We start from the raw sequence: 72,089 nt of genomic DNA on the forward strand, positions 1-72,089 counted from the left end.
GATGAATTTTAAGTTATTTTATTTTATTTATTTATGATTTAAAAGTTATGTTTAATTAAATGATTTTACTTGATCCATACATTTTAAAAGTTAGGTTAAAATATTTCATGTTATTTATTTTGCGTGAGATTTTATGTTTCAAAGTTGAGATTTTAGGTGTTAAAATATATGTTTAATTATTGTGTTAAATGATTAATGTTATGTAATTTATCTGATGTTTAATGGTTGCAAGTTAGTTTTAATGTGTTTCAGGTATGAGTTTAGTTTCGGTGACGACGGAATCAAAACTAGTCTATGAACGATGTTTAAGGATTTTAAAAGGTAAATGATCATTATGCAGTTTCTGATTAAAAAGAAATGATATTTAAGTTTAAATTTAAAAGTATTTTGGTGCAAATTATTTAAAATTGGGCTTGGTAGCCAAGTTTTTAAAACATTTTAAGGAGAAAATTTAAAAGTTAGAAATTTTGTTTAATGAGTCGGTTTAGCCCATTAGTTTTATAAAGCTAAAGTTAGCGTACAAGGTGAGAATTGTAACGTCCCAAAACTCAAGGCGCTACTAAACATTCAATCAGTAAAATATTTGGGAAATTTTGAGGAAATAAAATTTTATTTAAAATATTTAACTGTGCATTAACAATTTAAAGAAATCATTCTTGACATCAAAACAAGCCAAAACCAACGTTAAAATAAGTGAGACTTGTTTTCTTCCGAAATATTCATAAAACATGCACAGTTAAAACATTTCTCTCAACATCGCGCTCATGCATCGCTCGTCGGCCTGACCAGTTGCTCCTCTTCATATCTGACTCCATACTTATCTATGAAATCATCGATAACATCATTACCTGCATCATTCAAGTATAGTGAGTCTAAAAACTCAACAAGAATATGCAAAACTTAAACATAACAAAACATATCATGCGATAAAAACATATGCTATAAAATTCTTCATTTGAGGTGATGCATTATGTGTACATGTGGCACCATTAGAGCTCTTGGGTCCCGTGATCACGGTTGTTGTAAAACAAGCATATAATTTGGTACAGCTCATACCAGCTTTTTGTCAATATGCGCACCGTCCCATACTGACTGTCGCCGATATGCACATTAACTTTCGTTTTTTTGGAAAGGCTCTCCCCGAAGCTCATCCCAGGGCGCCAATCCCATACTGTCATCACAAATCCACACAAGACATCAAAGATTTTCATGCATACAAAACATCTTAAACATCATCCTTTGACATTCAATTCCATAAACATCTTAAACTTCATAGACTTCCTCATACTCAGGAAAATTTCGTGATAAACGTCATGCATGCTTAAAACTAATGTAAGACTCATTCATGCATATAATGCACATAAGATTCATGAATTTTATAATAAACATGGCTTTCATGAAGTAATATAACATAAGGATGCATTTCATAGCTAAATCAATCTACGTGAGTCGTTTCGTTCGTCCCGAACATTCGAATTTGAAATTTTTTTCGATAGAACATCTTAAAAACATTGAAAAGAGCTTAAAAGATCATAAAATTGAATTTTGGACTTCAAATGCGAAAGACTAAAAATTTAGACATAACTTTTCTCGCCTGGGCGGAAAATATTTCTGCCTAGGTCCCCCAACTCGTGCCTAGGCGGTAATAAATTTCGGCCTAGGCGCAAAGCGTGCTGCCTGGGTTTCCTAGGCAGTCCGACGCTGCGCAATCTAGATGAAAAATGGGTCATTCCGACCTATTTTGATCCCGTTCGAACCCTTTTGAGAAAATATTCATCCACACTTTGAAATGAACGGTTATCCAACATAAAAACTTCAAAATCATGAAAGAAATCCATCAAACAACTCAACTTTTCAAAAATTTGAAACAAAACTTCCACACACACCATACACCCACCAAAATCATAAATCTTCAGATCAAAATCGTACACATATTTAAACTTTTGTATCCAAAACGTTAGGAACGAATCACATTTCACGATCTTAGATAATGCTCTTAAAAATTTCATAAATCATGCATCAAACATATCTACATAGGGTTCATAGAAAAATATCTATACTCTTGAATAGTGGTTTCAAAACATTGAAAAACTTGTCTGATCGTGGTAGTTTGGATTTAACTGATACTTTGGGAGCGATCTAGCCTCGAATCTCTGAAGAACTTGACTCAACCCTTGGATCCAATTTTTTAAGTGAGAAAGGGAGAGGGAGATAATTTGGCGTCTAGGAGGGGAAGAGAAAAGAACTGAAATTTTTTTTTGACGCCTGATTAGCTTGTGACTAATAGGCTTAAAAGTAAGTCTGTTAGTCTCAAACACCCACTTTTAAAGTTTTCTTGCACCCAAATAATAAAATACACTGCATCAACTTAAAACTTTAAATTAAACATAAAACATTCTCTTAACTTGCTCGAAGGCTAGTCTCGTTCCTTCAGTCCAGAATTAAATTTCAAACCTGAAAACATTAAAATAACTTGTAACTCATTAAATATCAGGCATAACATAGCATCATATAGATTACACATAAAAATTAAATATCATGAATAAGCATAAAAGCATATAAATCATTTAAAATTTTTGTGATCGAACTAGTGGACTTTTGGACTTTACAAGAATCCTCTCCTCCCCTAGCAGCCAACTCCATCCCTTTTTCATTCCCCAATCTGAAAGTTGCACCTATGGAGAAAGATTGTTAAACGATCCGTTCGTGACAAGGCTAGATCGAGTTTCTGAGGTAACGATTACTCCCTACCAAGAAGAAAGGAACGTTTTAAATGCTTTTGAAGCCACAAATCGAGAATATATGTATTTTGATATGAAAAACATGTATGTTGATGTGTATGTTACGTATATTGCATGATTTTAAGATATTTTTAAGAGCATCAAATAGAACTGTAAAACGTGAATCGTTCTTGATGTTTTGGTTAAGGATTTTTTAGAAAGATGTTAAAGATTTTTTAGAAAAGGATGTTTGGATATGAGTATTTTTTTATGTACGTCTTTTTAGTTTAAAGCTTTTGAAGTTGTGGTGTTTTTGATCGAATCCTTTCATTTTTTAAAGATTTTTCATGTGGGAAATCAAGATTCCAAAGAGTGAATGTTTCGTCTAAAGATTTTTTAGATTTTATGAGAAACTTGTGTGAAATTGGGAATTTTTGTGTGTGTATTTTGAATGTAGAGGTTGATTTAAATCTTTTGAAGATGGATGTTTTTGGATAAATCATTCTCGAGTTTTTGAAGTTTTTCATGTGTTTGATCAAAACTTTTCAAGGGGTGAGTGAGTAGGTTTGAAAAAGGATCGAAAAAGACTGGAAAAGAGTCAAAAAGAAGTTTTTTATGCACCTTGTGCCGTCGCAGTGGCCCTAGTTTTGGGCTTCCCAGAACCCTGGTGCATCTCGGAGATATTTTTTGACGTAATTGAAGCCCTAAATTCATGTTTATGATATTTTAAGGCGTTTTAAGTATTTTTAAGAGTTCCTATGCAAAAAGTTTTGAGTTTTGATGTCAAGAACGGAAAAATGACTCACGTGGATCGTAAGTTATGAAATGCATTATATGCTATTATGTTCTCACGAAAGCTATGTTCTTTATGAAAAACATGAAATTTTGTGAAATTTTTAAAGGAAGTTTCACACTAAGTTTATTTATCGAAACTCACGTTTCGTCTGCTTTCTTAAAACTAAAAATGTCGGATCAGGTTTTCTATGTAAGTAGTAGTTTTTGGCGGGTTCGTATAAAAACCGGTCGTTGACTGTAGGGTTGTATTTTATGCATGTTAGAGTCATGAGAATTTTTAATTGTTATTTATAGATTTTAATTTCAATCACGAGTTGTTGAACTTGCTAGTGCGATGCATGCCATGCACTGTGTATTTGAAAATTTTCCCCACATTTTTCGCATCTCTATTCCTGAAAATGTCTATAATTACGGGACGTCACAAGGTGTCCTATAAATGTAGGTAGCCTTCAGTTGGTAGACACACGAAATTGAACGAATTCTCAACACATAATACACAACTAAATATTCTCTCTTATAATTCTTGAAGCATCGCTAGAATTTCCAAGGGTTTAAAGTATAACGCTTTGAATTTTTTTTAGGTTAAACCGTATGTATAATTAGGGGAATTTAATTATTTTAAAATAAATTAAGGGGTTAAATGACTTTTATGTGTCATGATTATGTGTTTTAAATTTTTTTTTTTACATTTAACCCGAGTATTTTGAGTGTTACAAATTTTTGAGGAAAGCTCGATTTGCGAGTGCGTATACGGAACCGTGGACGACCGGAGTAAAAGTTTTTATAAAACTTTATGTCTAAGATTTTTAAGAGCCCAAAATAAATAATTTGAGATTTATATTATGGGAAAATAGGGTTTTTTTTATAAATATATATATAATTAAAAGCTCAATTTTCAACTAGTTACGCCATTTTAAGGGCTTTTGGGGAATTTTTAAATTTGGGCCTAATAATATTTCAAAAATTTTAATCTTCAATGTCCATTATTTGGATGTTTGGCTAAGGATTTTTATTTTTAATCCCCTTAGCAAGTATAAAATGCAAGCCCATGACCCATTACTTAAAAACCCACTTGAAGCCCTAAACTCATTTCCATCTTCTTCAACCTCCAACACATGTTTCTTGGAAAAAGGATTTCCCAGCTGCTGTCGTGAACACCTTGCACACACTTCACAAGTTCTTGAAGAAAATTTTTTGGATTTCAAGATTCCCGGTCATCCTGTCGCAAGATTCGCATTCATTTTCTTTCATTTCGATCAAGACCTGTTCATACTTCCATTTCTCACCCATTTTGATCACATAATCTCTGTTTTTATTGTCAAAAATCGTGTTTGATTCATGTGTATGTGGTTTGGTAGCTCAAAAGTAAGATATCTTGCATCATTTCTTGGTTATGATTTGTTGTCTTGATTTCTCTATTCTTGCTGGTTCTGGGTGGTTCGAGCTGCTATGAACCCTGGCTCAGTGGTCTAGCAGGGTCCTTGGGTTTAGGCTTGATGAGGAAGGGGGCTGGAAGTGGTGGAGTTAGGTTGTCCGATAGGTTTTGTTGAAGGTTGTGCTGGTGCGTGGTGTGCAGATTCTTGAGCTAGAGTTATGGCTCTTGACCGAGCCATGTAAAATATGGCTCGAGCCAAGGCTGGGTCAATGTGGTTTGGCAGGACATTGAGGTGGTCCTGCCAGCGGGGCTCCGACCATGGGTGGTCGGAGCATAGAGGCCGATTGGTTTTGGTGCAGCTGCTCAATGTTAGGGACGAGTTGAGCTTAGGGCTGTGTTAGTGGCTCATGGCCGAGCGATGCAAGCCATGGATCGAGCCATAGTCGTCCCAGGATGGTCCGACGGGACCATGGGGTGGTCCTGTCGAGCGGGGCTCCGGTCAGGGGTGGCCGGAGCTGGGCGACCGAAAGGTTATGAGTGGGATGCTTTGGTTGGGTGCGTGAGTTGAGAGTTTAGTGTAAGGGCTTGGGCTGTGGTTCGGGCAGCTCGGGAGGGTGAGTGGTCCAGGTCGGGTCAAGTGATTTAGGGTCATAAGTTATGGTTTTGGGTCCTGATTATTTTATTTCGGGTCGGGTAATTTTAATTTAGGAGTCCAAGTTTATTTGGGCTTAAAATTCTTATTGGGCTTAATTTTATTATTTGGGCTTATATTTAATATTTGGGCTTGAATTAATTTTTAATTGGGCTTGGGAATTTAATTAAGTTATTGAGCTCAATTTATTTATTTGAGCCAAATTTATTTAATTTGGGCTTTAGTTAGTAGTGGGCCAAGTTATAGGGACAAGCTTATTGGGCCAAGATAATTGTGCTTGAGTGAATTCAATTGTAAGTGGGTCAATCTAAGTCTAATTGAGTCAATTTAAGTGTGATTGAGATATTCTAAGTGTTATTGGGTCAGTCTAAGTTTTTGGGTTTAAGTTAAGGGGACAACAAATCGAACTAACCAGTGAAAAACAAAATAGTCCGTAAATATATATTTAATAGATGTATATTTGTATGTTGATGTAAGTATGATTTATAAGGAAAATGAATTAAATATATATTTACGGACAAAATTTTATGAAAAAAGATATTTTTAAGTTCATAAATCATGCATGTATTTTACGATAAGATAATGGGCATGTAAAAAAAATATTTTTGAGAAGTTGATCTGATTTATTACACTTATGCTAAGGGCCAATGTATCTTCAAAGGTTGGGAGAAGAGACACTTATGTTTATGGGCATATGGATCCCCAAAGATTGGGTGAAGTGGCATAAGAGGCGTAGGGAAGCCTAAAAGGTTGGGTGGATCTCGCCCCCACGTACGTTGGTTTTTATATTGATCAATCGCATTCGGTTGCATTTCACTGATATGACCCAAAAAAAATGATTTTATGTAAATGACATGTCAATACTTATGTTATGAATTTACGTACGTATTATGTTTATGATTCAGTTTATGATGATGTTTACGTTACGATTCAGTATTATGCAACATTTTTACGATCATGCATGCATTTGATACCTCAGAATATTTTTTTACGATACATGCTTAGATGCGACCTTATTACTGTAGTATTTTTAAGTAAAAAGTAGAGCATGCTGAGCCTCTAAGCTCATTAGATCTAAATGTTGTACAGGTGAGTTTGATGTTAGTCGGGAGGATGTGGTCTTGACAGGCGGCAAGGACCTCTGAGCAACCGGAGCCGGCTAGCGCACCCGTGACCTTCGCATACTCCGATTTAGTGTTTTTATGAGATTTCTTTTGGATCTGTATTAAACTTTTTTTCCGCACACGTTTACTATTTTCACTGTTCTTGCTTGGTTTTGGAAACTGTAGTCGTTTGCATGTGGTTTAGCACCGAACTTTGATTTTCCGCATTTTACGTTATTGAACTTCCGTGCATGGATTTTCTTCAAGTGTTCGAGTATTTTTAAATTATTATAATACAATCAATTTATTATGTATTATATTACTTAAAAAATATATTTTTAATATAGATGCATATATGTATGAGAATATATGTAATTTATAAAAAAATTAATATAAATTTTTTTTAGTTTAGGTCGTTTCATCTGGTATCAGAGTAAGGTCCTTTGGGGGGTTAGCTAGTCTTCTACGTGGAGCTCTGAAGTCGCACTTCAAGTCTGTGAGTTTTAAATGCTTTTAAGTATATGTTTTATGAATGAGACTCATTATTTAGATTTTCACTGAAATTTATGTTATATGCCCTTTTAAATTAAAATACTTAGCTATGCATTGCGGCTACGTAAGGGGTTTTTGGGAATTGTAGTATGCCTCCGAGACGTGTTTTGCAACAGGCTGACCACGAGGAAGTCGATCAGGGGGGCGTTGGGCAGGGTGGAGCTCATCAGGATCTACCTCCACCGCCGTCTCTAGCTCCACCACTCACAGCTTTTGAGAGGACCAGCATGGACATGTAGCTGGTATCACTAGGCTACTTGAGCATCAGGATGGGCAACCTAGGAGGACGCACCAGTATCAAAATCAACCCCAGAGGTACGAAGGAGGAAGCAGTGGGGAAAACAGAAAGTATCATTACAAAGCAAGAGGGAAACAGTTCAAGAAGCAGGGAAACAGTTCTTCTAGTTCCAGTGGTTCTAAGAAATTCGGTTCAGGACAGAGTTCTGGATCTTCTTCCTTATTCTGCAACAAGTGTGGGGGTAGACACTCACCGGATCAGTGTGTAGGAGTTTTTGGGAACTACAATACCTGTCAGCAACCGGGACACTTTTCTAAGGTGTGCCCTCAGCGTAGTAGAGATCGAGCTCAAAGTGGGAGTTCATCTAGACCTACAGCTCAGCCTGAGAGACAGTCTTTTGCAGTTCACTCCTTCCAGCCTCAGCAGCAGAACAGACAGGGAGGTAACCCTAGTGCAAACCAGCCTCCGAGACAGAAGGCTCGAGTCTTTGCTTTGACAAAAGATCAGGCTCAGGCAGCACTGGAAGATGTTATAGTAGGTAACTGTTTGATTTTTGGTTATTCTGCTCATGTATTGATAGATACAGGTGCTTCTCATTCCTTTATCTCTGAAAAATTTGTGTTGATGCATGTTTTGCAAACTGAGTTGTTGCCTACTATAGTAGTTGTTACTTTGCCTTTGGGTGGAGGAATTATTTCTGTCAGATTAGTCAGGAACTGTGAACTCTGTTTTGAGGGAAATTTGTTAAAATTCGACTGTATTGCACTTGGGCTGTCAGATTTTGACTGTATTGTTGGTATAGATGCATTAACCAAGTACAGGGCAACCGTCGATTGTTTTCTGAAGGTTGTCAGATTCAGATCTGAAATGGAAGACGAGTGGAAATTCTTTGGTAAGGGTTCTCAATCTAGAATTCCTTTGATTTCAGTGTTATCTATGACTCGTTTGTTACAGAAAGGTGCAGATGGATTTTTGGTTTATGAAGTTGATGTACTGAAATCTAGCCCTGAATTGGTTGATATACCAGTGGTTAGGGATTTTGCTGATGTGTTTTCGGAAGATGTTCCTGGATTGCTGCCTATTGAAAGATCGAATTCAGCATTGATTTAGTTTCAGGTACTCAACCTATTTCCAAAGCTCTGTATAGTATGACACCGAATATTGAATTGAGAGAATTGAAGGAGCAGCTTGAGAATTTGATTGCCAAGGGATACATCAGACCTAGTGTATCGCCTTGGGGTGCTCCTATTCTGTTTGTTTGGAAAAAGGATGGTTCTATGCGGCTTTGTCTTGACTACCGTCAACTGAATCAGGCTACAGTCAAGAACAGTTATCCTTTACCCCGAATAGATGACCTTTTTGATTAGCTGCAAGGTTCTTCTGTCTATTCGAAGATTGATCTGAGGTCAGATTATCATCAGCTGAGAGTGCGAGAGGAAGATGTTCCTAAGACCGCATTCAGGACAAGATATGGTGATTTTGAGTTTATTGTCATGTCGTTCGGTTTGAATAACTCTCCAGCGGTTTTTATGGGTTTGATGAACCGTATCTTTCAGCGCTATTTAGATGAGTTTGTTATTATCTTCATCGATGATATTCTTATCTACTCAAAGAACCGTACTGACCATGTAGAGCATTTGAGAATAATCTTGCAGATTTTGCGGGTTGAGAAATTGTTTGCCAAGATGTCTAAATGTGAATTCTGGTTGGATCGAGTTGTATTTCTCGGTCACATTATTTCTGAAGATGGGATTTTTGTCGATCCCAGCAAGATTGAAGCGGTTATGAATTGGCCTAGACCGATATCAGTACCTGATATCCGAAGCTTTATGGGTTTAGCTGGTTATTATCGCCGATTCATCAAGGGATTCTCGTTTATCGCCAAGCTTATTACCCAGATGACTCAGAAGAATGCGCCTTTTGTCTGGACTGCAGATTGTGAGGCTAGCTTTGTTGATCTGAAGAGGAGACTGACCAGTGCTCCGATTCTTTCTATTCCAAAAGGTACTGGAGGTTTCACAGTCTATTGTGATTCTTCTAACCGAGGCTTGGGATGTGTTCTTATGCAGCATAAGCATGTGATAGCGTATGAATCGAGGCAGCTGAAGACACACGAGACTCATTATCCGGTTCATTATCTTGAACTCGCTGCGATTGTTTTTTCTCTGAAGATCTGGCGTCACTATCTGTATGGTGAATCTTTCGAGATCTTTTCTGATCATAAGAGCCTTAAGTACTTGTTTTCACAGGCAGAGCTGAATATGAGACAGAGAAGATGGTTAGATCTGTTGAAGGATTTTGATTGTGAGATCAAGTATTATCCGGGAAAGTCGAATGCAGTTGCAGATGCCTTGAAAGAGTGGGTGCCCGGATAGACAACTTGTGGCTAAGGGCTTTTATGACTCTTTGTGTAAACAATCTTTGTTTAATATAATTTACATTTTATTAATGACAATGACTTTATCTTTCTTCATATTGTTATATTGTGATATACTATTGTTGTTTTGATAAAGACCTTGAATATACTATAGTGTATGTAAGATGTGGTAGTACATGGGGATGACTATCATGAAACACATCTTATAGTCACTGTATATTCTAAACAGTTCCTAGTCGATTGAGCCGTCCGATAATAAGGATAAGGATCGCTCGAGTTTGAGACTAGCATTTGCGATGCAGAGTACCACGTTTCATTGGTAAGGAACATAGAGATGTTCGAAGCATGCAAATGGATATTCATATGATGAATGATCAAACTACCCTATTCGAACTTTCCAAGTGGTTATCACTTATCGAGTAGATAAAGTCTGCGGTTTTGGTTGTACACCATTAGTCCTTATTACTTGAAACATCATTGAGACTCTATATGCTAGTACTGTGCTTTGACTCGTTTACCGACTCTATGGGGGTCATCAGGTGTCGGGATTGGGTACAGTTACGACGCATATAGGAGTCGATGCTTTGTTGTCAAGGATTCACCACATACTTGCGAGTGTGGATATCCTATGCGATCTGAGGAGATATTAGTGTGACGAATCTCTGGCCAGAGTACATGATGTGTTTTAGGTTAATGGTTATCCTAGTAACACATGCGATGTCACTAATAGATCTCCAAGATGTTGTGCATAGTTATCGAATCTCGAACGACTCTCGATGCACCAATGGTTGTTGATTCGATCGGGATATTTGGTTGAAGGGACCGTACTGTACGCTAACCAAAATCTACTGGTTCTTGCAGGCACTATCAGTAATACCTAGGGAATCATGGGGCGATGTTGCTAGACGCTCTTACCATGATTCGTTGGGTAAGTCGGAAATTGTTGTTCCGAGTCACAAGGAGTTGTGAGCCCACGGCTAGCTGTATTCCTGAACCATTGAGGGTTACACAAGTAATGGATTACTAAAACCCCGTAGAGATAGTTAAATTTAAAGAGTTAAATTTAATGAAAGAGAAATTGGATTTCTCAACTAAAGGGAGTGGAATTTCCTAAAATGACATAGTGATGGGCATTTTTGGAAATCACTGAATTCGGATTCAGAAAAATTATCTTGACTCTAAAAGATGCAGAAATGGTTTCTGTGCACATTGGTGAAATCATTTTATCAATCGGAGTCACGATGAATTTTATATTAATTTCTATAACAACCGGCTTGGCTTGTTGGGCTTAAGTTATGGATTGTGGGCTTTAAGGAGTTAGAGTCCTGATACAATTATAACTAGAAATTATCTATAAATAGAGGTATTGGGTTCGAAAATCAAACACTTTGTGTCTTATAATTTTTGAAATTACACTCTAAATATTCTAAGGGTTTTTTTCGAAATCCTTGTCCCTCCCGGAGAAAATTCAGACTTGTGATTTTTGTGAAAAATTACAATTCTGAATTAACAGATCATATCTGTTTATTCTCTACGCAAAACTTCTGATTGATTTCTAGTGCAGTCAATCAGAGGGTTTCTGTTTTCTGTTCATGGACCTTATTCCGGTGATTGATCGTGACGCCATCGGTTCCCGGGATATACAAGAAGAGCAGATTAAATTCTGTTGGTGTCCATAATCTCGCTTCGAGATTGGAGGTAAAATATTTAATTAATTATTATTTATTTTACTTGTGTGATTTAATCGTTAAAAGTTTTGATACCCATGATATGAAATTGTTTCATATCAAATAAAAATAAAAATTTTAAACTTTCGCTGCACCGGGTATCGATTCAATTGATCTGAACACGGTTTTCCAACATGTCTTGAGCCGAAAGCTTTGTTTTTTATCTCTTTCCACTATCGGTGTTTCTCAGTTGATCGACGATTGTTGCACTTCTGGTTTGGAGTTTGAAATAGATAGGAAGACTATCAGAGTATTTGCTATTCAAGCCGAGCCGAAGTTGTTTATTTCGATCAAAAAAGCACAGAAGTTTGATCCGAGCATTTAGATTTCAGTAGATAAAGTCAGATCTGGGCATAAGTCTGAATTCCAGGTTAGAGATGATGTTTTGTTTGTGAATAACCGTATTGTTGTGCCTGATATTTCGGAGTTGAGGCAGCGTATTCTCCGAGAGGCTCATTGAAGTTGGTTCAGTGTTCATCCTGGAGGCCGTAAGATGTATAATGATCTGAAGAATCAGCTTTGGTGGAAGAGAATGAAGAGCGACGTTGCGAGGTTTGTATCTCGATGTTTGAACTGTCAGCAGGTAAAAGCAGAAAGAAAGCGACCGGGTGGTCTGTTGCACAGTCTATCGGTTCCTGAATGGAAATGGGATCACATTTCTATGGATTTCATCACGAAGCTACCGCGATCCGTTCGAGGATGCGATGCTATTTGGGTAGTGATCGACCGATTGATGAAGTTTGCTTGTTTGATTCCGTACAGGATGACGTATCGTCACGATCAGATGGCTGAGTTATATGTTAGCAATATTGTGAGATTGCATGGTGTGCCGAAGTCGATCATTTCAGACCGAGACCCTAGATTCACTTCGCACTTTTGGTACAGTCTTCAGGAGGCACTTGGTACTCGATTGCATCTGAGTACATCTTATCATCCTCATACCAATGGACAGTCAGAGCGGACTATCCAGACATTGGAGGATATTCTTCGAGCAGTAGTGTAACACCCAGTATTTTTAGTACGTAAATTCGCATGCATAATTAGGGATTTCGTTTATTTAGAATTTTAGATTATGGGTTAAATAATTATGTCAAATTATTTGTGCATGTTTTAAGTTATTTTTAAGCATTTAACCCATAATTAGTGATTTTTCATGATTTATGGAAATTTAATTATTTTATCGCGTAGACGGGACCGTAGACGGACGAGATGACAACTTTCTATCCAATTTATTTCATGAGCCTTTTAAGAGCCCAAAAATATTATTATGAGTTTTATCTCCTCAAAATTATCAGTATTTAATTTTATATAATTTTAGGAGTCCATTTTTATCCAAATTTAGCCAAAATATTGACTTTTAATTACCTTTAAAATTCCCTAAAATTAATATTTCGGGATTTAATTAAGTTATCAGATTTTTTTAACTTTTAGTTGGAGTTTTAAAGTTGTATATTTTATATATATAACATCTTCTATTTAATTTAATTATCCTACACCTTATTTTAAATCAATATTACCCTAACAACCTACCCCAATCTCACGTAATCTTCAACCTAGCCGCCTCCCTCCCCCATTATTCATCTCCTTCATCGACCAAGTAGCCTCCAAGAAGGACTCCATAGCCTCGATATTTTTGAAGCATCAAGAAAGGTTGTTCGTCGTCCCGTCGTCCCGGAAACGTTCTACGCACTTTGCACTATTAATTCTACAATGCAAGGCATGTTTTCTTCCTCTTTTTCGCACTATATCAGTAATTATTATGTGTGTGTTGAGTGTGCATCGAAATCTTTCAAGAATTTTTAGAAAAGGAATCGGTTTTGACGCTTGTATCTTATTCTTGTATGTTGCTTGATCATGCTCACGTTTTCTTCATCCATGGTGCGTCCAGCTGCTGGTCAGGGGTCCCTAGGTCTTGTGAGGGTGATCTAGACTCGAATGGCTCGAGTGGTTCAAGCCAAACGAGCCCAAGAAACCAGCTGATGTAGATCGGCCTTCATGGGGCGCAGGTTTAGGGTTTGAGGGAAGGTGGGTTCGGCCTCTGTGCGTGGGCTGCATGGGGTCGGGACCTTGGTCAGGTTCAGACCGCCCAGATGTGGGCTACGTCTGGGCGGTGGAGCTCCGGCCAGGGACGGCCGGAGCAGGGCGGCAGCAGCCCTAGAAGGGATGCTGCTCGCGGCCGGGAAGCATAGGAGAAGGGGTATCGGGTTTTAGGGTTAGGGTGGATCCGTGTCGGGTTGTGGGGTCCGGGTTGGGTCTGGAAAGTCATGGGTTATGTTAGTTAGGTCCGGGTCCGGGTTAAGTGAGTCGGGCTTGGGTATTTTATTTTTTTAAGTTTTAAGTTTAATTAAGTGTTAAATGGGCCTAATTAAATCCAAAAATTTAATTGAGTTCCATTTAATTATTTGGGTTGAAATTTAATTATTATTGGGCTTAAATAAATTTAATTAAGTTAGTCCAATAATTTTTATGGGCTTGGGGGCCCATGGAAGTTATTGGGCCAGTCTTTGGGCTTTTGGCCCATTGGGCCATAATAGGTTGTTATTGGGCCAGGAATGCATTAATGGGCTTGAATAAATTAATTGGGCTTAGAAATGTATTTTTGGGCTTAAGTTTGTTAATGGGTCAGTCTCAGTGTTAATGAGCCAGAATTTAAGAAAATGAGCTTGAGTGTTAGGGCCAGCAATTCAGCACAAACCATGAGAAATTGCATGTGTCCTAATTATATATTTAATTATTTTATGCATGAATGTTATTTTAGTATTTATATGTTAGTATAAAAATTAAATTAAATATATAGGAAGAACACACATTTTATTTAAGTACATGCATTCATGAAATAATTTTATGGCATGATTTAATGTTTAAGGTTGAGCTAGATAATAAATTTTTATGTTGGAAGTTGAAGTAGTGTGACAATTTAAGGGGGACAAGTCCCCACATGTTAAGGGTAGTTTACTACCAGTAAGAGGTGATTCGTCACCGCCGCGTACGTTGGTTTTAAGAGACTGATCAGTCAAACCATTTAAGTTTAAGGTTACACTACGGATATGACCATGCGATGTTAGAAAAATGATATGCTCAACAATGTTATGTATGTATTATATGATTATATTTAAGTTCAAGTTTAAGCAAGATTTTAAGTTATGATTCATGATTTTAAGCATGTCCATTCATGTATATGTTATGTATTAGTATTTCAGTGATTTAAATTATTTTAAACCCTTGTTATGTTAGCATGTTGGGCCTCTAGGCTCACTACACTTATATGGTGCAGGTGAGTGCGTAGAGGAAGATGTAGTTCCTACCGGTGGTGAGGACGTATGAGCGGACATGCAGTGATCCCCCGTGACCGTCGGCTGAGTCTTTATGAACATTTTAAGAATTTTAAACTCTGTTTCTTATTTATTTCTTTTATGTCTTTTCAGTGGTGAATTTTCGTACTATTTTTATTAAATAATTTTATTGCATGCAAACTTTTAAGTGGATTGTTTGACAGTATTTTATTTAAGTTTGACTCAGTTATTCAAGTAAGAAATGTTGCATATTTATGTTATTTTTTTTTAAATTCGTTTATTTTTTTTTGTGCATATATGTATGGGCATGTATGTACATCTATTTTACTTAGTATTATTTAAAAAAAAAAAAATTTTCCGCATATGTTATTTTAGAATGTTTGGGTCGTTTCAATTGGTATCAGAGCCGCGTTCTTGGAGGGGTCATCACTGCTATGCGAGTTCAGAAATCCACGCTACCGGTCTGTAAGTTTTAATTGCTTTTAGTATGATTTAGTCGTATCATGTTTAAGACTTAAGCATTTATGTTAGCAGAAAATTTCTAAGTACTTAGTTATGCATGTCGATTTACGTAAAGAAATATGTGGTGGTGCAGAATGCCTTCGAGACCAGTGAACAGGCGTGGAGGATCCCCACCTCCGCAAAACCCTCTATCAGCATTGGAGCAGGCCAATGCAAACATGACGGCCGGGATTACTACTCTGTTGGAGCAGTAGGAAGCACGTCCGAGACTGTCCCATGATGAGGACGTAGCGGAGAGGTTCCATAAGAAGGGACCGAAAGAGTTCGCAGGGGCCACAGATCCACTCATTGCTGAAGGGTGGATCCGTTCTTTGGAGAGCATCTTTGCTTACATGGGGTTGACTGATGCGGACAAGGTGAGGTGCGCAGTGTACATGCTGAAGGGTGATGCAGACTTATGGTGGGAGAGTGCATCACGGGGAGTGAATCTGACTACTATGCGATGGGCAGACTTCCGGAGGATGTTTATCTCCAAGTATTTCACTGAAGACGTGCGCAGCAGCATGATTCAAGATTTCATGAGTCTCCGGCAAGGAGACAAGACAGTGGTGGAGTACATTCGACAGTTCGAGAGGGGCTGTCACCTTGTGCCGCTGATTGCTGACAGTGCACCTGAGAAGATGAGACAGTTTGTTGAGGGGCTCAGGGCAGAGATCAAGCATGACGTTCGCATGGCAGACGTCCCTACTTATGAGACTGCAGTCAGTAGAGCCTTGCGTTCTGAGGAGGGTAGGAGAGAGATCCAGAGGGAGCAGCAGGGTAAGAGGCAGTTTCAGTTTGGGTATCAGTGACCATCTTCGCAGCCTCCTACGAAGAAGCAGTTTACTGAGCCGTCTAAGGGCCTGAACCAGCAGAAGCCACAGCAGCAGAGACAGCAGCCTAGGGGCGGGGCCCCTAATGCGGGAGGACATCCTACTTGCCCGAAGTGCCAGAAGATGCATCCAGGACCATGTCTTCTAGGAGCGGGCGTCTGTTTTCATCGTAAAGAGCCAGGGCACCAGATGGCCAATTGCCCGAGGAAGAAGAACACTACAGGGAGAGTGTTCATGATGCAGGCTGAGGAGGCAGACCCAGATACCTCCTTGATCACCGGTATATCTTAACCCTAGTATTTTATAATTTTTTCCTTTGGTTAAGAATTTTGGTTTTTCTTTGTGGAATAATTTGTTATTTGGGATTTCCTATCTGCATGTTAGAATAGGAAGCATGTTTTACTTGTGATTAGAATTAAGGGTTATTAGTGACTCATAATTGGGGGAAAAGTTTAGTAGTGGTATGAAGTTGTGGGATTCTTCTGCGTGCAGGGAGAATTCTAGTTGGAGGAAACTCCACGTTTGCATTGCTAGATTCAGGGGCTACGCATTCGTTTATCTCCCTAGAGTTTATCAGATGGGTAGGCATCACACCTGAGATTGCCGACAGTGGTTATGATGTCACTATGCCGTCAGGAGAGATTATTACTAGCTCTAGGGTCATCCGCGAGCTAGAGTTGGAGCTGCAGGGGCACTCCATTCGCGCAGATGTAGTGGTTTTGCCGTTGAGCGGGTTTGATTTGATATTGGGTATGGACTGGTTGACAGTCAATGGAGCTTCGATTGATTTTTGTCGGAGGACAGTGTCAGTGAAACCGCCGAGAGGCGACCCATTTACTTTTCATGCGTCTCAGGGCAGTGATATTCCTCAGGTGATATCTCTTATTCAAGCAAGGAAGCTGTTGAAACGGGGTTGCCGAGGTTTCCTAGCAAGTGTTGTCACGGCCTCAGAACCCGCTAGTAGATCATTATCAGAGATAGAGGTAGTTCGTGATTTTCCGGACGTCTTTCCGGAGGATGTTGCAGGGATTCCACCAGTGAGAGAGGTGGAGTTCAGTATCGACTTATTGCCAGACACTGTGCCTATCTCAAAGGCACCATACAGACTTGCTCCTACCAAGATGAAAGAGTTGAAGGAGCAGATTCAGGAGTTATTAGAGAAAGACTTTGTTCGTCCTAGCTTTTCTCCTTGGGGAGATCCAGTGTTATTTGTGAAGAAGAAGGATGACAGTTTGAGACTGTGCATCGATTATCGAGAGCTCAACAGAGTCACCATGAAGAATAAGTACCCACTGCCTAGGATAGAGGACTTATTTGATCAGTTGCAGGGAGCTTTAGTGTTCTCCAAGATCGATCTGCGATCTGGTTATCATCAGCTGCGAGTTAGAGAGGCAGATGTGTCCAAGACTGATTTTCGGACACGTTATGGGCATTACGAGTTCTTAGTGATTCCATTTGGGATGACCAATGCTCCAGCGGTTTTCATGGATCTCATGAACCGGGTATTTCAGCCGTATCTTGATCAGTTCATCATAGTCTTAATTGATGATATCTTGATCTACTCTAGGAGCGTTGAGGAGCATAGGCAGCATCTACAGACAGCCTTGCAGACTTTGAGGGAGCATTGTTTGTATGCCAAGTTCAGCAAGTGCGAGTTTTGGCTTGAGCAGGTGGCATTTCTTGGTCACATTATTTCTAGAGATGGGATTGCAGTGGATCAGTCGAAGGTTGAGGCAGTTCAGAAATGGAGTATTCCGAGGAATGCTTCGGAGATTCGCAGTTTCTTGGGTTTAGCAGGATACTATAGGAAGTTCATCAAGGGTTTTTCCTCTATTGCAGTACCCTTGACTTCCTTAACCAAGAAGAATGCGAAATTTATTTGGAGTCCAGACTGTCAGAGGAGCTTCGATCAGCTGAAGGAAGCACTCACTACCGCACCGGTTTTGGCGATGACAGTACCACACGAGGAGTTAGTGGTGTACACCGACACGTCTAAGCTAGGTTTAGGCACAGTACTTATGCAGTGTGGTAAGGTTATTGCTTATGCGTCGAGGAAGTTGAAGATTAACGAGCAGAACTACCCGACACATGATTTGGAGTTAGCAGCAGTGGTCTTCGCTTTGAAAATCTGGAGGCACTATCTGTATGGCGAGAAGTACAAGATTTTCACGGATCATAAGAGCCTCAAGTACTTCTTCACTCAGAAGGAGTTAAACATGAGGCAACGGAGATGGTTAGAGTTAGTGAAGGATTACGACTGCGACATTAGCTACCATCCAGGTAAAGCTAATGTAGTGGCCGATGCTTTGAGTCGGAAGTCGACAGTGGTATCGTGTTTGACAGTGCAGTTACCACTGTAGAGCGAGATTCAGAGGTTTGATTTGGAGTTTTACTCGAGTGGTCATGCACCGAGCTTGTCAGTGTTGACGGTGCAGCCAGTTCTACGAGATCGAATCAGGGATGGACAACCTACAGATGAGGAGTTACAGCGGTTGGTGCAGAAGGATGAGGCTAAGGGCAATCTTCTTTTTACTATCAGTGATGGCATTATTCAGTACAGTGGTCGATTATGTGTCCCAAACATTGATCAGCTGAGGACTGAGATCCTGATAGAGGCTCACACATCTCCGTATTCCATTCATCCAGGAAGTACGAAGATGTATAAGGATTTGCAGACTTTGTATTGATGGCCCGACATGAAGAGTGATATCGCACGATTCGTATCAGAGTACTTGACTTGTCAGCAGGTCAAGGCAGAGCATCAGCGTCCAGCAGGGCTGCTTAATCCTCTACCCATTTCGGTGTGAAAGTGGGAGAACATCACGATGGATTTTGTAGTTGGCCTTCCGAGGAGTAACAGAGGGTGCACAGCTATTTGGGTGATCGTGGATAGACTCACCAAGTCAGCTCATTTCTTGCCGGTGAGGACTACTTACTCGCTGACACAGTATGCAGAGCTTTACATCAAGGAGATTGTTAGACTGCATGGCATACCAGTGTCGATAGTATCAACAGAGATCCGAGATTTACGTTTGCATTTTGGAAGAGTTTGCACACAGCATTGGGGACTAGACTTTTGTTCAGTACAACGTTCCATCCCCAGACAGATGGTTAGTCTGAGAGAGTGATCCAGGTTCTCGAGGATCTACTGAGAGCTTGTGTCATCGACTTTCAGGGCTCATGGGAGACTAGACTTCCATTAGTGGAGTTTACCTATAACAACAGTTTTCAGTCTTCTATAGGTATGGCTCCTTATGCAGCATTGTATGGGAGGAGATGCAGATCTCCTGTGCATTGGGATGAGGTCAGCGAGAGGATTTTACTTGGTCCTGAGATCGTGCAGCAGACAACTGACATTTTGACTCAGATTCGGGATCGTATGAGGACTGCTCAGAGTCGTCAGAAGAGTTATGCAGATACTCGATGATGAGATTTGGAGTTCGCAGTAGGTGATCACGTGTTTCTGAGAGTGTCACCTATGAAGGGAGTGGTACGATTTGGCCGGAGAGGTAAGCTTAATCCGAGATATATTGGACCTTTTGAGATCTTGGAGAGAGTTGACACATTGGCCTACCGTTTGGCCTTGCCATCAGGGTTTGCGGCAAGGCACGATGTCTTCCATGTATCCATGCTTCGGAGATATGTCTCTAACCCGTCGCATGTGTTGAATTACGAGCCCTTGCAGTTGCCACCTGATCTAGTATATGAGGAGAGGCCAGTACGGATCTTGGCTAGGGAGGAGCGGAGACTTAGGACGTGGGTCATACCGATGGTCAGAGTCCAGTGGCTGAATCTCTCGGAGGAGGAAGCTACTTGGGAGACCGAGGCAGACATGAGGACTCGCTACCCGGAGTTGTTCGGGTAAGTACTTTAATTTCGAGGACGAAATTCAAATTAAGGGGGGGGGGGGGGGGAGAATTGTAACATCCAGTATTTTTAGTACGTAAATTCGCATGCATAATTAGGGATTTCATTTATTTAGAATTTTAGATTATGGGTTAAATAATTATGTCAAATTATTTGTGCATGTTTTAAGTTATTTTTAAGCATTTAACCCATAATTAGTGATTTTTCATGATTTATGGAAATTTAATTATTTTATCGCGTAGACGGGACCGTAGACGGATGAGATGACAACTTTCTATCCAATTTATTTCATGAGCCTTTTAAGAGCCCAAAAATATTATTTTGAGTTTTATCTCCTCAAAATCAGTATTTAATTTTATATAATTTTAGGAGTCCATTTTTATCCAAATTTAGCCAAAATATTGACTTTTAATTACCTTTAAAATTCCTTAAAATTAATATTTCGGGATTTAATTAAGTTATCAGATTTTTTTAACTTTTAGTTGGAGTTTTAAAGTTGTATATTATATATATATAACATCTTCTATTTAATTTAATTATCCTACACCTTATTTTAAATCAATATTACCCTAACAACCTACCCCAATCTCACGTAATCTTCAACCTAGACGCCTCCCTCCCCCATTATTCATCTCCTTCATCGACCAAGTAGCCTCCAAGAAGGACTCCATAGCATCGATATTTTTGAAGCATCAAGAAAGGTTGTTCGTCGTCCCATCGTCCCGGAAACGTTCTACGCACTTTGCCCTATTAATTCTACGGTGCAAGGCATGTTTTCTTCCTATTTTTCGCACTATATCAGTAATTATTATGTGTGTGTTGAGTGTGCATCGAAATCTTTCAAGAATTTTCTGAAAAGGAATCGGTTTTGACGCTTGTATCTTATTCTTGTATGTTGCTTGATCATGCTCACGTTTTCTTCATCCATGGTGCGTCCAGCTGCTGGTCAGGGGTCCCTAGGTCGTGTGAGGGTGATCTAGACTCGAATGGCTCGAGTGGTTCGAGCCAAACGAGCCCAAGAAACCAGCTGATGCAGATCGGCCTTTATGGTGCGTAGGTTTAGGGTTTGAGGGAAGGTGGGTTCGGCCTCTGTGCGTGGGCTGCATTGGGTCGGGACCTTGGTCAGGTTCAGACCGCCCAGACGTGGGCTACATCTAGGCGGTGGAGCCCTGGCCAGGGACGGCCGGAGCAGGGCGGCAGCAGCCCTTCTAGGGTTGCTGCTCGCGACCGGGAAGCATAGGAGAAGGGGTATCGGGTTTTAGGGTTAGGGTGGATCCGGGTCGGGTTTTGGGGTCCGGGTCGGGTCTGGAAATTCATGGGTTATGTTAGTTGGGTCCGGGTCCGGGTTAAGTGAGTCGGGCTCGGGTATTTTATTTTTTTAAGTTTTAAGTTTAATTAAGTGTTAAATGTGCCTAATTAAATCTAAAAATTTAATTGGGTTCTATTTAATTATTTGGGTTGAAATTTAATTATTATTGGGCTTAAATAAATTTAATTAAGTTAGTCCAATAATTTTTATGGGCTTGGGGGCCCATGGAAGTTATTGGGCCAGTCTTTGGGCTTTTGAACCCATTGGGCCAGAATAGGTTGTTATTGGGCTAGGAATGCATTAATGGGCTTGAATAAATTAATTGGGCTTAGAAATGTATTTTTGGGCTTAAGTTTGTTAATGGGCCAGTCTCAGTGTTAATGGGCCAGAATTAAGAAAATAGGCTTGAGTGTTAGGGCCAGCAGTTCAGCACAAACCATGAGAAATTGCATGTGTCCTAATTATATATTTAATTATTTTATGCATGAATGTTATTTTAGTATTTATATGTTAGTATAAAAATAAAATTAAATATATAGGAAGGACACACATTTTATTTAAGTACATGCATTCATGAAATAATTTTATGGCATGATTTAATGTTTAAGGTTGAGCTAGAAAATAAATTTTTATGTTGGAAGTTGAAGTAGTGTGACAATTTAAGGGGGATAAGTCCCCACATGTTAAGGGTAGTTTACTACCAGTAAGAGGTGATTCGTCACCGCCGCGTACGTTGGTTTTAAGAGACTGATCAGTCGAACCTTTTTAGTTTAAGGTTACACTACGGATATGACCATGCGATGTTAGAAAAATGATATGCTCAACAATGTTATGTATGTATTATATGATTATATTTAAGTTCAAGTTTAAGAAAGATTTTAAGTTATGATTCATGATTTTAAGCATGTCCATTCATGTATATGTTATGTATTAGTATTTCAGTGATTTAAATTATTTTAAGCCCTTGTTATGTTAGCATGTTGGGCCTCTAGGCTCACTACACTTATATGGTGCAGGTAAGTACGTAGAGGAAGATGTAATTCCTACCGATGGTGAGGACGTATGAGCGGACATGCAGTGATCCCCCGTGACCGTCGGCTGAGTTTTTATGAACATTTTAAGAATTTTAAACTCTGTTTCTTATTTATTTCTTTTATGTCTTTTCAGTGGTGAATTTTCGTACTATTTTTATTAAATAATTTTATTGCATGCAAACTTTTTAGTGGATTGTTTGACAGTATTTTATTTAAGTTTGACTCAGTTATTCAAGTAAGAAATGTTGCATATTTATGTTATTTTTTTTAAATCCATTTATTATTTTTTTTTGTGCATATATGTATGGGCATGTATGTACATCTATTTTATTTAGTATTATTTTAAAAAAAAATAAATAAATTTTCCGCATATGTTATTTTAGAATGTTTGGGTCGTTTCAAGTAGTGCTAGACTTTGGCACTAGTTGGAAAGATTCTTTGCCTCTTGTCGAGTTTTCTTACAACAACAGCTTCCAAGCGATTATCGGTATGGCGCCTTTTGAGGCTTTGTATGGCAAGAAGTGCCGATCTCCGTTATTTTGGGATGATTTGTCCGAGTCACCTGATTTGGGACCGAATATGCTTAGAGAATATGGCAGAGCAATTTAAGATCATTCAGACAAGAATGAAGTCAGGTCAGGATAGACAGACGAAGTATGCGAATGTTAGACATAGACATCTGAGTTTCGAGCAGGGAGACCGAGTATTCCTTAAGATTTCTCCTTTCAGAGGCACTGTCAGGTTTGGTAAGAGAGGGAAGTTATTTGTGAGATTCATCTTTCAATTCCTCCTTCTTTATCTGGTATTCATGAAGTTTTTCACGTCTCTATGTTGCGGAAGTATCATACAGATCCTTCTCATATTCTTCAGCCTGACGAAGCCGAGCTTGACGAGACTCTAAGCTACTTCGAGCAACCGATTCAGATCCTTGATCGAAAGGAGAAGCAACTTAGAACCATGTTGATTCCGTTGGTGAAAGTGCAGTGGAGCCATCACGGAGTCAAGGAAGCGAATTGGGAGACAGAATCCGAATGAGACGGCGTTTTCCTGAGTTATTCGGATGACGTGAGTTCTTCTTACTGTCTTTAGTTCTTTATTCTATTTTATGAGTTGTGATTCTTATTGATTTCGAGGATGAAATCTATTCTTAGAGGGGGAGAATTGTAACACTACGATTTTATCTTAATTGAAATTATTTGAGTTAATCGCAGATTACAGAGTTCAAGAGCCGACTTGATTTTGATCAGGGTCTATTTTGCAAATTTTGGAAATTTTAGGGATTGAAATGCAAATATTGGATTTTATATATTATCTTGACTTGGTTGAACTTTCTCATCACTTCATCCTCCTCCTCTTGGCCGACTTCCTCCATTGAAGCGCCCCATTGAGTTTCCAAGCTTCCAGATTTCTTCCCGAGCTCGATCCATCCGTTAGATTTTATTTCTGAAGGCAGTTTAGCGATCACGGCAGCGAGAGCTCCATTATATCATAAGTATTTCTCCGATCAGATTCATTCTATTTTTCGGATGTTGTTATAATCGATTGAGTTTCGAGTATGTCGTTCTTGATAGAGTTTTGATCGTTTATTCTCTATCGGTTTTGAATTAGAGAGACGTTCGGATTTGTTATGATTTTTGGAAGCCTATTTTCGAAAATGAGGTTTTGAGATGTGTTGGAATTGCTTTGTTATTGTTGTCTTAGTATTGATATGATTTGATATCGATATTGTTGGAGAACGCAGCGATCAGATCAATTAGGATTGATACCCGGTGCAGCGGAAGTTTAAAATTTTTTTGTATGGAACGATTCCATAATGGGTACCAACCTTACGATTAAATTGTGTGTGTAAAAATTAAATAACGATTATAAAATTTTTACCTTTAATCTCGAATCGAGATTTTTTGGACACCAACAGATTTCTCTGCTCTCGTTGTATATCCCTGGAACTGATGGACGAACTGTTCTTCAATCAGGTCCACGAACGGATATTTAATCCCTCTGATAGATTGCACTAGAAAATCTATCAGAAGTTTCTACGAAGAGATTAACGAATTTGATCCGTTAAACCAGATTGTAATTCAAAATCACAGGCTGGATTTCTTTTCGAGCAAAGGGAGAGGGGGCGGCCACCTTTTAGAAAATTAACTAGGGTTTTCGAAAATTCTTGTGACCTGTTGTATGTAATTTCTGTACTGCAATAACTTATTTATAATATAGGCCACTAACAGCTTAGGGCCCATTAGTCATAAGTTCAAGCCCGACAAGCAAAGCCCGCATGTTTAGAAATTAATATAAAATTCATCGTGACTCCGATTGATAAACCGATTTCACCAATGTGCACAGAAACCATTTCTGCACCTTTTAAAGTCAAGATAAATTTTTCTGAATCCGAATTCAGTGATTTCCCAAAATGGCCATCCCTATGTCATTTTAGGAAATCTTACTCCTCTACTCTTAAATAAGAAGTCCAACTTCTTCGTTCATTAAATTTAACTCTTTAAATTTAACTATCTCAATGGGGATTAAAAATCCATTACACTGTGTGACCCTCAATGGTTCAGGGATACAGCTAGCCGTGGGCTCACAACTCCTTGTGACTCGGAACAACAATTTCTGACTTGCCCATCGAATCATGGTAAGAGCGCCTAGCAACATCGCCCCATGATTCCCTAGGTATCACTGATAGTGCCTACAAGAACCAATAGATTTTGGTTAGCATACAGTACGGTCCCTTCATCCATATATCCCGATCGAATCAACAACCATTGGTATATCGAGAGTTGCTCGAGATTCGATAACTATGCAATACATCTTGAAGATCAAATAGTGACATCGCATGTGCTACTAAGAAACCATTTCTTAAACCACATCATGTACTCTGGCCAGAGATTTGTCACACTAATATCTCCTCAGATCGCATAGGATATCCACACTCGCAAGTATGTGGTGAATCCTTGACAACAAAGCATCGACTCCTATATGTGTTGTAACTGTACCCAATCCCGACACCTGATGACCCCAATAGAGTCGATAAATGAGTCAAAGCACAGTACTAGCATATAGAGTCTCAATGATGTTTCAAGTAGTAAGGACTAATGGTGTACAACCAAAACCGCGGACTATATCCACTCGATAAGTGATAACCACTTGGAAAGTCCGGATAGGGTAGTTCGATCATTCATCTTATGAATATCCATTTGCATGCTTCGAACATCTCTATGTTCCTTACCAATGAAACGTGGTAATCTGCATCGCAAATGCTAGTCTCAAACTCGAGCGATCCTTATCCTTATTATCGGACGGCTCAATCGACTAGGAACAGTTTAGAATATATAGTGACTATAAGATGTGTTTCATGATAGACATCTCCATGTTCTACCACATCTTACATACACTATAGTATATTCAAAGTCTTTATCAAAACAACAATAGTATATCACAATATAACAATTTGAAGAAAGATAAAGTCATTGCCATTTATAAAAGTGTAAATTATATTAAACAAAAGATTGTTTATATAAAGAGTCATCAAAGCCCTTAGCCACAAGTTGGCTCACCGGGCACCCACTCTTTCAATCTCCCACTTGCCCTATAGCCAACTAGTCATACTACGTAGACCCATTGCTTCGCGATGTTTGTCAAATAATGGTCCTGGCAAGGGCTTAGTAAGTGGATCAGCGATATTGTCTGCAGAGGCCACTCTTTCGACAGTGATGTCTCCTCTTTCCACAATCTCCCGGATGATGTGGTATTTCCTCAGTACGTGTTTGGATCTTTGATGAGACCTTGGTTCCTTTGCCTGAGCAACGGCACCCGTGTTGTCACAGTACATCGGGACTGGACCAACAACTTCAGGAATGATGCCCAACTCTTGGACGAAATTCCTCATCCAAACGGCCTCTTTAGCAGCAGCTGATGCTGCAATGTATTCAGATTCAGTGGTGGAATCCGCTGTGGTGTCCTGCTTGGAACTCTTCCAAGAGACAGCACCGCCATTGAGCATGAACACAAATCCAGAGGTTGACTTCGAGTCATCCACGTCACTTTGGAAGCTAGAGTCGGTATAGCCTTCCAATTTTATTTCTCTTCCTCCATATACCATGAACATATTCTTAGTCCTTCGTAAGTACTTAAGAATGTCCTTCACGGCTTTCCAATGCATTTGACCGGGATTAGCTTGATATCTGCTCGTGACACTCAGAGCAAATGCTACATCCGGTCTGGTAGATATCATCCCATACATGATACTACCTATGGCTGACGCATATGGTACATGTGTCATTTTATCTATCTCTTCATCAGTCTTGGGACACATAGACTTGGATAGAGAAACTCCATGACACATGGGTAGATGTCCTCTCTTGGACCCATCCATTGAAAACCGTTTCAATATGGTGTCGATGTAGGTTGATTGAGTGAGTCCTATCATTCCCTTAGATCTATCTCTATAGATCTGTATCCCAAGAATATAGGATGCCTCACCCAAATCCTTCATCGAGAATCTACCTGATAACCATATCTTTGTTGACTGCAACATCCCTACATCATTCCCAATGAGTAAGATGTCATCAACATAAAGTACTAAGAATGTCACAGCATCCTTAACTACTTTCTTGTACACGCATGGTTCCTCCGGATTCTTGATGAAACCAAAATCTTTTATTGTTTCATCAAATTTTTGGTTCCAACTTCTTGATGCTTGTTTTAGACCATAAATTGATCTCTGAAGCTTGCATACCTTATGCTCGCTTCCCATGGATGTGTACCCCTCAGGCTGCTTCATATAGATTTCTTCCTTAATGTCTCCATTAAGAAACGCAGTCTTCACATCCATTTGCCATATCTCATAGTCATACCATGCAGCTATGGCAATAAGGATTCTTATGGACTTGAACATTGCAACTGGTGAAAAGGTTTCATCATAGTCAACTCCTTGTCTTTGAGTATAACCTTTTGCCACCAATCGCGCCTTGTAGGTCAATACCTTACCATCAGGCCCAAGCTTTCTCTTGTAGATCCATTTACACCCTATTGGAACAATTCCATCGGGAGGATCTACTAAAGACCAAACTTGGTTTGTATGCATCGAATCTATTTCCGACTGCATAGCTTCAAGCCATAAATTTGAATCCGCATCAGAAATTGCTTCCTTGAAGTTTCTTGGATCACATCCAACATCGGGTTCATCTTGATCCCCTTCAAGAAGAAGACCATATCGAATAGGAGGTCTAGAAGTCCTCTCGGATCTTCTAGGTATAGGCGTGTCCAGCAATGGTTCCTGAGGTGTGGGATCGTTATTTTGTATTTTGGGTTCTTCTCGAATTTCTTCGAGTTCCATCATCTCGCCTTTCTTATCCAATAAGAACTCCTTCTCCAAGAAGGTGGCATTCCTTGAAACAAACACCTTTGTTTCAGCAGGATAATAGAAATAATATCCGATTGAATTCTTCGGATACCCTACAAAATAACATAAGCTGGATCGACTATCCAACTTATCTCCCACTGTCCGCTTCACGTAAGCAGGACATCCCCAAATCATCAAGTACGAATACTTAGGAGCTTTGCCATTCCATAACTCGTATGGTGTTTTGTCCACTGCTTTAGTGTGGACGTTGTTCAACAACAATACCACCGTTTCAAGCGCATAGCCCCAAAACAAAGGTGGAAGCTCAGTGAAGCTCATCATGGACCGAACCATGTCCAACAAAGTTCGATTACGACGCTCCGATACACCATTAAGCTGTGGTGTCATAGGAGGAGTCCACTGAGAGAGAATCCCATTCTCTTTTAGATAGTCCAAAAACTCGGTACTTAAGTATTCTCCACCTCGATCCGATCGAAGTGCTTTAATACTTTTACCTAGCTTGTTTTCTACTTCAGCCTTGAATTCTTTGAACTTTTCAAACGCTTCAGACTTATATTTCATTAAATATAAATACCCATACCTCGAATAATCATCAGTAAAGGTAATGAAGTAGGTGTGGCCATATTGAGTACCAACTCTAAATGGACCACAAACATCTGTATGGATAAAATCCAACAGATTTTGACTACGCTCAGGTTTCCCCTTAAAAGGAGATTTAGTCATTTTTCCTTTCAGGCAGGATTCACAAGTAGGTAGAGAGTTAATATCAGACATATCAAACATGCCCTCTCCCACTAGCTTGTTCATCCTCCTTGAGGAAATATGACCTAGCCTTGCGTGCCAAAGGTTTGCCGGGTTTTGGCTATCGATTTTCCTTTTGTTTGTTGTTGCCGGTTTATCAACATAATTTATTGGAACGTCTTTTAGTTTTAAGTTGTATAGATCGTTTTCAAGTTGTCCATTTCCAATCAAACATTCATTCTTGTAAATATTGCAAATCCCATTCACGAAATTGCAAGAATAACCATCTCTATCAAGCATAGAAACAGAAATAATGTTTTTAATCAAATCCGGAACAAATAAAACATCTCTTAAAAGTAACTTAAAACCGTTCTGCAAAATTAAATAAACATCTCCCACGGCTTTAGGTTCAACTCTGGAACCATTTCCGAGCCTCAGCTGGGTCTCACCCATTCTAAGCCTGCGACTTCTTGTCATCACCTGCAAATCATTGCAAATGTGAGATCCACATCCGGTATCCAATACCCAAGAAGTAGTATTAAGTGAAACATTTATTTCAATATAGAACATACCCTTCGCAGTTCGCAACTGCTCTAGATATTCCTTGCAGTTACGCTTCCAATGACCGGGCTTCTTGCAGTAATGGCAAACATCCTTGGATTTTTCCATGTTTGAAGCCTTTGTCTTGTACTTCTTCTCGGGTTCGATTTTCTTGGGTGGGGCAGAACATTTCTTGCCCTTTGTACTTGGCCCCTTCTTAGCAGAAGAAGAGGAGCCCACCAAGAAAGCCGGTTTATCCTTCTTTAATGTGGATTCATATGTCACAAGCATATTGACCATCTCTTCAAGGGAGGCCTCTATCTTGTTCATATTGAAATTCACCACAAATCCGTCAAACGAATAAGGAAGAGACAGAAGTAGTAAGTCCACGTTGAGTTCATGCTCCAACACCAAATCAAGGGTTACCAACTTCTGTATGAGCCAAATCACTCGTACCCCATGATCACGGACCGAAGTCCCTTCACGCATGCGACACGTCATTAGCTCCTTTACAGTAGAGAACCTTTCAGCCCTCGATTGAGCCCCAAAAAGTTCCTTGAGTTGAACGTGAATGTCAGCAGCATTCACGGTGTCCTCAAATCGCCTCTGGAGTTCATCAGACATCGAGGCTTGCATATAGCATTTGGTCTTGATATCATGGTCCCACCATGTATCAAGTTTGGCTAACTCCTCCGGACTTACGTCAGCTGGTGCTTCCTTCGGAGGAGATTTTTCTAACACGTAGAGCATCTTCTCCGAAGTCAAAACAATCTTCAACTTACGGAACCATTCCGTATAGTTTGCGCCAGTCAACTTATTTTGTTCGAGGATCGAGAATAGTGGATTACGCGAATTCATCTTATGAAATACTGAAAAGAAACAGACAAATATCAGTGATTGTTTAAGCAATTTACTAAGACATAAAATAGGCGATATTTATTTTATGAATCTCACTCCCACTATTTTAACGATTTCACTACCCTCTAGTGAAAACGGGAAACTGTTTTTCTTAGTGAGAACATGGAGTCCAATTGACAATCTATGGTCCCGAATAATATCAGCCAACCATAATTTCAAAAGGTAGAGCCCAATTGCTTCCAAAACAACCTCCATGTTTTTACCTCATGTCCAATAAGGGCCCAATAATATGACGCCGTTTATTGTGACATGTCAAGATGACCCATCAATATTAACAGTAGAGAACCTTTCAGCCCTCGATTGAGCCCCAAAAAGTTCCTTGAGTTGAACGTGAATGTCAGCAGCATTCACGGTGTCCTCAAATCGCCTCTGGAGTTCATCAGACATCGAGGCTTGCATATAGCATTTGGTCTTGATATCATGGTCCCACCATGTATCAAGTTTGGCTAACTCCTCCGGACTTACGTCAGCTGGTGCTTCCTTCGGAGGAGATTTTTCTAACACGTAGAGCATCTTCTCCGAAGTCAAAACAATCTTCAACTTACGGAACCATTCCGTATAGTTTGCGCCAGTCAACTTATTTTGTTCGAGGATCGAGAATAGTGGATTACGCGAATTCATCTTATGAAATACTGAAAAGAAACAGACAAATATCGGTGATTGTTTAAGCAATTTACTAAGACATAAAATAGGCGATATTTATTTTATGAATCTCACTCCCACTATTTTAACGATTTCACTACCCTCTAGTGAAAACGGGAAACTGTTTTCCTTAGTGAGAACATGGAGTCCAATTGACAATCTATGGTCCCGAATAATATCAGCCAACCATAATTTCAAAAGGTAGAGCCCAATTGCTTCCAAAACAACCTCCATGTTTTTACCTCATGTCCAATAAGGGCCCAATAATATGACGCCGTTTATTGTGACATGTCAAGATGACCCATCAATATTAAGTTGTGATGGACGGTCGCCATGTGGATCCCCCAATAATATGAGCCGGACCGTATCCGCGGGTAGCATCTCATACATTGATCGTTGATGGAAGGTAGGAACATTTAAACAAATTTAAATTTCCTTTATTTATCTTGATATCAATTTTAAATCATATTTAAAATGAGGGATTTTTAATTATAAAAATTTGTCTCATCATTTTTAAAGTTTTGTATGCTTGTCGGATTCACACAATTTTGTCTAAAACATGCATACAACTATAATATCACATATTATAAAGGATGATCGATTCCATTTCTAATCGACCCGTGGTTGCCAATCACGAGTCTTAGTCCAATCCTAGGTAATATGCAGTATGCAATGCAATCCTATTACATTTGCTTCCAATTTACATTTCTTCTGTCTTTATTGTCTGCTGGGCCCACCTCCATCTTCAAATCTTGATCTCCCACTAAATCTAATGTATTTACAATAAATAACAATGACAAGTAGGGGATACATTTTAAGGGGTGGGAACGGGCCATAAACCAAGCCCACTTTTATTACATATGACATTCATATTGGGCCATAAACCAGACCCATTAATAAAACCAACAACAATAAAACAAATGTAAATTCCTAACATACACCTACAAAATTGGTCATGGCAATCGATCATCCTTATCCAATAACATTTAATTCAAAATTAATTTATTGGATAACATGTAATGGCAATTTAAATTTAAAATGATAAAATCATATTTCATACATAAAATCTTATTTTATATACAAAATCATATTTTATCTTTTTATCAAATAAAATCATATTTTATCTATAAAATCCAATTTTATACATAAAATCATATTTTACTCAATCTATCCATAAGATCATATCTTATCATCAATTGTACCAAAAATAATTAATTTCAAAATTCAATTTAACGGATAAAATATTTAAATTTTCCAAAAATTCAAATTTATCCAAAAATCAATTTTAAAATTTTCGGGCTCGAACAATTCGATCCGATGCCTCGTGGACCAATCAAAACAATTTTCGATCGAACCAAAAATAGAATTTTAACATATTAAAATTTAATTTAAAAAATTAAAAAAAATAATTTTTCCCGCGGGCCGCCCAGGACATTCCCGGGCTGCCCGCGCCCCGTAGGGCTCGGGCCGGGCAGCGACGATCGCTACCCTGGGCGGCGATCACATCACTGCCCATGGGCAGCGCCGAGCGCTGCCCCTGCCCCGGGCAGCGATCCAATCGCTTGCACGGGTTTTTGCCAGGAAAAAAATAAATTTTATTTTTAAATATTTATTTTGTTTCAAAAAAACCGAGGCTTAAAAATTTTTGTACAATCGATTAATTTAATCGCTTGATCTGAGCAACCTGGCTCTGATACCACTGTTGGAGAACGCGGCGATCAGATCAATTAGGATTGATACCCGGTGCAGTGGAAGTTTAAAAAATTTTTGTATGGAACGATTCCATAATGGGTACCAACCTTACGATTAAATTGTGTGTGTAAAAATTAAATAACGATTATAAAATTTTTACCTTTAATCTCGAATCGAGATTTTTGGACACCAACAGATTTCTCTGCTCTCGTTGTATATCCCTGGAACTGATGGACGAACTGTTCTTCAATCAGGTCCACGAACGGATATTTAATCCCTCTGATAGATTGCACTAGAAAATCTATCAGAAGTTTCTACGAAGATATTAACGAATTTGATCCGTTAAACCAGACTGTAATTCAAAATCACAGGCTGGATTTCTTTTCGAGCAAAGGGAGAGGGGGCGGCCACCTTTTAGAAAATTAACTAGGGTTTTCAAAAATTCTTGTGACCTGTTGTATGTAATTTCTGTACTGCAATAACTTATTTATAATGTAGGCCACTAACAGCTTAGGGCCCATTAGTCATAAGTTCAAGCCCGACAAGTAAAGCCCGCATGTTTAGAAATTAATATAAAATTCATCGTGACTCCGATTGATAAACCGATTTCACTAATGTGCACAGAAACCATTTCCGCACCTTTTAAAGTCAAGATAAATTTTTCTGAATCCGAATTCAGTGATTTCCCAAAATGGCCATCCCTATGTCATTTTAGGAAATCTTACTCCTCTACTCTTAAATAAGAAGTCCAACTTCTTCGTTCATTAAATTTAACTCTTTAAATTTAACTATCTCAACGGGGATTAAAAATCCATTACACTGTGTGACACTCAATGGTTCAGGGATACAGCTAGCCGTGGGCTCACAACTCCTTGTGACTCGGAACAACAATTTCCGACTTGCCCATCGAATCATGGTAAGAGCGCCTAGCAACATCGCCCCATGATTCCCTAGGTATCACTGATAGTGCCTACAAGAACCAATAGATTTTGGTTAGCGTACAGTACGGTCCCTTCATCCATATATCCCGATCGAATCAACAACTATTGGTATATCGAGAGTCGCTCAAGATTCGATAACTATGCAATACATCTTGAAGATCAAATAGTGACATCGCATGTGCTACTAAGAAACCATTTCTTAAACCACATCATGTACTCTGGCCAGAGATTTGTCACACTAATATCTCCTCAGATCGCATAGGATATCCACACTCGCAAGTATGTGGTGAATCCTTGACAACAAAGCATCGACTCCTATATGTGTTGTAACTGTACCCAATCCCGACACCTGATGACCCCAATAGAGTCGGTAAACAAGTCAAAGCACAGTACTAGCATATAGAGTCTCAATGATGTTTCAAGTAGTAAGGACTAATGGTGTACAACCAAAACCGCGGACTATATCCACTCGATAAGTGATAACCACTTGGAAAGTCCGGATAGGGTAGTTCGATCCTTCATCATATGAATATCCATTTGCATGCTTCGAACATCTCTATGTTCCTTACCAATGAAACGTGGTACTCTGCATCGCAAATGCTAGTCTCAAACTCGAGCGATCCTTATCCTTATTATCGGACGGCTTAATCGACTAGGAACAGTTTAGAATATACAGTGACTATAAGATATGTTTCATGATAGACATCTCCATGTTCTACCACATCTTACATACACTATAGTATATTCAAGGTCTTTATCAAAACAACAATAGTATATCACAATATAACAATATGAAGAAAGATAAAGTCATTGCCATTTATAAAAGTGTAAATTATATTAAACAAAAGATTGTTTATACAAAGAGTCATCAAAGCCCTTAGCCACAAGTTGGCTCACCGGGCACCCACTCTTTCAGATATTGTACTGTTGTCTGCGTTTCCAGTTTGTTCAGTTTATAGCCGTTATGCCGCCGGTTTGAATTTTAGAGATTTTGAACCGTTTGAGTTGTAGAACTTTGGCTATTGAGTTTTGATCGTCGTTGTTGATCTTATTTGCCTCCGTACAGATTGTTTGGAGTTTGTTGAGCTCTGTGTTAGCAGCATTCGATCGTTGAAGAGTTGGACGAAAAGCGGTAAAGTGATTACCTTGAGCCTTGTTGTTGTTAGATTTTTATAGTTTTTTATTAAACCTTTTATTGTAGCTTATCCAGAGTTGGAGCTATTGAATTGAAAGGTACAAGCATTCATTGTTAGCGGGATAGCATACTCGAGACAGTTGGTTCTTGAGTTTTCCCTTAAATCACATACTTTCATCAATACTTGTTCTAGCATGTGGAACTTGTATTTTGTTGTTGATTGAGTTTTTGTTACATGGCTTAATGCTTCATGTTTTCTTATGCATTCATCTTGAGCCAAACCAATGATTTCAGCGGGCAGAACATCCAACTTTGTTTAGACGTTTTGTGGGCTATACTGCGAGTGGCCTGGGTGTAGAGGTTCACCTAGAGTCAGCATACTTCTTATAGTCGCACCAAAGTCTAGGGGAGTGGGATACGTGGCACCACCTCGATTGGGAGAGTCGGTGAGTCGTTACGTGATCTCATCCTCGGGATCCCAAAAGCATAGCAGCAATCCCTTGTGTATCAAAATTGATATCCTGATTTAAAGACATGAATATCATTCATTTTGATTTGATTATTTTGTCTTGAAAGCATGTTGTTGATATATTACTCGAATTTCTTGTTATGTTTTTTTTACTGAGAATATCATTCTCACCAGAGTTAACCGGCTGTTGCTTTGTTTTGTATGTGTACTTGGTGACAGGTGGGGCAGGATCAAGTCAGAGGCAGCATGCTAGGGGTTGAGTTGAGTAGAAGTGAGACTCGGTGTTTTTTTAAGTCGAATTGTAATTCAAACTTGTTTGTATTTGGCTTGTAATCTAGAACCGATGCATGTTCTATTGGTTTGAATAATGTACAACTCTAGACCTACCTTATACTCCTTATGCATGTTGTAATGAGTTTGTAGCATTGTTGAATTTAAGAAATGGATTGTGTTAGCATGGTTTTTGTATCTGTCATGCTCTTTTCCTTTTATGGTGCAGTAGGGCACGGACCCCGTGCCACGTCCGTGCAAGGGTCCGTGTCCTTTCGCAAGCCTTGGAGTTGTTTTATTTCGAGTGCACGGACCCCGTGCCACCTCCGGGTGAGGGTCCGTGTAGCTGGACATAAACTCAAGATTTTAGTGCAATGTTTAAGCACGAACCCAAACACGGAGTTGGTCTGGGGTCCGTGTGTGCTTCAGTTAAATGCATGGACCCGTGCACAGATGTGTACACGGGGTCTGGGCATGATCTTTTAAAAAAAATTCTTCTTTCTTTGCTTTTAATCTTGGATCTTGTATGCTCTATTGTTGTTTAATTCGAGATTAGATATTTAGAACCGAGGTCTCACAAAATGGGCTGATGAAAAGATAAGGCAACAAGAGTACTCCATTGGAGACGAAGTGCTCATCAATATCTTTCAACATCAATTCAAAGCCTTCCGAGGAGTACACAAGGGTTTAATCTGGAAGTATGAAGGACCCTTTACTATCATTGCAAGGGTTGGGAAGGTGTCTTATCGTCTTGACCTCCCCAAAACTATAGATTCATCCGTTCTTTCTTGTGAGCATGCTAAAACCTTATTACCCGGATGAGGAAGACACAAGCCGAGGTGATTCCCACTGGGAACCTCCTATAGTAACAACTTCTTTTGACAAATGCGTTGAAGAAGTGCTGGCCAAACGCATTGAGCTGCGAAGTGGAATGCAACTTAGCACTCAATATTTGATCAAGTGGAAGTGATTTCAAAAGTTTGAAGCTACATGGGAAACAAAAGATGACTTGTGGCAATTCAAAGAATTACTCCAACGATTTGAGGAAACCAGGGCGTTTTCCAAATAGGTGGGGGAGAATGTCACAACCGGCACCTTCACGTGCATTATAGAAGATTCTAAAACATGGTGCAAGGAAGAAGTTGTATAAATTCTAGAAGTATCTACATTATTCATGATCTAGAATTGTGTAGGATCTAGAAGCTTGTGGAGAGTTAATCTCCACCGTCGGATCAAAACGATCTTGAACATTCATTGTAGGAAGTCACCACTATAAAAGGGTGGATCCATCATTTGTAACTCACTAAGTTTGAAAGCAATACAAAAGCATTCTCCATCATTTGCAACTTAGCACTCAACATTTACACACACACTTGCGCTACAAAGGTTGCTTTGATTGTAATCGCAAGGGGCGAAGTTAAAGAGTAAAAGGCGCACGTGATCTTAGAAGGGATAAGTCCGTGACATGGTGCTATGGTTCAAAAGTTTACAGAATGGGCTTTTAAATGTATAAGTTTTTATTCTCATTGCCAAGGAAATAGGGACAAGGTTGGTAATAATGCTGTTGTTGGTATCCAGCTGCAATTATCTGCTTTTAAGACATTTCTCGAAATAACACACCAACACTACACTAACTTTTAATTTTTGATTATTTGGTTAATTCAGCATTTTCTGGTGTCATTAGAATTTTCCAGTGTCACGTTATCTGCTGGACCAAAATAACCGAAAATTAATAGGCTCCGTTTGGACAACAACTTCAAAAACGTTTTTAAAAAACTGTTTTTTAAAAGAAAATTATAAAAAAATTTCAAAGTTGTTTTGGAACAAATATGTGTTTGGACAAATATTTTATAAAAATATTTTTATAGTTAATTAAAAAAATGTTTGGATAAGTATTTTATAAAAATAAATTTAGTGTTAAAAATAATTAAGAATGTGTTTGGACAATTATTTTATAAAATTTTTCAATATTAATTTTTTCCCTAATTGATTGAAATTTTTTAATCTTTTTTTCTATATGCTTATGATTAATTTTACTTTTATTTTTATTTTTTCTCATTTAGTACACAATTAAATGTATCATTTTAAAACATACAAATTTTAGTCTAATGTTGGAGAAAAAAAAAAAATTAAAGTGCATTAAATTTATACAATTTAAAACATAAAATTATCAATTAAAATGTTGAAAAAAAAAAAACAAAAAAAAACAAAATTTTATATTAATGATTTATCTTGATGCATTCCACATTTCTGTTGACATAGTAATTCGACGATAATTCCATTGAAAAATGGAACCATCTAATGTGTCAATTTCTTCCAATCTGATTTGATTTCCATCAGTTCCGCCTTCTTGCTCCACTTATAAATATTAATTTGAAAAATCACGAATAATATCATCTTCTAATTGAACTTCTTTAATAAAATTATGTAGCACACAACAAGCAATCACGAAGTATGTATGGTTCTTTAAACTATAAAAAACGAGCACTACAATTCACGCGAAAAATCGACAGAATCATGATAAAATTCATCCATTTGTTTTGAGATGGATTCCAGAAAGGAAAATAAGGATGAAAGGTCAAAATACATACCATATTCCGAACTTGTCTATATAAAAAACCAGATCCTTCAACTTCTTCTTGTAAAAGAGGTCCCTACAAAAGAGAGATTTGTTAAATTCAAGTTTAGTGATGCTTAATAGAACATAGAAGATTTCATCATATTGCACAAGTTCATCCAGTTTATAAAAATATTTATATATGTTATAAAAGATGAGATCCCTGGCTCCAAAGCTAAACACAAAGACAATATAGTATTGAGCTAAATCAATCATTACATTGATTTTTATAGTACCATTTCATTCACATTAAAACAGAAGATATTCTTCACTGGATTCGGTGTCCTATCATTGTGTGATGCATTGGCGAATGCAGAGAAGTCATGAGTTCCCAGAAAATTCTTTGCAGCATCCCTCATGGTAGTTGTATTGAGTTTATAAACACTATGGTAAGCATAGTGCCTGAGAAACAGGTCCATGACGGTGTCATAGTAAATTTTGTAATTATAATTCTTGCTCTTAACTAAAAAACGGGCATGAAATTCTTGCACCACGGAGCTGATCTCTCTGATTCTGATATCAGAGAGAAGAAGACCATTTAGTGATCTATGAGTGCTTTCCAATCGTCATACTTGAATGGTGAAATGAAGTGTGCCACCTAAAATACAACATTTTTCAGAGTTGATATTTCACCATATTTTAGTCTAATACCAGTTATCACACTCCTAAACAGTCAATAAGCCCTCACCAACGGAATGAGTCATGGCATCTAAAGAATAAACAAAATATGATACCTGATGGAACCAATTCACTCAAGAATCTTACTATATTACAAGCTTCTAAACATCAGATCACCTATCATTGAAGATCTAGTAATAAGTCCCATTAATTATCCAACTAAGACTGCAATTAGACCACAATTTCCAAAGTACTCATTTTTACACAAACCCATCCACGGATATTTCGCAACAAATTCAAGAAAAACACCTACAACTCAAGTAAAAGGTAAAAAAACCCACAACTAAAGCAGTTACACATAAAAAATCTTGCAGGAAACTAAGATTTTCTTGGAGGGATTGAATCTAAAGTTTATTGTGATGAATATAACGACCACGATCGCCAATTTGTACAAGAATCTGCATAAGAGATACAAATACAGCATAAGCCATCTTGCTAAAGATGCTACTTCTCATATCCAAGAATTTTGAGATTAAGGTTTAACAACGTAGATAACAGAGAAATGAACTTATTCACATTTCAATTCAGATTGAGACTCGATGCAATATTAATTTGAATAAAAATAATCAACAATTTCGATTTAAACTTATTCCTTGATTTGGTTCTAGGTTCGGATGATCAAGGCACCTTTGTTTTGTTTAGGTGGTAACAAAATTAAATTATAATCTTATAATATTTGACTCTGAAATCCCCAAATCTAATCAAAATACTGAAAGAAACACTTCTAAATCAAACAGAAAAACATTGATAATATTTTACCTATATCATATTGCTCTGCCGAATCGAGTAGAATATCTAAATCAAAAGCCAAAGAAAATGAGCCGAGATGATTTCCAAAGCTCCCAGCTCTGCCGCGCCGAAAACGATCGAGAGAAGAAAAAAAAACTATTAGGGTTATAGAAGGGTGATTTGGGAGTGGAGTGACCCATTTTCCACGCGACACGGACTATGACCCGGTATTTGACCCGCGTTTTTTACCAAAAAACATCTCTTACTTGTTTTTCAAAAATTGTATTTTAAGAACACTTTTTTGAAAAAAAAATTTTCAAAAATGTTGTATCAAATCTTGTCCAAACACATTTTTAAAATTTTTTAACTTAAAAAACACTAAAAATATTTTTAAAGTGGTTGTCCAAAGGAACCCTTAATTGACAAGTTAATAGGCCAAAAAAAATAGTTTTCCTTAATCCAAACAATAAAATTTGCATTAAATTAACTCCTATAAGAATGTTTTACGATAATATTTTGTGAGATAGATCTCGACTCTACCTTTTGCGTGAAAAATATTACTTTTCGCTGCAAATATGGAACGAGTCAACTCATTTATGTATAATACTACCCATAAGGTTGGTATGCAAGTTGAATAGTTTACAAATGAATTTAAAAGGCAAGAAATACTTGCAAAGTGCTGGAATTTAATGCTCAAAAGAAATAAATCGTGTGTATTTTTCAGCAGAAAATAAGACATACGGTTGTTGGATCTCTGACTCGATCTACAAGCAACTTCCTATAACAAAACCCACGAACAGTCTTTTGTTCCTTTTGCGTTCATCAAAATATTACAAGATTATTTTGATCACGTGCACACTTTATGAAATTACCCAAACCAGAAAAATTTTATATTATTTATATATATATAAATTACATATATGCCCATACATATATGCATATATATTAAAAATAGATTTTTCAAATAATATAATACATAACAAATTGATTGTATTCTAATAATTTAAAAATAATCGAACAATTGAAGAAAATCCATGCACGGAAGTTCAATAACGTAAAATGCAAAAAATCAAAGTTCGGTGCTAAAACACATGCAAACTACTACAGTTTCCAAAACCAAGAAATAACGGTGAAAATAGTAAACGTGTGCGGAAAAATCGTTTAATACAGATCCGAAAGAAATCTCATAAAAACACTGAATTGTAGTCTGCGAAGGTCACATGTGCACTAGCCATCTCCGAATGCTCAAAGGTCTTCGCCGCTCTTCGGGATCACATCCTCCTGACTAATATAAAACTCACTTGCACACCATTTAGATCTAATGAGCCTAGAGGCTCAGCATGCTCTACCTTTTAATAATGAATACTACAATAATAAGGTCGCATGCACGCATGTATCGTATAAAAATATTTTGAGGTATCTAATGCATGCATGATCGTAAAAACGTTGCATAATACTGAATCGATGTAAAAATCATCATAAACTAAATCATGCATAAACATAATACATACGTAAATTCATAACATAAGTATTGTCATGTAATAAAAATAAAATTATTTTTCCGTGTGTCATATCAGTGAAGTGCAACCGAAAGCGATTGATCAATTTAAAAATTAACGTACGTGGCGGCGAGATTCACCCAACATTTGGGGTTTTCTTACGTCTCTTATGCCACTTCACTCAACCTTTGGGGATCCATATGACCAAAATAAACATAAGTGTCACTTCACCCAACCTTTGGAGATCATTGGACCTTAAACATAAGTACCACAAATCACATCAACATCCCAAAAATATTTTCTTTACTTGCCCATTATCTTATCGTAAAATACATGCATGATTCATGAACTTAAAAATATATTTTTCTTTAAAATTATGTCCGTAAATATATATTTAATTCATTTTCCATAAAAATCATACTTATATCAACATATACATATACATCTATTAAATATATATTTACGGACTATTTTGTTTGTCACTGGGTAGTTCGAGTTGCTGCCCCTTAACTTAAGCTCAAAAACTTAAACTGACCCAATAACACTTAGAATAGCCCAATCACACTTAAATTGACTCAATTAGACTTAGATTGACCCACTTACAATTTAATTCACTCAAGCCCAATTATCTTGGCCCAATACTAACTTAATTCACTCAAGCCCAATCATCTTGGCCCAATACTAACTTAAGCCCAAATTAAATAAATTGGGCCCAAATAAATAAATTGAGATCAATAACTTAATTAAATTTCCAAGCCCAATTAAAAATTAATTCAAGTCCAAATATTAAATTTAAGCCCAAATAATAAAATTAAGCGCAAATAAACTTGGACTCCTAAATTAAAATTACCCGGTCCAAAATAAAATAACCTGGACCCAAACTCATAAACTATGACCCTAAATCACTTGACCCAACCCGAACCACTCACCCGCCCGAGCCCTGCCCTGCTGCTCGAACCACAGCCCAAGCCCTAACACTAAACTCAACTCACGCACCCAACCAAAGCAACCCACTCATAGTCTTTCGGCCGCCCAAATCCATCCATTCCTGGTCGGAGCCCCGCCAGTAGGACCACTCCATGGTCCTGTCAGACCATCTTGGGCCAGCCATGGCTCTGCCATGAGCCACCAACACAGCCCTAAGCTCAACTCGTCCCTAACACTGAGCAGCTGCACCAAAACCGATCGGCCTCTGTGCTCCGGCTACCATGGTCAGAGCCCTGCTGGCAGGACCATCCCAAGGTCCTACAGGACCACCTTGACCCAAACCTGGCTCGAGCCATCGTGTACATGGATCGACCAAGGGCCATAACTCCAGCTCAAGAATCTGCACACGACGCACCAACTCAACCTTCAACAAAACCCATCGGCCATCCTAACTCCACCACTTCCAGCCCCATTCCTTATAAAAACAGGACCCCAAGGACCCTTCTAGACCAATGAGCCAGGGTTCACAACAGCTCAAACTATCCAGAACCAGCAAGAACAGAGAAACCAAGCCAACAAAGCATAACCTAGAAATGATGCAAGATATCTTACTTTTGAGTTACCAAACCATATACACATGCATCAAACACAATTTTTAATAATAAAACATAGAGTATATGATCAAAATGGGTGATCAATGGAAGGATGAACATGCCTTGATCAAAATGGAGTAAAAAGAATGTGAATCTTGCAACGGGACAATTGGGAAGCTTGAAATCCAAGAAATTTTCTTCAAGAACTTGTGAACTGTGTGCAAAGTGTTCACGGAAGCAGCTGGAAAATCCCTTCTCCAAGAAAAATGTGTTGGAGGTTGAAGAAGATGGAAATGAGTTTAGGGATTCAAGTGGGTTTTTAAGTAATGGGTCATGGGCTTGCATTTTAGACTTGCTAAGGGGCTTAAAAAATAGAAATCCTTAGCCCAACATCCAAATAATTGACATTGAAGAATAAAATTTTCGAAATATTATTAGGCCCAAATTTAAAAATTCCCCAAAAGCCCTTAAATGTCAAAATTTATTTTTTGCTCTTAAAAACTTAGACATAAATTTCCTTAAAAACTTTTACTCCGGTCGTCCACGGTCCCGTCTAAGCGCTCACAAATCGACTTTTTCTCAAAAATTCGTAACGCTCAAAATACTTGGGTTAAATGTCATAAATAAATTTAAAACACATAATTATGGTACATAAAAGTCATTTAACTCCTTAATTTATTTTTAAAATAATTAAATTCCCATAATTATGCATATGGTTTGACGTAGAAGAAATTTTAGTCGTTACAATTCTCTCCCACTTAAAAGAAATTTCGTCCTAAAAATTGAAGTACATTCCGAAAAGCTCGGGATAACACGTCCGCATGTTGGCCTCAGCCTCCCAGATAGCCTCCTCCTCTGAATGATTTAGCCACCGGACCTTGACCATGGTAATAACTTGCGTCCTAAACCTCTGCTCCTCACGTGCTAAAATCTACACTGGTCACTCCTCGAACGATAAGTCTGACGTCAACTGTTGATATGAATCTTGATGAGTAAGATTCTCAAACACGATTATAAATTAAATCGCACCCTCTAACCAATAATCAAAATATCCAAAGAGTTTTTCCCAATCTTTGAAAGAAGTAAAATTGATAAAATTTTGGATTTCCACCTTTAATCGACGGAAAGATTAACAAAAGAAATCACGACAATCGAAACCAAAGAAAACCTTCAGATAACTTGTATTTGACAATCTTCAGTGAGAAATCAATTGACAAACATTTCCAAGTAATTAACTGTAAGAGTGGGTGCCCAGTGAGCCAACTGTGTGGCTATGGGCTTTGATGACTCTTTGTATAAACAATCTTTTGTTTAATATTATTTACACTTTTATTAATGGCAATGACTTTATATTACTTCATATTGTTATATTGTGATATACTATTGTTGTTTTAATAAAGACCTTGAATATACCATAGTGTATGTAAGATGTGGTAGAACATGGAGATGTCTATCATGAAATACATCTTATAGTCACTGTATATTCTAAACTGTTCCTAGTCGATTGAGCCGTCCGATAATAAGGATAAGGATCGCTCGAGTTTGAGACTAGCATTTGCGATGCGGAGTACCACATTTCATTGGTAGGGAACATGGAGATGTTCGAAGCATGCAAATGGATATTCATAGGATGAATAATCGAACTACCCTATCCGGACTTTCCAAGTGGTTATCACTTATCGAGTGGATAAAGTCCGCGGTTTTGGTTGTACACCATTAGTCCTTACGACTTGAAACATCATGGAGACTCTATATGCTAGTGCTGTGCTTTGACTCGTTTACCGACTCTATGGGGGTCATCAGGTGTCGGGATTGGGTACAGTTACGACACATATAGGAGTCGATGCATTGTTGTCAAGGATTCACCACATACTTGCGAGTGTGGATATCCTATGCGATCTGAGGAGATATTAGTGTGACAAATCTCTGGCCAGAGTACTTGATGTGATTTAAGAAATGGTTTCTTAGTAGCACATGCGATGTCACTAATTTGATCTTCAAGATGTATTGCATAGTTATCGAATCTTGAGCGACTCTCGATATACCAATGGTTGTTGATTCGATCGGGATATTTGGATGAAGGGACCGTACTGTACGCTAACCAAAATCTACTGGTTCTTGTAGGCACTATCAGTGATACCTAGGGAATCATGGGGCGATGTTGCTAGGCGCTTTACCATGATTCGTTGGGCAAGTCGGAAAATGTTGTTCCGAGTCACAAGGAGTTGTGAGCCCACGGCTAGCTGTATCCCTGAACCATTGAGGGTCACACAGTGTAATGGAGTTTTAATCCCCGTTGAGATAGTTAAATTTAAAGAGTTAAATTTAATGAACTAAGGAGTTGGACTTCTTAAATAAGAGTAAGGGAGTAGGATTTCCTAAAATGACATAGGGATGGACATTTTAGGAAACCACTGAATTCGGATTCAGGAAAATTTATTTTGACTTTAAAATGTGCAGAAATGGTTTCTGTGCACATTGGTGAAATCGGTTCATCAATCGGAGTCACGATGAATTTTATATTAATTTCTGAACGTGCGGGCTTTGCTTGTCGGGCCCTAACTTATGACTAATGGGCCCTAAGGTGTTAGTGGCCTGCATTATAAATAAGTTATTGCAGTACAGAAATTAGACACAATAGCTCATTATTTTTGAGAGAGAAAAATCGAAACCCTCCTCTCTCTCAAAAGTTTTCGGCCGTCCCCTCCCTGTTCTTTGCCCGAGAAATTCCGGTCTGTGATTTTGAATTGCAGTCAGGAATAACGAATCAGATTCGTTTAATCTCTTCGCAGAAAACTTCTGATAGATTTTCTAGTGCAATCTATCAGAGGGATTTAAAACCTCATTCGTGGACCTGATTGAAGGAGTTCATCAGTTCCTGGGAGATACAAGAAGCGCAGAGAAATCTGTGTGGTGTCCATTAATCTCGATTTGAGATTGAAGGTAAAATTTAATTAATTGTTATTTGAATTTTACACACACAATAATTTAATCGTTGAATGGTTGATACCCACACCATGGAATTGTTCCATGATAAAATTTTTAAACTTCCGCTGCACCGGGTATCAATCGTGATTGATCTGAACGCCAGTTGTTTTCCAACATTAACTAAGAAAGTTTGATTTGAAAAGCCAAAACAAAGCTTTGAATGAAATTCTAAAGAGAATTTCAATAATTTTTGTATAAACTGAATCTGAATTTTTTATTAATGAAAATAAACAAAGTATTTATAGTTTACAATAAAAAATAAAAGATAACGCAAAATATGGCCTAAAGATATTCTAGATATCATAGAAAGTTTCCTAGTAGGTCTAAAATACTAAAAATAACATAAAATATCAAAAATAAACTTAATATCTCGCACACACACAAACACCTTCGGTGTGTGTAAAAGTACATCGCGCGGACGCGCATAGGTTGCGCAGGAACGGCGCGGGTGCGTTGAAGCCTCGCAGATTCATCGTCAAATCATCACTCAGACGCGCGGGCGCGATCTTCAAGGCACGGGTGCGCGGCTTCTTCGCAGAACAAGGCGCGGGCACGCGATCTTCAAGGCGCGGGTACACGGATTATTCGCAGAACAAGGCGCGGGCGCGCCGCAGTTTCAAACTTGGTCTTCAATTTTTTTACGTTCTTGACTCCTTTGACCTCAATAAAATTATAACATCCGCCAAATTGAATATCAAGTATTCCAACGCCCTCTTGTGAATTTATCATCAATGATTGAAGTGCTTCCTTGAATTTTTTGTCTTGACCTCTCGTAAATGGTCCACGTGGCATTTCCAATGGATCCTTAGCTTCCTCAGCAACACGCGAGCCATCCATGATCGCATCATTCTTCCCTTCTTGAAAATGATTTTTCCTCAAATATTTATCATCACCTACATAAAACAACGACAAGTCATAAATATTAAAATTTGTACTCACATTGTACTCACCTGGCAAGTTTAATTTGTAGGCGTTGTCATTGATCCGCTCCAAGACTTGGTAAGGTCCATCACCCCTAGGTAGAAGTTTTGAACGTCTCTTTTCTGGGAAACTCTCTTTGCTCAAATGCAACCACACCCAATCACCCGATTCAAATACAACCTTTTTTTTTTTTTTTTTTTTTTATCTTATTTGCTTTCTTTGTGTATTTCAAGTTCTTTTTTTCAATGTTCGCCTTAACTTTCTCATGCAAATTTCTCACAAATTCAGCCTTTTTCTTTCCAGCCATGTTAACCCTTTCACTCATAGGCAAATACAGCAAATCCAATGGAGTTAAAGGATTAAAACCATACACAATTTCAAATGACGAAAAATTCGTAGTAGAATGCACACTACGATTATATGCGAACTCAACAAATGGCAAACATTCTTCTCAACTTTCAAGTTCTTTTTAATTATAGCATGCAACAAAGTCCCTAACGTTCTATTAACAACTTCAGTTTGACCATCCGTTTGAGGATTACATGTAGTCGAAAGTGGGCTTGGTTTATGAATGTCATATGTAATAAAAGTGGGCTTGGTTTATGGCCCGTTCCCACCCCTAAAAATGTATCCCCTGCTTGTCATTGTTATTTATTGTAAATACATTAGATTTAGTGGGAGATCAAGATTTGAAGACGGTGGGCCCAGCAGACAATAAAGACTGAAGAGATGTAAATTGGAAGCACATGTAATAGGATTGCATTGCATACTGCATATTACCTAGGATTGGACTAAGACCCGTGATTGGCAACCACGGGTCAATTAGAAATGGAATCGATCATCCTATATAATATTTGATATTATGATTGTATGCATGTTTAGACATAATTGCGTGAATCCGGCAAGCATGCAATAAATTAAAATATGATGAGACAAATATTTTTATAATTAAAAATCCCTCATTTTAAATATGATTTAAAATTGATATCAAGATAAATAAAGGAAATTTAAATTTGTTTAAATGTTCCTACCTTCCATCAACGGTCAATGTATGTGATGCTACCCGCGGATACGGTCCGGCTCATATTATTGGGGGGGCCCGTCCGTCGGAAAGCTGTACATTGGATCGACAAATGTTGTAAGTTGGGTGGAACTCCCATGGGATCGGCTCATATTATTGGGGGATCCACATGGCGACCGTCCATCACAACTTAATATTGATGGGTCATCTTGACATGTCACTTTAAACGGCGTCATATTATTGGGCCCTTATTGGACATGAGGTAAATACATGGGGGTTGCTTTGGAAGCAATTGGGCTCTACCTTTTGAGAATTATGGTTGGCTGATATTATTCGGGACCATAAGTTTGTCAATTGGACTCCATGTTCTCACTAAGGAAAAAGTTTCCCGTTTTCACTAGAGGGTGGTGAAATCGTTAAAATAGTGGGAGTGAGATTCATAAAATAAAATTCGCCAATTTTATGTCTTAGTAAATTGCTTAAACAATCATCGATAATTGTCTGTTTTATCTCAGTAATCCACATGTTTCTGTTCTCCAACAAAACAAACTTATTGACGCAAACAATACAGAATGATTCCATAAGTTAAGATTGTCCTAAGTTCGGAAAAAGATTTTCTAAGTGTTAGAAAAGGCTTCTCCGAAAACAGCCCCGGCTGATGTAACTGCCGAAAGGTTGGCCGAATTAGAGAAATGGTTGGACCATGATCTCAAGGCCAAATGTTACATGCAAGATTGGACTAGTCTAAACAAGTTTGCCATCACTGCAAGAAACCCGATAATTGGAAACGTAACTGCAAGGAATACCCCAAGCAGTTGCGAACTGCAAAGGATATGTTTTACACATTGAAATAAATGTTTTTCTTAATACTACTTCTTGGGTATTGGATACCAGATGTAGATCTCATATTTGCAATGAGTTGCAAATGATAACAAGAAGTAATAGGATAAGGATGGGTGAGACCCAGTCAAGGCTCGGGAATGGTTCCAAGAGTTAAATCCATAGCTATGGGAAATATTTATTTTTTGCAGAACGGTTTTAAGTTACTTTTGATAGATGTTTTATTTGTTCCGGATTTAATTAAAAACATTATTTCTGTTTCTATGCTAGATAGAGATGGTTATTCTTGCAATTTTGTGAATGGGATTTGCAATATTTACAAGAATGAATGTTTGATTGGAAATGGACAACTTGAAAACGATCTATACAACTTAAAACTAAAAGACGTTCCAATAAATTATATTGATAAACCGGCGACAACGAACAAAAGGAAAATCGATAGTCAAAACCCGGCAAACCTTTGGCACGCTAGACTGGGTCATATTTCCTCAAGGAGGATGAACAAGCTAGTGGGAGAGGGCATGTTTGATATGTCTGATATTAACTCTCTACCTACTTGTGAATCCTGCCTAAAAGGAAAAATGACTAAATCTCCTTTTAAGGGGAAACCTGAGCGTAGTCAGAATCTGTTGGATTTGATCCATACAGATGTTTGTGGTCCATTTAGAGTAGGGACTCAACATGGCCACACCTACTTCATTACCTTTACTGATGATTATTCAAGGTATGGGTATTTATATTTAATGAAATATAAGTCTGAAGCATTTGAAAAGTTCAAAGAATTCAAGGCTGAAGTAGAAAACAAGCTAGGTAAAAGTATTAAAGCACTTCGATCGGATCGAGGTGGAGAATACTTAAGTACCGAGTTTTTGGACTATCTAAAAGAGAATGGGATTCTCTCTCAGTGGACTCCTCCTATGACACCACAGCTGAATGGTATATCGGAGCGTCGTAATCGAACTTTGTTGGACATGGTTCGATCCATGATGAGCTTCACTGAGCTTCCACCTTCGTTTTGGGGCTATGCGCATGAAACGGCGGTATTGTTGTTGAACAACGTTCACACTAAAGCAGTGGACAAAACACCATACGAGTTATGGAATGGCAAAGCTCCTAAGTATTCGTACTTGAGGATTTGGGGATGTCCTGCTTACGTGAAGCGGACAGTGGGAGATAAGTTGGATAGTCGATCCAGCTTATGTTATTTTGTAGGGTATCCGAAGAATTCAATCGGATATTATTTCTATTATCCTGCTGAAACAAAGGTGTTTGTTTCTAGGAATGCCACCTTCTTGGAGAAGGAGTTCTTATTGGATAAGAAAGGCGAGGTGATGGAACTCGAAGAGGTTCGAGAAGAACCCGAAATACAAAATAACGATCCTACACCTCAGGAACCATTGCTGGACACGCCTGAACCTAGAAGATCCGAGAGGACTTCTAGACCTCCTATTCGATATGGTCTTCTTCTTGAAGGGGATCAAGATGAACCCGACATTGGATGTGATCCAAGAAACTTCAAGGAAGCAATTTCTGATGCGGATTCGAATTTATGGCTTGAAGCTATGCAGTCAGAATTGGATTCGATGCATACAAACCAAGTTTGGTCTTTGGTAGATCCTCCCGATGGAATTGTTCCAATAGGGTGTAAATGGATCTACAAGAGAAAGCTTGGGCCTGATGGTAAGGTATTGACCTACAAGGCACGATTGGTGGCAAAAGGTTACACTCAAAGACAAGGAGTTGACTATGATGAAACCTTTTCACCAGTTGCAATGTTCAAGTCCATAAGAATCCTTATTGCCATAGCTGCATGGTATGACTATGAGATATGGCAAATGGATGTGAAGACTGCTTTTCTTAATGGAGACATTAAGGAAGAAATCTATATGAAGCAGCCTGAGGGGTTCACATCCATGGGAAGCGAGCATAAGGTATGCAAGCTTCAGAGATCAATTTATGGTCTAAAACAAGCATCAAGAAGTTGGAACCATAAATTTGATGAAACAATAAAAGATTTTGGTTTCATCAAGAACCCGGAGGAACCATGCGTGTACAAGAAAGTAGTTAAGGATGCTGTGACATTCTTAGTACTTTATGTTGATGACATCCTACTCATTGGGAATGATGTAGGGATGTTACAGTCAACAAAGATATGGTTATCAGGTAGATTCTCGATGAAGGATTTGGGTGAGGCATCCTACATTCTTGGGATACAGATCTATAGAGATAGATCTAAGAGAATGATAGGACTCACTCAATCAACCTACATCGACACCATATTGAAACGGTTTTCAATGGATGGGTCCAAGAGAGGACATCTACCCATGTGTCATGGAGTTTCTCTATCCAAGTCTATGTGTCCCAAGACTGATGAAGAGATAGAGAATATGACACATGTACCATATGCGTCAGCTATAGGTAGTATCATGTATGGGATGATATCTACTAGACCGAATGTAGCATTTGCTCTGAGTGTCACGAGCAGATATCAGTCTAATCCTGGTCAAATGCATTGGAAAGCCGTGAAGGACATTCTTAAGTACTTGCGAAGGACTAAGAATATGTTCATGGTTTATGGAGGACGAGAACTCAAATTGGAAGGCTATACCGACTCTAGCTTCCAAAGTGACGTGGATGACTCGAAGTCAACCTCTGGATTTGTATTCATGCTCAATGGCGGTGCTGTCTCTTGGAAGAGTTCCAAGCAGGACACCACAGCGGATTCCACCACTGAGGCTGAATACATTGCAGCATCAGCTGCTGCTAAAGAGGCCGTTTGGATGAGGAATTTCGTCCAAGAGTTGGGCGTCATTCCTGAATTTGTTGGTCCAGTCCCGGTGTACTGCGACAACACGGGTGCCGTTGCTCAAGCAAAGGAACCAAGGTCTCATCAAAGATCCAAACACGTACTGAGGAAATACCACATCATCCGGGAGATTGTGGAAAGAGGAGACATCATTGTCGAACGAGTGGCCTCTGCAGACAATATCGCTGATCCGCTTACTAAGCCTTTGCCAGGACCATTGTTTGACAAACATCGCGAAGCAATGGGTCTACGTAGTATGACTAGTTGGCTATAGGGCAAGTGGGAGATTGTAAGAGTGGGTGCCCAGTGAGCCAACTGTGTGGCTATGGGCTTTGATGACTCTTTGTATAAACAATCTTTTGTTTAATATTATTTACACTTTTATTAATGGCAATGACTTTATATTACTTCATATTGTTATATTGTGATATACTATTGTTGTTTTAATAAAGACCTTGAATATACCATAGTGTATGTAAGATGTGGTAGAACATGGAGATGTCTATCATGAAATACATCTTATAGTCACTGTATATTCTAAACTGTTCCTAGTCGATTGAGCCGTCCGATAATAAGGATAAGGATCGCTCGAGTTTGAGACTAGCATTTGCGATGCGGAGTACCACATTTCATTGGTAGGGAACATGGAGATGTTCGAAGCATGCAAATGGATATTCATAGGATGAATAATCGAACTACCCTATCCGGACTTTCCAAGTGGTTATCACTTATCGAGTGGATAAAGTCCGCGGTTTTGGTTGTACACCATTAGTCCTTACGACTTGAAACATCATGGAGACTCTATATGCTAGTGCTGTGCTTTGACTCGTTTACCGACTCTATGGGGGTCATCAGGTGTTGGGATTGGGTACAGTTACGACACATATAGGAGTCGATGCATTGTTGTCAAGGATTCACCACATACTTGCGAGTGTGGATATCCTATGCGATCTGAGGAGATATTAGTGTGACAAATCTCTGGCCAGAGTACTTGATGTGATTTAAGAAATGGTTTCTTAGTAGCACATGCGATGTCACTAATTTGATCTTCAAGATGTATTGCATAGTTATCGAATCTTGAGCGACTCTCGATATACCAATGGTTGTTGATTCGATCGGGATATTTGGATGAAGGGACCGTACTGTACGCTAACCAAAATCTACTGGTTCTTGTAGGCACTATCAGTGATACCTAGGGAATCATGGGGCGATGTTGCTAGGCGCTTTACCATGATTCGTTGGGCAAGTCGGAAAATGTTGTTCCGAGTCACAAGGAGTTGTGAGCCCACGGCTAGCTGTATCCCTGAACCATTGAGGGTCACACAGTGTAATGGAGTTTTAATCCCCGTTGAGATAGTTAAATTTAAAGAGTTAAATTTAATGAACTAAGGAGTTGGACTTCTTAAATAAGAGTAAGGGAGTAGGATTTCCTAAAATGACATAGGGATGGACATTTTAGGAAACCACTGAATTCGGATTCAGGAAAATTTATTTTGACTTTAAAATGTGCAGAAATGGTTTCTGTGCACATTGGTGAAATCGGTTCATCAATCGGAGTCACGATGAATTTTATATTAATTTCTGAACGTGCGGGCTTTGCTTGTCGGGCCCTAACTTATGACTAATGGGCCCTAAGGTGTTAGTGGCCTGCATTATAAATAAGTTATTGCAGTACAGAAATTAGACACAATAGATCATTATTTTTGAGAGAGAAAAATCGAAACCCTCCTCTCTCTCAAAAGTTTTCGGCCGTCCCCTCCCTGTTCTTTGCCCGAGAAATTCCGGTCTGTGATTTTGAATTGCAGTCAGGAATAACGAATCAGATTCGTTTAATCTCTTCGCAGAAAACTTCTGATAGATTTTCTAGTGCAATCTATCAGAGGGATTTAAAACCTCATTCGTGGACCTGATTGAAGGAGTTCATCAGTTCCTGGGAGATACAAGAAGCGCAGAGAAATCTGTGTGGTGTCCATTAATCTCGATTCGAGATTGAAGGTAAAATTTAATTAATTGTTATTTGAATTTTACACACACAATAATTTAATCGTTGAATGGTTGATACCCACACCATGGAATTGTTCCATGATAAAATTTTTAAACTTCCGCTGCACCGGGTATCAATCGTGATTGATCTGAACGCCAGTTGTTTTCCAACATTAACTAAGAAAGTTTGATTTGAAAAGCCAAAACAAAGCTTTGAATGAAATTCTAAAGAGAATTTCAATAATTTTTGTATAAACTGAATCTGAATTTTTTATTAATGAAAATAAACAAAGTATTTATAGTTTACAATAAAAAATAAAAGATAACGCAAAATATGGCCTAAAGATATTCTAGATATCATAGAAAGTTTCCTAGTAGGTCTAAAATACTAAAAATAACATAAAATATCAAAAATAAACTTAATATCTCGCACACACACAAACACCTTCGGTGTGTGTAAAAGTACATCGCGCGGACGCGCATAGGTTGCGCAGGAACGGCGCGGGTGCGTTGAAGCCTCGCAGATTCATCGTCAAATCATCACTCAGACGCGCGGGGCGCGATCTTCAAGGCACGGGTGCGCGGCTTCTTCGCAGAACAAGGCGCGGGCACGCGATCTTCAAGGCGCGGGTACACGGATTATTCGCAGAACAAGGCGCGGGCGCGCCGCAGTTTCAAACTTGGTCTTCAATTTTTTTACGTTCTTGACTCCTTTGACCTCAATAAAATTATAACATCCGCCAAATTGAATATCAAGTATTCCAACGCCCTCTTGTGAATTTATCATCAATGATTGAAGTGCTTCCTTGAATTTTTTGTCTTGACCTCTCGTAAATGGTCCACGTGGCATTTCCAATGGATCCTTAGCTTCCTCAGCAACACGCGAGCCATCCATGATCGCATCATTCTTCCCTTCTTGAAAATGATTTTTCCTCAAATATTTATCATCACCTACATAAAACAACGACAAGTCATAAATATTAAAATTTGTACTCACATTGTACTCACCTGGCAAGTTTAATTTGTAGGCGTTGTCATTGATCCGCTCCAAGACTTGGTAAAGTCCATCACCCCTAGGTAGAAGTTTTGAACGTCTATTTTCTGGGAAACTCTCTTTGCTCAAATGCAACCACACCCAATCACCCGATTCAAATACAACCCTTTTTTTTTTTTTTTTTTTTTTTTTATCTTATTTGCTTTCTTTGTGTATTTCAAGTTCTTTTTTTCAATGTTCGCCTTAACTTTCTCATGCAAATTTCTCACAAATTCAGCCTTTTTCTTTCCAGCCATGTTAACCCTTTCACTCATAGGCAAATACAGCAAATCCAATGGAGTTAAAGGATTAAAACCATACACAATTTCAAATGACGAAAAATTCGTAGTAGAATGCACACTACGATTATATGCGAACTCAACAAATGGCAAACATTCTTCTCAACTTTCAAGTTCTTTTTAATTATAGCATGCAACAAAGTCCCTAACGTTCTATTAACAACTTCAGTTTGACCATCCGTTTGAGGATTACATGTAGTCGAAAACAGTAATTTAGTACCAAGTTTGCACCATAATGTTTTCCAAAAGTAGCTCAAGAAACGAGTATCTTTATCAGACACAATACTCTTAGACATTCCATGCAATCTTATAATTTCATTAAAGAACAAATCCGCAACATGAGAAGCATCATCAAACTTATGACACGCAATAAAATGAGATATTTTAAAAAATCTATCAACCACAACAAAGATTGAATCCCTCCCCTTCTTAGATCTCGGTAGTCCTAAAACAAAATCCATAGAAATATCTACCTACGGTTCACTAGGAACAGGAAGTGGAGTATACAATCCATGTGGTTGTGTCTTAGACTTAGCCTTCTTACAAGTCACACACCTCTCACAAATATTCTCAACATCATGCTTCATATGTGGCCAATAAAAATGTTCATGCAAAGCGTCATAAGTTTTAGCCACGCCAAAATGACCCATCAAACCACCCGCGTGTGATTCCCTAACAAGCATTTCACGAATGGACGATTTAGGCACACATAACTTATCTTCCTTAAACAAATAACCATCATGCACAAAAAATTTATCTTTTGGACCATGCAAACATGACGCATAAGTTCCACCAAAATCAAAATCACTAGCATACAAATCTTTCACATACTCAAACCCTAAGAACTTAGAATCTAGAGTAGATAAAAGCACATACCTTCGTGATAGAGCATTCGCTACCACGTTCTCCTTCCCTTGCTTGTACTTGATAACGTAGGGAAAAGTTTTCACAAACGCTACCCATTTGGCATGTCTCTTGTTCAGCTTTTGTTGTCCTTTGAGATGCTTCAAAGACTCATGATCCGTATGAATCACAAACTCCTTTGGCCTCAAGTAATGCTGCCACGTTTCAAGCACTCTAACCAAGACATAAAATTCCTTGTCGTAAGTAGGATAATTCAGCGCTGCTCCACTCAACTTCTCACTAAAGTATGCAATTGGTCATCCTCCTTGCATCAAAGCACCTCAAATTCCTACTCCTGACGCATCACATTCAATTTCAAAAGTATTAGTAAAATTAGGTAATACAAGTAAAGGAGCATTAATTAATTTTTGCTTAATAATATTAAAATACTTCTCTTGCTCCTCGCGCCAATGGAATGGAACGTTCTTTTTTTATCACTGCAGTCATAGGAGCCGCCAAAGTACTAAAATCCTTCACAAACCTTCTATAGAAACTTACAAAACCATGAAAACTTCGAACTTGACCAATAGAAGTAGGCGTTGGCCAATCTCGAATTGCACTTACCTTGTCTTCATCAACTTTTACACCTTGAGCACTCACAAAAAAACCAAGGAACACAAGCTCTTTTGTACAAAACACACACTTTTTCAAGTTAGCATATAAGTGTTCAGCTTTTAGTGTGATTATCACAACTCTCAAGTGTTCAAAATGCTCATTCAAACTGTTGCTATACACCAAAATATCATCAAAATATACCACAACAAATTTTTCAATATAAGCACGCAAAACATGATTCATCAACCTCATAAAAGTACTAGGTACATTAGTTAACCCAAATGGCATAACCAACCACTCATACAGCTCATACATAGTTTTAAAAGCAGTTTTCCATTCATCACCTTCTCTCATCCTAATTTGATGGTAACCACTTTTAAGATCAATTTTACTAAAAATGCTAGAACCATGAAATTCATCTAACATATCATCTAGTCTAGGAATTGGATGCCTATACTTGATGGTAATATTATTAATGGCTGTACAATCCACACACATACGCCATGAACCATCTTTCTTAGGCACTAAAAAAACAGGTACAACACAAGGAGACATTGATTCACGCACAAACCCCTTATCTAAAAGTTCATTTACCTGTTGTTGTAGTTCTTTTGTTTCCTCCGTGTTACTCCTATAAGCTGGACGATTTGCAACGCACTTCCGGGCACAAGATCAATTTGATGTTCAATTCCTCTCAAAGGTGGTAATCCTTGAGGTAGATCCTCCGGAAATAAATCTTCAAATTCCTGCAAGAGAGAAACAACACTGCTTGGAAGATTTTCGGCTATATCACTTGTGTTAAGGAGAATCTTCTTATAGAAAATCAACACAAGTGGAGTATGCACATGTAAAATCTCTCGCAACTCGCTCTTTAGGGCCATACATATTTTTTTATCGACCTATTTCTTCTCAATTTTTTTCATCTTTTTTTCTAAGGTCATCTTACTTTTTTGTTCACTCTGTTTTTCGGCCTCATTTCTCTTCTTTTTTTTCATGTGATCCTTCAACACTTTCTTTGGAGTCATAGGCAACAATACAATAGGTTCTTTTTTCATTACAAAAAAATATCTATTTTTATACCCATCGTGCACTACTCTTCTATCAAACTGCCACGGTATCCCCAATAAAATATGACACGCTTGCATAGGGACCACATCACACAAAACCTCATCAACATACTTGCCAATAGAAAATGACACCACAACTCTCCTATTAACTCTCACCTCTGCGCAATCATTAAACCATTTCAACCTATATGGATGAGGATGCTTTACAAGATTCAACCCCAATTTTTCTACAAGTTCGCAACTCGCAACATTCGTACAACTACTTCCATCAATAATAAAACTGCACACCTTCCCATTCACAAAACAACGAGTATGAAAATTTTTTTCCCTCTGGCTCTCTTCCTCCTCCTTATGTTGTGTATTTAAAATTCTCCTAGTCACCAATAATTCACCAACAACAGCCCCAAACCCATCCTCATCATCAGGATCTGCTAATGCAGGCATATCATCATAATTTTCCCCATCACTTCCAGACTCCACATCACCACAAGCATTAATTGTGACGCCCGGGGCTGAAGAGGCAGGGAGTGATTGCCGGTGCCAAGAGGTTGCACGGACAATGAGCGGCTTCTAGTAGGCTTCTAGGCGGAGGGAGACATGAATGAATCGATCCCGTGCCGGAATGAGAGGGGATTCTGAGACTGTGTAGGTATGGGACTACATGGTTGAGGAGGGCTTAAAAGATTTCATATGTACTATTCATATCAAGAAGGTGCATCTTCTTTTCGGAAGCTCATCACATAAGAACTCCAAAGTTAAGCGTGCTTGACTTGGGGCAATTATAGGATGGGTGACCCCTTGGAAAGTTTCTCAGGGTGCGTGTGAGTGAGGACATAAGCACGCTGAAAAGACCCGTCTTGATACAGTGGGTCATTACAAATGGTATCAAAGCCGACCTCTCTTAGTACGGTATGGTCGGGGACGAACCAAACGGAAGCTGGTGGGCATGTGACGCCCGGGGTTGAAGAGGCAGGGAGTGATCGCCGGTGCCAAGAGGTTGCACGGACAATGAGCGGCTCCTAGTATGCTTCTAGGCAGAGGGAGACATGAATGAACCGATCCCGTGCCGGAATGAGATGGGATTCTGAGACTATGTAGGTATGGGACTACATGGTTGAGAAGGGCTTAAAGGGTGCGTGTGAGTGAGGACATAAGCACGCTGAAAAGACCTGTCTTGATACAGTGGGTCGTTACATTAATAATCATCAACTTTTTATTTGGACATTGGCTAGAAATATGGCCAATACCTTGACATCTAAAACATTTAATATCTCTAGATCGAGTACTAGAAGTTTCAGATGTACCTTTTACCACTTGATTTGGTGCCTCCAATTTGGTGTCAGATTTTGGTTTGTACACTGGCTTGTTATCCTCCCGTTTTGCAACGTTTGGACGCCAAGACGTCGAAAATCCTCCACCGAAAGGTAATCGGCCAGCTCCTTGTCACTTGAGCTGCTGTTCTACCTTCATGGCCATCTGTACCATCTCATCCAAATAAATACAATGACGAAGCTCCACTTGATCTTGCATTTCTCTATTCAAACCACACAAGAATCGAGCCATTGTAGCTTCATTATCTTCCTCAATGTTGGTCCGGATCATCGTGGTCTCCAACTCTTTGTAGTAATCCTTCACGCTCCTTGGACCTGCCTCAAATTCTGTAGATGCCTATAATTTCACAATAATACTGGTTAGGTACAAAACACTTCTTCATGACATGCTTCATCTCTTCCCACGTCTCGATAGGCGGCTCTCCACACCTCCTTCTAGTGGTCACACATTGATCCCACCAGATTAATGCATAATCTACAAACTCAACCACTGCCAACTTCACTTTCTTAAGATCATAATAGTGATGGCAATCAAACACAAACTCCACATGCTTCTCCCATTCCAGATACGCCTCCGGATCAGATTTCCCATGAAACGCTGGAATTTTCATCTTAATGCTACTAATATTCCCACCCTCCTTAATCCTCTCCATATATTTTTCATGCACCGCTTCTCGCCTATGTCTACCCACATGTACTCTTTTCTCCCCATCCCAATTTTCATCATAACTCTCCTCATCATCCTCAAAATCATTCCCCTTCCTACTTTTATTTTTTTTTCACTACCACTGCTCTCCTCCAATCTACACATCCGCTCATGAAGAGGCTCCAACTCCGACCTCATTACTTTAGTAAATTGCCGCATCAACGCCTCCATTTGAACATTGGAAATTCCTTTGTTCACACTTTCACTAACATCTTTATTAGGATTCATTATACCTGCAAAAAAATCGTTAGTAATAAATTTCCTCACACAAGTTTTCCCAGTTCACTCCAAACGAATAGCTCAATCACTCTTTTTTTTCACTGAAATTTGTGGTAAGGTCTTGCTTTGGAGAGTAAAGGATCAAACCTTCAAGTTCAAAACTTTTAGACGCTTGAAAATTGACTCACAAAGATTGCACAAACACAAGTAAGGAATTTTATGGACAAATTGACTTTGACTCGCACCCAAGGATGAACAACGACAAAGGAATTGGCCACAAGTTACTTTTTTCACTTTTTTTTTGAATTTTCGATTTCTTTCTCTTTTTTTTGAATTTATAACTTGTAGCACAAGACACGAGACTTGGATAACAAGTTTGAAAGAAAGACACAGAAATTTGATATGAGATAGACGAAGAACGAAGAACAAGTAATAACGAACGAGGAACGAGGAACGAAGAAAGAATATAGATTAAAGAAGGATACAACTTACTTGATTAAAAAATCTTGAGCTTTGATACCAAATGATATGAATCTTGATGAGTAAGATTATCAAACACGATTATAAATTAAATCGCACCCTCTAACTAATAATCAAAAAATCCAAAGAGTTTTTCCCAATCTTTGAAACAAGTAAAATTGATAGAATTTTGGATTTTCACCTTTAATCGACGGGATGATTAACAACAGAAATCACGACAATCGAAACCAAAGAAAACCTTCAAATAACTTGTATCTCACAATCTTCAGTGAGAAATCAATTGACAAACGTTTCCAAGTAATTAGCTGAGAAAGTTTGATTTGAAAAGCCAAAGAAAAGCTTTGAATAAAATTCTAGAGAGAATTTCAATAATTTTTGTATAAACTGAATCTGATATTTTTATTAATGAAAGTAAACAAAGTATTTATAGTTTACAATAAAAAATAAAAGATAACGCAAAATATGGCCTAAAGATATTCTAGATATGATATCTAGAAAGTTTCCTAGTAGGTCTAAAATACTCAAAACAGTATAAAATATCAAAAATAAACTTAATATCTTGCACACACACAAGCACCTTCGGTGTTTGTAAAAGTACGTCGCGCGGACGCACAGTAGTTCGGCGCGGGCATGCATAGGTTGCGCAGGAACGGTGCGGGCACGCAAGGGCTAAGGCGCGGGCGCGCGGCTTCTTCGCAAAACAAGGCGCGGGCACGCTGATATTTAGGCGCGGGCGCACCGCAGTTTCGAACTTGATATTCAATTTCTTCACTTTCTTGACCTCCTTTCACCTCAGTAAGATTATAACATCCACCAAATTGAATATCAAGTATTCCAACGCCCTCTTGTGAATTTATCATCAATGATTGAAGTGATTCCTTGAATTTCTTGCATCGACCTCGTAATTGGTCAACGTGGCATTTCCAATGGATCCTTAGCTTCCTCAACAACACGTGAGCCATCCATGATCGCATAAACTGTAGAGGCTCATAATCCAATACGTGAGATTAATTAGAGATATAATTCCACAACATCGATACGATCAACTCTAGGTCTCTTCGTCGCCGGTCAGCATAACTCTTCTGACGACTCTGTGTTGTCCTCAACCTATCTTGAATCCGAACCATGATATCTGCAGTTTGTTGCACCAACTCGGGTCCTAGGAGAATCCTCTCGCCAACCTTGTCCCAAAGATGCATGTAGACCCTTCTGAGTCTCTTGCCCAAATCAATTCGGATCAAAACTTATCTAATCGAATCGACTGCAAATCTGATTCAAATCTAACTTAGAAAAATATAATCCTCAATATCAACAGACTCATGAATGATTTGCAGGGTCATTATCAAATCGAAATCGAAGGGATATTGTTCAAAGAAATATCAAAATACAATATTTCTGGAACACAAATCCTCTAAAAGGAAACAACTCACTTGCAGTTACATACAAGGGGTGAGTGAAGCAAACTCAAAGCTCCATGAACAAAGGATGCGAGTCAATTAATTAATATCAAATCAGGTGATCACCCGTCAACGGTTATGTAAGGCCCGGGATTATTTGAATTTTCATCCGAGAATATTTAATTTGGGAATATTTAGAGTTTAAAAATAAATTCTAATATTATTAAATTATTTAGGATTGAAATTGAATTAAATTGAATTTCTGGAGACTGAATTGCAAATAGCCAAAAGTTCAAGGACTAAAATGCAAATATGAAATGTATATCTAAATATCACTTGCTTACTCATAATTTCCAACGTGAAGCCATCAGATTAGAAGAGAGAAGAACAGCAACTACATCTCACGCCATTTTTGTCCCTTTAAACCTCCGATAATTTGTGATCCGGCCGTCAGATTTCAGAATCAAATATATATCTGCGATCACCGCTCCGAGAGCTACGTTCTGGTATATATTTTCTTGAGTTCTATTATATTTCAATTTTTAAGATATGATGGAATTTTATTATTATTGATTATATGCGTATATGAGCTAGCATCGATTATATATTCGAAGACGGATCGAAGAAAGAACGCCGATTGAATTTGTATGAATTTTCTTAGCTATTTTTGAAGAGCTCCAATTATGAATGTATGGGTTTTGATCGAGAATATTCTGATATTTTAATGAATTGTATTTGATTTGAATGTTGAAGTAATTTCGATATTGATTTAGTTGCCGGTTTTTAGCTGTTACGCTGCCGGTTTCAGAATTGATACACTTTTGAACTCATTGAATTAGCTATGCATAGATTGAATTTATAGCTGAGTTTGTAGCTGATTATCACTTCATTTCAGCTTTGTATTGAGGTTTCTTGAACTCGAGAAGTCAGCCCTTCGAACCGAGGAAGAATTGAAGAAGGTTTGAAGTTTATTTGCATTGATCAAGTTGCCATGACTTGAGCAGAATTTTAATGTGGTCTTGATATGATATTTTAGATTTGAAGTACTAAAATTCAAGAAAAGAAAAGAAAAGGTATAAATGACAGTAATCCAGATGGGATAGAACACTCGAGATACATATGATTGAGTATTACCTTTTGACATCACATACGTATTTTCTTTTGTTTGATTATGTGCCTTATGTGATTAGATGATATTTTTTTGCTTTTTCTGCTTATTTGATTAGATGTTCAAGATGTTTTACTGTATTTAATGCATACAGATTATGTTGCATTCATCTTGAACTCTACCTTGAAAAGCATAGAGGGCTGATTGGCCTAGATTGCAAAATAACGTTTGGAGAGCTATAGTTGAATGACATTGATTGTAGATTCACTTTCAGAGCTAGATGACTCACTATAGTTGCACCAAAGTCAGGGGATTGAGATACTTGAAGCACCTCGATTGGGAGTGTCGGTGGTTTGGTTAAGATTTTATTCCCCGGGATCTCAAGAACCAAGATTTTATTGATATCAGATTTGATAGCCTCCTTTTGAAACATGCATTGCATTCATGTTTAATATCTTGCATGTTATGTTATTTATGCTGGTAATTATATTTCTAAACGGAGTTATCCGGCTATTGCTGTGTTTTGTATGTGTGCATGGAAATAGGTGGGACAGGATCGAGTCATAGACGACCAGGCTAGATCCAGTTAAAGAATAGCATGTGGTGATTCGGGTTTTAGCAGATAATATATGATATTGTGAACTTAGACAAGATGATATTTATTTTGTATATTATGAGTTGTTGTAACAACTTGAGATTTTAGATGTTTGTATCACCTTTGGAAGAACTTATGTAGCTTATGAATGATGTTTACATGTTGTAAATCAAGTTATCACGTTCTTCTTCTCTTGTACAACATATTTGGCATGTATATATGCATTCACATCAACAAAAGAAAAAAGATCAGTAAAATGTGCAATCGAGCGAGCCATGTTTGGGTGTTGGAACCCGAGAGGTGCTCGCTCGAGCGCACCATAGGCTCGCTCGAGCGAGCCACTCTTTTATAAAAAAAAATTTAGTTTCATTCCTTCCATACTTGGTTGATTATTATGATTCAATTATTGTATATTCTAATTGCTTTATATGATGAGATTAGCACCCGAGGTCCCCACAGGTTATGACATCATGCCCATTATCAAGACAAATCAAAATCATGGCTATTAGCGCAGCCTCACTCACGAGGAATCCGCACGCACTCAACGAAAAAGAAATAAAGTCTCAAGGCATAATCTGATGTCAACAAAATAGAATCGAGATCACAATGGAATAGAATAACAATACTCACCCAAATCACTATCCATTTTCAGAATTAGAATTCAAGTTCTTAAGAAATACGAATTTCCGAAATTCATACTCGAAATGTCAATCGATGCCAAATTGACTGAATCTTTAATGACAAATGTCATGCGAGTCAAGGAATGCATGAACTACAAGAAGGATTCCAACATTTCCAAAAAGAATCGATAAAATGGCTCAAGTAATTGATTTTTCGCTATCCTAAAAGTACTTTTTCAAGCCCTCACAATATCAACTAAGCATCAATAAATGATTAATTACTCAATTAGGACTATCTCCTAATTCCTGAATTTCATATCTGCAACAAACTAATACAGCTCTATAGAGTACTCTTAAATCAAATCATTTGGCTCAAATATTTATGAGAAAAATTAAATATAAATTCCTCAATAATAATCAATCAAATCTCTAAGAGAATTATCAAAACACACTCTATCCAATAAAAATTCGCATCTAAACATATAGCAAAATATTGAAAAAATTCTCAAAATGACTGAGAGATAGAGGAACACATAGCTCCAGAATTTAGCAAAGCAACGTAGCAATACCTCAAATTCTAATTTCCCCGCACACAGAAGATTTCCCAATAAATATAGATCATAATACTATAGCAACCAATTCGAACCAATTAACATCTAAAGTCCAATCCTAAGCATGCTAAATTCACAAATTCACAAATTCCATATAATCCTACACATGCATTTCTAAATCACAAGTACAAACTGTCAAGCAATTACCCATGCAAATCTTAACTAAGCATCCCAATAATAGAAAATATAAACATATGTTAAGATTATCTGTAATAAGAGAAGTATCGGGGTCTGCCTCCTCAGCCTGCATAACAAATAGGAGCCCCATGGTCTGCTTCTCCCTCGGATAGTTCTTCGAGAAATGACCCGGATCCTTGCACTGATATCACCTGCCTGAGCCAACCAAACACTGCCCAACATGAGGCCTCTAACACTTCCTGCAGATAGGTACCTCTCCAGTGTTAGGGGCAATGGCCCCCTCTGCTACTGTCTGGGTTGGCCCTGTGGCCTATGCTGCTTGGCCCTCAGACGACCCAAGATAGTACTTCTTCACTGGCTGCTTCGAAGACTACCCTCGAGATGACTTCTAAAACTGCCTCTTCCTCTGATAGTCATCCTGCTTCTCCATCCTCCCTCTCTGACCAATAAGCCCTGTTCATCGATGTCTTATTTGTCGTCACGTCCACCATATAAACATCATGCTTGATGTCGGACCTCGAGCCATCAGTGAAATGACGCAACCTCTCCCTCTCATCACCAGCAATCATGGGTACGAAATGACACTCACGCTCGAACTGCCTCACGTACTCAGCCACCGTCCGGTTTCCCTGTCGGAGAGTTATGAACTCACGGACCAATTGGCCTCGAACGTCCTCGGTGAAATACTTCTCAAAGAATGCAATCCTGAAGTCCCTCCATGTCATCCTTGCCTCGTCAATTCCAATCACGATGCCCTCCCACCAAAGGGCTGCATCATCTTTCAGCATGTAGATGGCGCAACGAACGTGATCAATGTCCTGGATCCCCATATAGGCAAAGATCTTCTCCAACGATCGGATCCACTCCTCAGAAGCTAATAGATCAGTGGTCCCCGCAAAATCCTTTGGTCCATGCTTGTGGGACCTCTCGGACGTCTGATTCTGAGACTGTCTCTGCTACTGAGGTACCATCTGATTTCCTCTCTGCCTCCACAAACCTGCTTTAGCTCCCTTTGCATGATTCATGGAATCAACAAAGTTATCGGGCCTAGCAATGTTTACCAACGTGAAGATGTCGGGATTCAAGCCATTGATGAATTGATCGGCTTTGGCTTCTTCACTGTCGGCAATGTGCGGTGCAAATCTCAACAAACTGTCAAACTTGGCTACGTACTCCTCAATGTTCAAGTTTCCTTGCCTCAGATTAGGAAACTCGGCTCCCTTATTCTTTTGGTACAAAACAGGGAAAAACCGCTTATAAAACTTAGTTTTGAAAATATACCAAGTAACAACTGTACCTCGATTCTCCATGGATCTCTTCGTTGTGATCCACCAGTTCTTAGCAACACCACGAAGCTGATGAATGACTAACCTAGTTCGGAGGTCGTCAGAGTAATCAAGGGAATCGAACAACTGATCAATGTCATCCAACCAGCTTTCACAGTAAACCGGATTCTCTGTACCTAGCAACAAAGGCGGATTAAACGACTGAAACCTCTTCAGCAAGGTTTCCATAGGCGTCGCTGTAGCATCCATTTGAACAGTTTCAGTGCTAGCTTGCTCATTCAGAGGAGTAACTGGCGGTGGGTTTCTATTAGTAACTCGACGAGGACCCATGTGATAATCAAAGGTTAGGACACAAAATATCTCTTTTGCTACAAACGGTGTCCTTTACAACCTCTCAGAAAATCGGATACCCGCCGCTAACAAAAACAGTTATATCTCAAGTAGTCCATGCTTTATAAATTAAATCACATAATCATGTAATTCAAATACTTCTCAATTAATAAAGCATGCTCGTATTGAATTAAATAAACAATTAAATAACTCAAAAACATGCGAGGAGCCAATACATGCGGACTCGAACTACCCAGATCACTCTAGTTCAACCAAGAATCTTATGGCTTTGATACCACTTAATGTGAGACCTCGGTTCTGAACATCTAATCTCGGATTAAACAACAATAGAGCATACAAGATCTCAGATTAAAAGCAAAGAAAGAAGAAAATTCTTTTTTTAAAGAGCATGCCCGGACCCCGTGCATTTAACTAAAGCACACACGGACCCCGGACCACCTCTGTGTTTGGGTCAGTGCTTAAACATTGCACTAAAATCTTGAGTTTTTGTCCAGCTACAAGGACCCTCACCCGGAGGTGGCACGGGGTCCGTGCACTCGAAATAAAACAACTCCAAGGCTTGCAAAGGGACACGGACCCTTGCACGGACGTGGCACGGGGTCCGTGCCCTGCTGCACCAGAAAAGGAAAAGAGCATGACAGATACAAAAATGATGCTAACACAATCCATTTCTTCAATTCAACAATGCTACAAACTCATTACAACATGCATAAGGAGTATAAGATAGGTCTAGAGTTGTACATTATTCAAACCAATAGAACATGCATCGGTTCTAGATTACAAGCCAAATACAAACAAGTTCGAATTACAATTAAACTTCTAAAAACACTGAGTCCTCACTTCTACTCAACTCAACCCCTAGCATGCTGCCTCTGACTTGATCCTGCCCCATATGTCGCCATGTACACATACAAAATAAAGCAACAGCCGGATAACTCCGATGAGAATGATATTCCCAGTAAAAGCAACATAACAAGCAATTCGAGTAATATATCAACAACATGATTTCAAGACAACATAATCAAATCAAAACGAATGATATGCATGTCTTTAAATCAGGATATCAATTCTGATACACAAGGGATTGCTGCTATGCTTTGGAATCCCGATGATGAGATCACGTAACGACTCACCGACTCTCCCAATCGAGGTGGTGCCATGTATCCCGCTCCCCTAAACTTTGGTGCGACTATAATGAGTATGCTGACTCTAGGTGAACCTCTACACCCAGTCCACTTGCAGTATAGCCCCCAAAACGTCTAAACAAAAAGGGTTGTTCTACCCGCTGAAATCAAAGGTTTGGCTCAAGATGAATGCATAAGAAAACATAAAGCATTAAGAGCCATGTAACAAAAGCTCAATCAACAACAAAATACAAGTTCCACATGCTAGAACAAGTATTGATGCAAGTATGTGATTTAAGGGAAAACTCAAGAACCAACTGTACCGAGTATGCTATACCGCTAACAATGACTGCTTGTACCTTTCAATGCAATAGCTTCAACTCTGGATAAGCTACAATAAAAGGTTTAATAAAAAACTATACAATCTAACAACAACAAGGCTCAAGGTAATCTCTTTACCTCTCTTCGTCCAAATCTTCGACGATCGAATGCTGCTAACATAGAGCTCAACAAACTCTAAACAATCTGTACGGAGGCAAAGAAGATCAACAACGATGATCAAAACTCAAGAGCCAAAGTTCTACAACTCAAACGGTTCAAAATCTCTAAAACTCAAACCGACAGCATAACGACTATAAACTGAACAAACCGAAAATGCAGACAATAGTACAATATCGATATCAACTCATATCAATGCTAAGCAACAATAACAAAGCAATTCCAACACATCTCAAAACCTCATTTTTGAAAATAGGCTTTCAAAAATCATAACAAATCCGAACATCGCTCTAATTAAAAACCGACATAGAATAAACGATCAAAACTCTGTCAAGAATGACATACTCGAAACTCATTCGATTCTAACAACATCCAAAAAATAGAATGAATCTGATTGAAGAAATACTTACGATATAACGGAGCTCTCGTTTCCGTGATCGCTAAACTGCCTTCAGAAATAAAATCTAACAGACAGATCGAGCTCGGAAAGAAATATGGAAGCTTGGAAACTCAATGGGGCGCTTCAATGGAGGAAGTCGGCCAAGAGGAGGAGGATGAAGTGATGAGAAAGGTCAACCAAGTCAAGATAATATATAAAATCCAATATTTGCGTTTCAGTCCCTAAAATTTCCAAAATTTGAAAAATAGACCCTGATCAAAATCAAGTCGGCTCTTGAACTCTGTAATATTTGATTAACTCAAATAAGTTCAATTAAGATAAAATCGGGGCGTTACACATTTCTTCATGCGCATTAGTGCCTTCTCCAAGTGCACTCGTACCAAGTTCATGCGCTCGCTCTAAGACTTGGCCATATTTGTAGCGGCTGGGATTTGTCCCTTGCTCAAAGATAGTTGTAATGTATGCGGAGTAGTTGGTTTTTGCCCCATGAATAGCTCTAATAGGCTCTTCCCAATGGCATCACTTTGTTGCAAATTGTATGAGAATTTGCCACATCCATGAGTTTTTCCCAGTCTCGTTGGTTGGCACTCACATAGTGCCTCGAATAGCATTCCAATAACGCATTCGCCCGCTCAGTAGTCCATCGGTTTGCAGGTGAAAGCTTGTAGAGAAATGTAACTCTGAACCAAGGAGCTTGAAGAATTCCGTCCATAGTCGGCCTATGAATTGGGGATCTCTATCGCTTATGATGTGTCTTGGTAACCCCCCAATACTTGACCATGTTCTTGAAAAGTAGCTTAGCAGCTTCCTCGACCAAGCAATCCTTTGGGCATGGAATGAATGTTCCATACTTAGTGAATCGGTTGATCACCACCATGATCGAACCAAACCCATCGGACTTTGGCAAGGCAATAATGAAGTCCATAGTAATAGAATTCCATGGACACTCAGCAATCCGTAATGGCTCGAGCAGCCCTGCCGGTTTATTAGTAACTACATTGTCTTTTTGACAGACCAAACATGTCTTGACATATAGTTCAAATTCGTCTCTCATTTTTTGCCAAAAGTATGATGATTCCAATAAGGCCCTTGTACGTTTTTTCCCTGGATGGCCAACCCACTTGGTGTCATGGCACTCGCGGATTAGATCCTTTCTCAGATCCCCCCATTTCAGCACATAGATTCGACGTCCCTTCGTATAAAGGAGCACAGCTTCAAGCCATAATGGTCGAGTCTTCCCTTGCTCGACAAGCTTGGCCAAATCCTTGGCCATGGGATCATGCTCCCATACTTTTTTGATGCGTGCTGGTAGGTCTCCCAAGGCAGCACTGATGGATGCCAACTCTGTTTTCTAGCTTAGTGCATCGGCTACTACATTAGCTTTACCTGGCCGGTACTCAAGAATATAGTCAAACTCTGCCAAGAAGTCTTGCCACCTAGCTTGCTTAGGACTAAGATTTTTATGACTTTGAAAAATAGCTAGTGGCAATGTTGTCGGTCTTGACGGAGAATTGAGATCCAAGCAGGTAGTGTCGCCACACCCTTAGACAATGGATGATGGTCGTCCTCTCCTTCTCTTGCACTGTGTATTGCCTCTCCGTCTCGTTGAGCTTCTGACTTTCATAGGCTATGGGGTGCCTGTAAGGTCCCGGATTATTTAATTTTAATCCGAGGATATTTAATTTTAGAATATTTAGAGTTTAGAATTAAATTCTAATATTCTTAAATGAATAAGGATTGAAATTGAATTAAATCGCTTTTCCGGGGACTGAATAGTAAATAGCCAAAAGTACAGGGACTAAACTGCAATTTGGCTAATGTATATCTCAACTTACCTTTAATATATCTGATTCCAACGTGTATCATCAGAAAAGAAAGGAAGGAAAAGCAGAGAAATCGTTTTCACCCTCCAAGACACCATTTTCATCTGTAAAAGCTTCGATATCTTTTGATCCGGCCGTCAGAATTTCGAAAGAAATATATATCTGCGATCACCGCTCCGAGACCTTTGTTTTGGTACAAGTTTCATTCACTTTTCTCAGATTTTATTTTTATGTTGAAGATGGGTTGTTCTTATTTCTGATTATATATGTGATTGGGCTAGAACTGATTACGTATTCGCAGAAGATTCAGAAAAAGACTGTCGTTCGGATTTTATATGAATTATTGAAGCAAATGTGAAATTATTCCTTTTATGATATGTTGCTAGACGTGTATATATATATTGAAGATTATGGTTGGTATAGCTTAGTATATTGATTGTGATATTGGTTCGGATTGCCGGTTTTTAGCCGTTATGCCGTCGATTCGAAAAATGTCAAGACTTTGATATTGTTGATTGAAAGAAGTATGGTTTGAGTTGCATCTGATCTTGTTAGTCACATGTCATTTCTCAGCTTTATATCGAAGTGCCGACTCGAGATCTCCGATTCGAATCGAGAAGGATTTGAAGAAGGTTTGAAGTTGTTGCATTGAGCAAGTAGTCATGACTTGAGCAGATTTTAATATATGTTCATCATGTTATGTTTTTTGATTTGAAGCATTGTCAAACTCGACATTGAAAGGTATAAATGACAGCTAACCCAGATGGGATAGAACACTCGAAATAGCTATTGTTTCGAGTATTTCCTTGTCAATCACATACTTGATTGCTTATGTACCTTATGTGATTACATGATTATGTTGCTTTGTTTGCTTATGTGATGAGATGTTCAAGTTTTTTTTATCGTATTTAATGCATATAGATTATATTGCATTCATCTTGAACTCCAGCCTAAAAAGCACAGAGGGTTGAAAAACCTAGAGTGCATATGATGTTTGGAGGGCTGTAGTTGAGTGGCCTGGAATGTAGACTTACTTCCAGAGCCAGAAGACTCACTATAGTTGCACCAAAGTCAGAGAAAATAAAGTATTTGACTTCACCTCGATTGGGTGAGTTGGTGTGTGTTAAAGATTTTATTTCCTCGGGATCCCAAGAACTTATATTCTATTGATATCAGCTTGATAGCCTCTTTTGACATATGCATTGCATTCACGTTTATTATCTCGCCCTTTATGTTGTTTATACTGGGATTTTATTCTCACCGGAGGTATCCGGCTATTGCTTTGTTTTGTATGTGTGCATGACAATAGGTGGGGCAGGAGCTGGTCAAAAGTGACAGGGATGGCTCAAGTAAGAGTCTTAGCATGTGAGAACTCGGGTTTTAGCAGAACGACTTGTACTTTGAGTTAATAAACATGTTAGAAATGATACAAGAACGTTGTATAATGTTATTCGACACATGTTAGCTTTTATATCATGTGTATGGGCATTTAGAAGATGTTATTAGATAGCATGTATATTATTTCGTAGCTTGTACATGACTAAATGGTTTTATGTTCCAACCTTGGCTGCAATAATCATGCAGCAGAATTCTCAGAATTAAGAGCCCGCTCGATCGGGTGAATTTCACCGATCGAGGGAGGCCTGTATTTTGCAAACAGAGAAGTCGATTTTTCTTGCCCGCTCGATCGGTTGAAGTTCACCGATCAAGCAAGGCCAGATTGTGAAGACCCGAGAGCTTGATTATCCTAGCTCGCTCGATCGGCTGAATTTGCCCGATCGAGCGAGGCTCTTGAAGTTTAAAAAAAAAAAATTAGCTTTTAGTTTTTAATTTCCTTTTAGTACTTGATTAATTGTTATTAACAATAAATTGCCCCAAGATAAGATTAGCAATACGGGTCCCCACAACAGGTGGTATCAAATCATAAGTTTCTGGATTTAGATAGAAGTTGATGAGCGGGGTAGATTGAGTCTATCTGATTGTTTGATATTGCATGAGATTACATGTATCTGATTATGTGCAGTATATGTGAGCATGCTTTATATTGCCATAATTATGTGATTGCATGATTATGTGTTTTCATTGCTACTGCATGCTATATATGCAATTGTATTCCAGATTATCCTCAGTCAGAACCTGAATTCTCATGAGAATGCATGAGAATGCTTATCAGAGAAGGATGGAATAAATTGCTGCATATGATATTGTTTATGCACTAATCTGTTTGACAATCAGATATGTCTCCCCGTAAAGCACCGGCCACTAGACATCCATTAGCGGTTCCCCAGGACGAACCAGCATTAGTACCACCGCTAGTTGCTGAACCTCAGATTGCACAGGGTAGTACATCTGCTGATCCTATGGATCCTACTGCAACTCCAATGGAGACTCTGCTGAAACGATTTCAATCGTTCAAACTGCCAAAACTAAAAGGAACAGAAAACTCAGTTGATTGTGAAAATTGGTTAGAAGACATTGAACAGTTGTTTGAGTCACTTGATTATTCAAATGACCGTCGTATCAGATTAGTTATACATCAACTCCATGAAGTTTCTAAAAGTTGGTGGATTACGACAAAGAAAGCTTTAGAACATCGAGGTACGAATATCACCTGGAGTATCTTTAAAACTGAATTCTATCAACGTTTCTTTCCAGTCTCCTACAGGAAGGATAAGGGTGCTGAATTTGCCAATCTAAGGCAAGACAACTTGAATATCAAAGAATATGTGGCCAAATTTTCAAGTCTTTTGAAGTTTGCTCCACATGTAGCAGCGACTGATGAAGCCATGGCAGATCAGTTTATCAATGACCTCAATCCAGATGTGTTTACTTTGGTGAACAGTGGACGACCCAA

Source organism: Henckelia pumila, chromosome 3 (assembly GCF_033568475.1).
Source record: "Henckelia pumila isolate YLH828 chromosome 3, ASM3356847v2, whole genome shotgun sequence".
Classification (NCBI taxonomy): domain Eukaryota; kingdom Viridiplantae; phylum Streptophyta; class Magnoliopsida; order Lamiales; family Gesneriaceae; genus Henckelia; species Henckelia pumila.